We start from the raw sequence: 72089 nt of genomic DNA, 5'->3' as shown, positions 1-72089 counted from the left end.
AAGGAGCAGCAATGGAGAAGATTTGGATGCTCTATCATGTCTGATGTATAGACAAATAGAAAACAGAGATCCTTAATAAATTTCGTAGTGAATTGTCTTTCAGGCACTATGTTCATTAAATCTATTGGTGCGTCAGACATTGTGAAGACTGGTCAGAAAATATTTGTCTTGCTTGACTCTATTATTGAAGAAATTGGGAATGAAAAGATTGTCCAAGTAATAACAAACAACAGAAGCAATTATATTCTTGCTGGTAAGTTACTAAAAGAAAAAAGACCTCATTTGTATTAGACTCCTTGTGCAGCCCATTGTATAGATTTAATGTTAGTAGACATTGGAAAGCTACCTATGATAAAGAAGACAATTTAAAGGGCGATATTTCTGATTAGCTTCATCTATAGTCATATAAGTACCTTAAGCTTGCTAAGGTACTTTACCAGTAAAAGAGAATTGGTGAGACATATAATTACTAGATTTGCTACATTTTATCTCACATTAGAAAGGATTCATAAGGAGAAAGCAAATCTTAGAAAAATATTTGTATCGGATGATTGGACAAATAACAAATTGTCCAAGGAGGTCAAAGGAAGAGAAGCAACAAAAATTATACTCATGCCTTCTTTTCGAAATAATGTTGTGTACATACTTAAGGTCATGACTCTTCTTGTACGTGTGCTTTGCCTTGTTGATAGTGAGAAAAAACCAACCATGGGTTATATATGAGAACAAATGAAAGCAAATATAAGGAGGTTTTTGAAATTATTGATAAGAGGTAGAGTTGCTAACTTCATCGCTCATTACATGTAGCTAGTTACTTCCTAAATCCAGAATTCTTTTACAACAATCCCTCAATTGAATTTGATTTTGAGGTGACAAATGAGTTATATGCATGCATTGAGAGGTTGGGGCCTACTTTAGAAGTGAAACAAAAGATTCTTGAGGAGCTACTAGTTTATACAGCTACTGGTGGGATGTTTGGAAATAAATTTGCAATTTCACAAAAGAACACAATTGCACTAGGTGAGAAACTTTATGAAGTTTTCTCTATTCTTCTAAATTATAACATTTGTTACGTGTATTATTGCAAAATATTTATTTGGATTTGTAGCACAATGGTGGCGAATGTATGGACTATCAACTCCAAATTTACAGCAATTGGCTGTAAAGATCTTGAGCTTGACATGTAGTGCATCAAGATGTGAACGCAACTGGAGTGTTTGAGCAAGTAATTTACTAATTAACAATTTTCTTAGTAAATAATATTTTTTATACTTAGTCACTTGAAGAATTTTGTTAATTTTTATTGAACTTATTGTTACAGATACATTCTAAGAAAAGGAATAGGCTTGAGCATAAAAGACTACATGACTTAGTGTATGTAAAATATAATCAAACATTGCTTAGAAGATGCAATTTTAGGGATGAGATTGGCCCAATCTCACTCAATGATATTGATGAGTGTAATGAATGGTTAGTTGGGAAGATGGATGGTGATGAAGATGATGCTGGGAATGAGAGGGTCTTTGAGGATGACAATGATAATGCCCTTATTTAGGAAGATGTTTATAGAGCTTCAGGAGTTGGAAAACTTATAACACATACTAGGCAAAGATTTCATAAAAGAAAGAAATCACTTAATGTTGTTGGGGCTGCATCTAAGACAAAGAAAAGTTTGGCAAGTGCATCTTCATCCAAAAATGGAAAAGAGCTTATGGTTGAAGTTGAAGATACTGCAGTCTTGAAAGAATCAAAAAAAGAATTAGAAGACAATCAAGATATTGATTTTGAAAATTTAGAAGTTAAAGGATATGTCTCACTATCTGATAATGAGAATGATGATTATATAGAGGAAGAAAAGGATGTGAATGACTGAATGAACAAATTTGTTGTCTTTGTTTAGTGTTTTCAGTACTTTGTTTTGAAGTTTGAATAATTGAACTTTTGACTTGAATCAATCCTATGTCACTTTTTTTATTTACCATTTTTTTTAAATTTTATGTAACTTATTTATTCATATATTGCATTACTACTTAATTTTTTATATTTTAACCGTTATGTGACTTTCGCTATTTATTTGCAATGCTATCCACTATATGTAATTGCAGTTTTTTTTTTTTTTTTGCAATTTTCTACAATCCACTATTGATAACACTGAATTGGATCAACCAGTATTGGGTCGTTTCTTTTAAAGTCATATTTCTAAAAAAAGTTATTTTCAGAATTTATTTTTTAAAAATGATTAATATATTCTAATTTTAATATTTTTTTAAATAGATGTTTGCTGTAGTAGCGTAAACTTAAGAGAATTTTTTATACCTTCTTTAGATTAACAATTGTGAGCCCCACAAAAGGAGAGTCTTCCATGCACATCCTCTCTCAACGGTTAAATTTTGAGTAATGATTTATGTTTTCGGCATTATCATTTGTTTATTCTGATAAAATTATCAAATAATATTAATCCAGCGTGATTGATAAATTAAAGTTGGCATTTAGTAAATTAATATAATTTAATTTAATTAAGTTTTAGGTGAAATTTTTTTGACTTTTTTATTTTTTTTAAATAAGTCCTTCACAATATAATTCTGTTTTACTAAATTGTTCCTTGTGATTCTTCTTTTCAGTTTAGTCTCTTTAAATATTTTGTAAATTTTTCTAAATGTTACGGGTCTTTTATTTGGTCTTCATAAATATCATGATTTTCCATATTCCTGCTGAAATGATTATTTAAATTTAAAAAATCGTGATATTTTGATAAATTAAATGGAAAAACTAAAGGAAGGGGTTATTTTGTAACAATAAACAATTTATGGAGAAATTGTTTAGAAAAAAAATGATAAGTTAAATTAAAAATCGGGATAAAAAACTTAATTATAGAATTACAATATCATAACAATATTCTCTTTTAAAAAAATTAATTATACTCTTTGTTCTCAATTGGTTTATAACAGTATTATATATTTTTTAACCTTTGATCCTTGAAAGTTTCGTTTTGTACAATTTAGTCTTTGTTAAGTTGCTAATATTTTGTTTTTTGAACTAATAGGTCTTCTAAAGGGCTGGTTTATACAAATTGATCCATGAATATGTTACTTTTGCTTATATTTTATTCTTATTTAGCTTGCATTTTTGTTCGAAAAAGATCAAAAGGTGAGTAAATTTAACACATTTAGGACTAAATTGTACAAAGAAAAACTTTTAGAGACAAAAAATAAAGATGACACTTTAAGGGACCAAAAATTGTATATTGTTCTAATATTACAATTCACAGGATTTTGTGTCATATTTTTAATTACATAGTTCAAATCGAGCAATTAAAGTTATAAGGATAAAACATCATTGCAATGTGCATAAGAAAACATATTTTTAAGTAATATTTTTTTTATGGCCCAATTACAACAAGTATGCGATAAACTTTTATTCATAGTATTTTGTATAGTCATAAAGCGCAGTCTATTAGGTGAATCCCTAATGTTTTTTAAGCAAATTATTTTCATAGATAATATGATAAATGTTGGAATATTGAATAAACCCATGAAATAGTTAAGATCAATTAGCTAGTAACATTTAATTTGATGTCCTATATACTAATTATATTGTTTTTTTTTTTTTAGTAACTTTTGTTACAATTCACAGGTAGAAAGGGATGGCAAGGGAAATCGTTGTTTCATTTATTTCAAAAATTGCTAAATGTATTATTGGACCTATTGGACATCAATTTGGTTACACAGTCTTCCACAACAGCAACCTTAAAGGGTTGAAAACTGATGTTCAAAAGCTGGAGGGAACCAAAGACAGTGTGCAACACTCTGCTGATGAAGCTAAAAGGAATGGAGAAGAGATTGAAAAAATTGTGCAGCACTGGCTGCACAAAGCGGATGGCACTATTGCTGAGGCAAAGAAACTTATTGACTTTGAAGGCCATGCAAATGTTGGATACTTTCCCAATATATGGACAAGGCACCAACTGAGTAGGAAAAGAAAAAGGATGACACGAGATTTATGAAGTTTTAGAAGAAGGAAAGTTTAATAGAATTTCTTATCGTGCTGTTTCTCAAGTCACGGTCACACCATTTTGTAGAGGTTATGAGGCCTTGAATTCTAGAACATCAATGTTGCATGAGATTAAGCAAGCATTGGAGGATCATAAAATTTACATGATTGGGGTGGATGGGATGGTGGTGTGGATAAAACAACAATAATGAAAGAGTTAGCTTGGAAAGTAGAGAAAGATAAGTCATTTGATGCTGTGGTTTTGGCAACTATATATGTTGAAAATATTCAAGGCCAAAGTGGTGATAGGTTGGGTTTAAAATTTGATGTAGAGACAAAGCAAGGAAGAGCTGAAAGACTATGTCAGAGGATAAAAAAAAAGAGGAGTATTCTTGTTGTATTGGATGATATTTGGAGGAAACTTGATTTGGTAGAAGTGGGAATTCCTTTTGGTGAAGAACACAAAGGATGCAAATTAGTGCTGACATCTAGAGATCTTAATGTGCTGAACTGTCAGATGGGAACTCGAAAGGAATTTAAGCTTGAAGTGTTGCTTGAGAAGGATAGTTGGAATTTGTTTGAGAAGATGGCAGGTGATGTTGTTGAAGAATTCCATATAAAACCTATTGCAGAAAAAGTTGTTAAATGTTGTGGTGGTTTGCCCCTTTTGATAGTTACTGTGTCAAAGGCTTTGAGAAAGCATGATGTCTCTGTTTGGAAGGATGCCTTGAATCAATTAGGGAGATTTGATCAAGAAAGGTTGCATAAGAAAGTCTATGCTGCTTTGGAATTGAGTTATAATTACTTAAAAAGTGAAGATCTGAAGTCATTGTTTCAATTGATTGGTTCATATGGATTAGATTGTATCCACACTGGGTCACTTTTTTCATGTTTTTTGGGTCTAGGCTTATGTAGATGATAGGAATTAGGTATCTTTTTAAGAAGAATTAGGAATGAATCCCAACTGCAAAACACACACTGCAGAACTTCAAGGGCTGCACCTCCCAATGCCATAAGGCCCCAATTTCCTTTCACCAACCCCCCTCCCCTCTTTATTCCCCACTCTTATTTATAGGCAACATGCTTTGTTCAACTAACTCACGTAACTAACCAACTAATGGAGATTAATTAAGTAATCTGTTTAGACAAACTATCAGTGGAGTGACCTATCAGTAGACATGTGCCCACATTGACTGAGGCAAGACATAGATATTACAAATTAATAAATGACCTTAAGGCATCTATTGAAATGCATGATATTGTTCGTGATATGGCTAAATCAATTGCATCAAGGTTTTATCCAACCTATTAAGGGCAAAAGTTTCTTGAAGTACAAAAATGGATGGAGGTTGATCAGCTTCCAAAGTGCCATTATATTATCAGTCATTGGTGTTACATCATTGAGCTTTCCAAGAAGTTGGAGTTCCCAGAGTTGAAGCTACTTATACTTTGTACTATCAGTAACCATTTGAAACTACCTGATAACTTTTTCTCTGGGATGAGAGAATTAAAGGTTCTTGATTTATACTTCGTACTATCAGTCCCCGACTTCTTCTCTGTCTATTGACAAACCTTCGATCATTGAGTCTATCTGGATTTGTGTTGGGAGACATAGCAATAGTTCAAAACTTACAAGTTTAGAGATTCTCATCATTGAAAGATCTAATGTTAAAGAGCTCCCAAAAGAATTAGGATAACTAGCTCTTCTTTGACTATTGAATTTAGCAAAATTTTCTGGACAGAGTCATTCCTGCAAATGTTATTTCAAGGTTAACATGCTTGGAAGAGTTGCATATGGGCAATACCTTTATCCAATGGGAGGTTGAGGGAAGCAAAAACCTAAGCAATAATGCAAGTCTAGGTGAGCTGAGGAATTTGTCTCAGCTAATAGCTTTGGACATAACAATTCAAGATGCTTCGGTTTTACCAAGGAATTTGCAGATCTTTGCAAAGCTTGAAAGATACAACATATTTATTGGTGATAAGTGGAAATGGTCTTTATAGTGGTATGGTGGTTCTTCTATGTCTTCAAGAATGCTTAAGCTCACAGAGAGTAGAGGTACAAGCATTCTTTTAGATCATGGCTTTATCTTATTGTTGAACTCAGTTGAGAATATGTACTTTGATGAACTACAGTGTGTTATGTTGAAAAGTCAAACGTGTTGCGATTTCGGTGATTGTGTACGAAATTTGCGGATTCGGTGCCAACGCGTTTTGTTGAAAATCAAACGTTTCATTTGCCTATAAATACGAAGCTCTTCCATCCATTCTACGCATCCCATTTCTGAGAGAACAACTGAAAATATTCAGAGAGCAAAAATAAAGAAAATAGTTTAGCTTCTGGTACAATTGGGTTACGGGTTATGAATGGTTGTGAGTCATTTTTGAGTGTTTTGTAAACACTGAGTGTATTCCCTTTTCCAGTAATATATCTGCAGCAGTCCGGAGACGTAGGCATTATTGGCCGAACTCCGTTATCAATTTTGTGTGTGCAATATTCCACATTTATTTTTCACTTCCACAAATCTGACATTACAAGAAAATTTGGCGTAATTTTCCCAACAACTGGTATCAAAGCTGGTTCGAAATTCTGCAATTTTTGTGAGGTACTGTTCATATGAATAGTAAACTCGCAAGTACTGTTCACGTGAATAGTGAAAAATTTGTCAGCATTACAAATTTGTTCACAAACGTGTTCTAAACACAGTGGTATACAGAAATTGTCAGAAACAATTCTGAGGAGAAGTCAGATTTGAGTGGGAGTGATGGCCGCAGATGAAGGAAAGGTGAAAATTGAAAAGTTCGATGGTACAGACTTTGGCTTTTGGAAGATGCAGATCGAGGATTATCTGTATCAAAAAAAGCTGTATCAACCTCTCACAGGAACAAAGCCAAAGGGCATGAAAGAGGACGAATGGAATCTTCTCGATAGACAAGCCCTTGGAGTCATCCGATTGACGTTATCCCGTAATGTTGCTTTCAACATTGCAAAAGAAAAGACCACGACGGATCTTATGAAGGCTCTTTCCGACATGTATGAAAAGTCGTCTGCTTCAAATAAAGTTTATTTGATGAAGCGGTTATTCAACCTTCGGATGACAGAAGGCGCATCAGTAGCGCACCACATAAATGAGCTCAATACAGTCCTAACCCAATTGAGTTCAGTTGAGATTGAATTTGATGATCAGGTACAAGCATTGGCACTTTTGTCCTCTCTACCAGAAAGTTGGAAGACTACTGTCACAGCTGTGAGTAGTTCGACGGGAGACACTAAGTTGAAATTCAATGACGTTCGTGATCTGATTCTCAATGAATAAATCCGACGAAGAGAGTCAGGAGAATCATCAACCTCTTCAGTATTGCATACAGAGTCAAGAGGAAGAAATTCAATCAGAGGAAATGGACATGGTAAATCAAAGGACAGGAGGTCCAAATCTAGAAGTCATCATAGTTCCCACAAATCGAAGGCAATCGAGTGTTGGAATTATGGGAAATCCGGGCACTACAAGAATCAGTGCAAGAGTGCACGAAAGAATCAGGAGGCGAAAGACGAGGCAAATGTTGCTTCCACCTGTGGAGGAGATGATGCGTTGATATGTTCTTTAGAAAGCAAGGAAGAGTCTTGGGTGTTAGACTCTGGAGCATCTTTTCATGCCACTTCGCAGAGAGAATTTTTCAAGAACTATGTTCCCGGAAACCTTGGTAAAGTTTACCTTGGTAACGACCAATCATGTGAGATTGTGGGTAAAGGTGTAGTGAAGGTTAAGTTGAACGGGTCTGTATGGGAATTGAAAAATGTCAAACATATTCCCGACTTGACAAAGAACTTAATCTCAGTAAGCCAGTTGGCCAGTGAAGGCTACACAACAGTCTTCCATGGTGATAACTGGAAGATTTCAAAGGGTGCAATGGTAATTGCTCGTGGCAAAAAGAGTGGTACTCTTTATAAGACAGCAGGAGCATGTCATCTGATTGCAGTTGCAGCAAATGAAAATCCCAATCTATAGCACCAGAGACTAGGCCATATGAGTGAGAAAGGGATGAAAATCATGCACTCAAACGGTAAGTTACCAGGTCTTCAGTCAGTAGAAATTGACATGTGTGAAGACTGTATACTTGGAAAACAAAAACGAGTCAGCTTTCAGACAAGTGGAAGAACCCCAAAGAAGGAAAGACTCGAGCTTGTTCACTCTGATGTTTGGGGTCCAACATCTGTTCCATCCATTAGTGGAAAGCAATACTTTGTGACTTTTATTGATGATCACTCCAGAAAGGTATGGGTATACTTTCTGAAATATAAGTCTGAAGTATTTGAGGCTTTCAAGATGTGGAAAGCCATGGTTGAAAATGAAACAGGATTGAAGATTAAAAAGATTAGAACCGATAATGGTGGTGAATATGAAGACACCAGATTCAAGAAGTTTTGCTATGAGCACGGGATCAGAATGGAGAGGACCGTGCCAGGTACGCCTAACACAATGGTATAGCTGAGCGTATGAATCGAACGTTGACTGAAAGAGCTAGAAGCTTGCGTGTGCAGTCAGGCTTACCAAAGCAGTTCTGGGCAGAAGCAGTCAACACAGCAGCTTACTTGATTAACCGAGGTCCATCGGTACCATTGGAGCACAAAATACCAGAAGAGGTATGGAGTGGAAAATAGGTAAAACTCTCACATCTTAGAGTTTTTGGCTGTGTAGCATATGTGCACATTAATGATCAAGGCAGGAGTAAGCTTGATCCCAAATCAAAGAAGTGCACTTTCATCGGTTATGGTGAAGATGAGTTTGGCTACCGCCTATAGGATGATGAAAACAAAAAGATGATCCGCAACAGAGATGTAATCTTCAATGAAAGAGTGATGTACAAGGACAAGCATAGCATAATCGCCAACAATGCAGAACAGATTGAGCCAGTGTATGCAGAAGTGGATGATGTCCCAGAAAATCCTATAGTTGAGAATCCTCAGTCAGAGGAATCAACTGAAGAGAACAGTGAGCAGCAGTCTGACACATCAGAGGCTCCTATTTCAACTCCTGTATTAAGAAGGTCTTCTCGACCTCATGTGCCTAACAGGAGATATATGGATTGCATGTTGTTGACTGATGGAGGAGAGCCTGAAGATTATGTAGAAGCATGTCAGACTATAGATGCCAATAAGTGGGAGCTTGCTATGAAAGACGAGATGAAGTCTTTGATCTTCAACAAGACATGGGAACTAGCTGAGTTACCTATGGGAAAGAAGGCACTTCACAACAAATGGGTGTATCGGGTGAAAGAGGACCATGATGGCTCCAAAAGATACAAAGCCCGACTAGTTGTCAAAGGATTTTAGCAAAAAGAAGGAGTTGACTACACTTAAATCTTTGCTCCAGTTGTAAAGCTTAATACTATCAGGTCTGTCTTAAGTATTGTGGCTAGTGAAGAGCTCTATCTTGAGCAATTGGACGTGAAGACTGCATTTTTTCATGGAGACTTAGATGAGGAAATCTACATGCATCAACCTGAAGGTTTCTCAGAAGAAGGAAAAAAGAATATGGTATGTAGATTAAAGAAGAGCTTGTATAGCCTGAAACAAGCCCCAAGACAGTGGTATAGGAAGTTTGAAAGTTTCATGCACAAGGAAGACTTTCAGAAGTGCAATGCCGACCACTGTTGTTTCTTCAAAAGATATAGGTCCAGTTATATCATCTTGCTACTTTATGTTGATGATATGTTAGTAGCAGGTTCAGATATGAACGAGATTAGAGATTTAAAGATGCAGCTGTCAAAAGAATTTGACATGAAAGACTTAGGTCCAGTAAAGAAGATTCTTGGAATGCAAATCACGAGAGATAAGCAAAGAGGAATTTTGCAGTTATCTCAGGAAGAGTACATCAATCGTGTTTTACAAAGATTCAACATGGGCAAGGCCAAGCCAGTTAGCACACCTTTGGCCAGTCACTTTCGCCTATCCAAGGATCAGTCCCCTCAGACGGAGGAAGAAAGAAACTTTATGGCTAAGATTCCATATGCTTCAGCCATTAGAAGTTTGATGTACGCAATGGTATGTACTAGGCCAGACATTGGCCATGCAGTAGGAGTTGTAAGCAGATTTATGGCAAATCCAGGAAAAGCTCATTGGGAAGCAGTCAAGTGGATTTTGAGGTATCTACAAGGCACAACAAAGAAGTGTTTGTACTTTGGAAAAGGAGAATTAAAAGTACAAGGCTATGTAGATGCAGACTTCGGAGGTGAAGTCGATCACCGAAGAAGTACCACTGGTTACATTTTTACTGTTGGTACTACAGCTGTCAGTTGGATGTCGCGGATACAGAAGATTGTTGCTTTATCCACTACAGAAGCTGAGTATGTAGCAGTAACAGAAGCCAGTAAAGAGTTGATATGGCTTCAAGGTTTGTTAACAGAGCTGAGATTCATCCAAGAGAGAAGTGTTTTGCACAGTGACAGTCAAAGTGCAATACATCTGGCAAAAAATTCAGCATTTCACTCTAGAACCAAGCACATTGATATACGTTATCACTTCATCAGATCTCTGCTTGAGGATGAGGTGCTGACATTGAAAAAGATTGTAGGAAGCAAGAACGCAACAGACATGCTAACAAAGGTGGTGATCATTGACAAACTGAAGTTGTGTTCAACTTCAGTTGGCCTGCTAGAATAATAGACCAGAAAAGACTGCTGCATTGATTGAGGTGTGAAGACAGATTGAAATCAGTCTTCAAGTGGGAGATTGTTGAAAAGTCAAACGTGTTGCGGTTTCGGTGATTGTGTACGAAATTTGCGGATTCGGTGCCAAACGCGTTGCAAATTCGGTGCCAACGCGTTTTGTTAAAAATCAAACGTTTCATTTGCCTATAAATACGAAGCTCTTCCATCCATTCTACGCATCCCATTTCTGAGAGAACAACTGAAAATATTCAGAGAGCAAAAACAGAGAAAATAGTTTAGCTTCTGGTACAATTGGGTTACGAGTTGTGAATAGTTGTGAGTCATTTTTGAGTGTTTTGTAAACACTGAGTGTATTCCCTTTTCCAGTAATATATCTGCAGCAGTCCGGAGACGTAGGCATTATTGGCCGAACTCCGTTATCAATTTTGTGTGTGCAATATTCCACATTTATTTTTCACTTCCACAAATCTGACATTACAAGAAAATTCGGCGTAATTTTCCCAACATGTTAGAGATGTCCTTTATGAGTTGAGCAGGGAGGGGTTTCCACAATTAAAGCATTTGAGCATTCAACATAGTACTGATTTAAAATACATCATTAACTCGGAGGTTCATTCCTATCCTGCCTTCCCTAACTCAGAGATTTTGACTCCAAAATCTTGTTAATTTGGAAGAAATACGCCATGGCCAAATTCCAATACAATCTTTCATTAAACTTGTAACGATCAAAGTCAAAGGTTGTGATAAGTTAAAGAATCTGTTTTGGTATTCCCTTGTTAGACACCTTCCTCAACTTCTCAAAACAGAAATTTCTGAATGCAAGTTGATGACTGAGATCATTGATGAGCAAACACCTGAGGTTGACAAAGAAATGGACAAGATTATGTTCCTTAAGTTGCATTCTCGTACATTGGAATGTTTACCCAGTTTGGTTAGCTTCTATTCCACGTCAGAGTCCATGCCTGTGGCACTATTTAATCAAAAGATAAACGTATGATTTATCTCTTGTTATTTAATATTTGTCCTTAATAAAGTATTCTAAAATGATTTTCCAAAAGAGAAAGATTAAAAAAATGATAGAGGTTTGTTCTTTGTTATAATCATGCATAAATTTTAATGTGTTAACGCATTGTATTTCCTATTTCCTCACATTTGTTGATGTTGTTTGGATTGTGTAAAATAGGTAGAACGGAATGGAACTTAGTGGAATCTGTTTTATCTCATTCTCATACCATCCAATACCAATATTTTCTTTCCTCACAATTTGATGATATGGTATGGAACCACTTTAATAAAGTTATAACTTTTGCTATCTCATCTACTTTTCAAACGATAGAATGGAAAATTTACTTCATTCCATCATAAAATAGACAAACAATGGTATGATTATTATATTCCATTTCATGCCACTGCTTTCTGTTCCATTCCATCCATCAACAAGTTTCTGAACATAATTTATGAGGAAGATCATAATAAACAACCGTCTTTGATTTGTAAAATTAAATCTCTATTTTGACTTTAATTTAGACTATTATTTGGTGTATTTCTTCGTACTTTTTTCTCTCTTCAATTCTAATATATATTATTTAATTATCATCTATATAAATATAAAAAAATTTATATTATAATTATAATATTTAAAAATAAAATACTTTTTATGATAAAATAATAAAAAAATTTATTTAATATAAAAATATTTTATCAAATCAATATTTTTATGATAAATTACTGAGTATTTTCTGTAATTGTAAATTAGTCTTTTGATCAAATTAAAGAATGAATAAGCTATCATTTTGCAGCTAATTTGTTCAGATTTTCTCTTTTCTAATTTTTCTGAAGTTTATGATTTTCGTATGTTACTTTCTTTTCAATTTTCTACGCACCCCTTGTCAAGTATTCTAGGCGTAATAGATTTCTACAATTAATTTCTATCAGAATTACTTTTTTGACAAATTATGTGAACAAAAATTTAATCTCTATTATTCATTTTTGCTAGTTAAAGATTAAGTTCGCTATTAAGATTATAACCCTAAGTTGCCAAGTGTACAGCATATAGCGAAACTTTATACTAACTAATATATAATTAGGAATCACAATGAATAGAGTATGCAAAATTTATCTATAATGAGTTATATATTTATCGTTAAATGGGTACATGTGTATAGATAGGTATGAGAAAATATTTACAAATTTTAATAGAGATAGATATACGTATAAGTACTTAAGTATCTATCCTATGCCCGCGTGTATATATATATATATATATATATATATATATATATATATATTGTTATTTATGTTAATTTTTGTCTATGTTTGAGATTTATTCTACAATTATATATTGAATTTTTGTATTATTATGTTACTAATGTGAAATTATATAAACATATTTTTCTTTATAAATGATTGTATATAATATTAATTTACTTTTTGTACGATGTATAACATTCATGATTCATCAATTTTCTATTGCTTACACACCTTTGTTATATATATATTTTTTCATTATTTAGCAGATATAAATGTTAACTATTAAGCCATTTTCAACAAAGTTATGTTTTATTTTCTTTCTTTTATTGTGTTTCGTGTAGAATGTGAACAATTTTCTAACAATCCTGTTAAAATACTCTATTAATATTATAAACTTTCACATTTTTTTATATTTTTAATATAATTTTTTTACTAGTATTTGATTTTAAAATATAATACTAACATGTGTTGTAAAAAAAGATAATCTTATAAAGTGCATCGCATTAACCAAAAATATTGTTGTACCCTTTCCTTTTAAATAATTTTTATTTTAATTTATACATGTTATTTTGCAACACATAATTGACCTTTTCTCTGGTTTACACGATAAATAATCATAGAATGGGGTAACTAAAAATTTAAGAAAATAAGAACTCAACTCACTTTCAGTTTGTTAGAAAGTTTTTGTGGATGCTTATGTGAAATTTTGATCAAAATAAAAATTTTATTATTTATTTTATGTCTTATGTTTTCTACTTAGTTCTCTTATAAGTCATAATTATTATTATTTTTTTAATAGACAAATTTTTTATTTTGAGTAATATTATCTTTTAATTTATAATTTTATGTTCAAATTTTTTCTATGTAAAATAAGAGATTAAGAAATTTAATATAAATATTTATGTTACTGAAAATAAAAGAATGCATATGTAAATATATAAAAATCTATCTAATAGAAAATAGATATTTACATTACATATAAATAGTTGTTTTATAAGATTAACATAAAAATATATTCACTAATAATGTAAACTATAAAAATTATTTTATTAATATTTTTAATAGAACAATTTATTTACTATTTTATATTGTTTAACTAGGCCAATACAATTTAATTATTACATGATTGATATAAGATTGATTTTTTTAAAAAAATATATTTATATATGACACATATACAAAATATTTTTCACACAAATATTTTCTTTAAATAAAATTATATTAATATTTAAATTATAGTCTAAATGATAAATAATAAACATATTATAAATATTTTATAAATTTTACCATCACCTACAGTTAAGTAGGTTTATTATTTATTGATAATATTTATATTTTTATTTTTATTTTAAAATAATATTTTCTTATACAATATGTCCATTACAAGCACAACTATAATTTATTGAATCCAAATAATATTATTCTTATTATTTATTTACATTCAAAAGAGCTTCTAAATATATATATATATATATATATATATATATATATATTATTAATTATATTAGAATAATATTTTCTTCAATAATAGTGTACTAAATGTTAGTGAAATATTTGATTATATTAAGTATCATTCTTGGAAGTGATTTGTAGCAGGGCCTATGGGAAGATCGATTATCTTGTCTATGTGAATTAGATTAATAATCCCTTAATATGTATTGTTAATTTTCTTTAGAGTTGTAATGAGATAAAGTACTCCTTGTACTCTAAAATTATCCTTAATAAAATGTTTATGTTTAATAAAAAATATATATTATTAATTATATTATATTATTTCAATTAAACCCATTATTTTTCTTTAAATTTTATATTCAAAAATTAAAAAGAAAAGAATGTGTTATGTGTCTATTCCTCATTGTCATTTAGTACTTGGCCACCCATTATACAAATTCATCTCATCATCGCTTAATTCAGTACCATCATCGTTCAAGAAGATTAGATGTGAGATGGGGTTATCGTTGGCAAATTACCTGTGTATTTAATTCTCTTTATAGTTTCTAAGCACTTTAGTTAGAAAGTTATTGTATTAAGATACACTTAATACTTATGATATTTGAATATTTATTTTTTATCTATGCTTGAACTTTGTTTGACAATTACACATTGAATTTTTATATTATTATGTTACTTATGTAAAATTATATAAATATATTTTTTTTATAAATATTTTTTTCTTAAACAAATGTGAGTAGTAAATGCGAGTATGGGTATACAAGTACTGAGATGATACGAGTATGTAGATTAAAGTTATTACCCACGCAAATATGGGATTGAGTACAAGCATTTTTTTAAAATGCGACTATAATACCTTATTCATTATCATTCTCACCTATAATGTTTCAAAAATACATTCAAATAAAGGTTTAAGTTAAGAACTTAAAAATAGAATTTTTTATTAAATATAAAAATATTCAATATATTTTTTATAATAATTGAAAAGCATTTAATAATATATATTTAATACTTCTTAACAAGTGCTTTTAGGCACACATTAGAAAATCATTAAATAAAATATTGATCTCTATAAATTCTCCTAATTACAAAGAAAAATAATATTTTTGTTTTTAAAAATGAATATATAATTTTTTTAATTTAATTCCTCTTTCATACCATAATAAGAAGATTATTAAGTACTATGTAGAGGATATAACAAGAATTATTTATCTTTTAAATTTTATATTATGTTTTTACTGTTTTTTTGTGTAAAATAAAACTATTGTCAATCTTAAACCTTTCTGCTTAATAAAATTTTAAGACTAATCAAATTGTGGATCCTTGGTTCCTTAGATGTTCAACTTTTTTATTTTTATCTAAGACTTTTTCATTCATACTTGATCTCAACGACCAAATAGTTCACATATTTAAATTATAAAAATGCTTAATTCAATCCTTTTCTAAAAATTCTTTGGATATACTGTCCAAGCACATGAAACTACACTGGGTCATGGATAGTCTCACACCATGTATCGATAACTTAGGTTCCTTCCCACTAAACCTTTTCAATATCTTATTTGTGTATGTATTCTAATTTAGGCAAAGTAACATATTTCTTTTTCACAGTGCAAATTTTAACATGCATTTGATAGATGTCATAATAACAAGATCCTAATTGATTTATAAGCATGGCAACTAGTGAACTGCGTGGTTACTTGATTGTTTTGAGCACAGTTTTGTTATGAAAAATTGAATTGAAAAGCATGAGATTGAAACTTTAATGATTTGAAGTGGATATATGGTATGAACCATGGGTCATTTCATGAATTATATATGAAATATTTTAGAGATTTATATTGACATCTTATAGCTATCAAAAAGTGTAATGACCTAGGCATAATTATTTATTTCAAGAAGATAGAATTATGTATTAGATAGAGTTGCTCACAAGAAAAGTTATTAATGAGATGAAGCTGAGCTAAAGAGATGATATGACAAAGGATGTTACCCTGCACTTCAGTGGAATGAAGTTTGACTTGCAAGCCACGATGCATTCATGAATACAATTTCTTCACCACACACAGTATATTTGAATATATATTTAAATAATTATATATTTGTGTTTATTTTAAAATCACTATAGTTATAATTTTTATGTTAGATCTATATTTATAAATTTTCAATGTACTTCTAAATCCACACTACTTATCTAACAAAAACTTAAAATAATTTGCATCTTATTCTTAAATTTAAGATTAAGCCTAACTCGATCAACTTAAAAAATTATAACTTCTAACATGAAAATTGTTTTAATCTTTATAAACTTTACTTTAGTCATATCTATGATTAATGTGAGACTTTAATACACTCTCTCACGTTGAAGATTAAGTCATCTAGAGTGTAAAAATTGTTGGAATATTTTTTAATGGCACTAAAAAAGCTTGGGCTAGGTAGACCCTATTGAGTAAATTGTATTGAAAAAACTCATTAATTATATTTAAAAAAATCGTGCAGCATTTTTTTTTTGAAAAGTTTAATAAATAAAGAACTACTAAAAATATTAAAAATAGTACATTAATACTTATACTCTTAAGATATTGGTTACTATTTATCACGTAGATATTGAAACCAAGAAAACAAAGGGACCAATAATTCCACGACCAAAAAGCATTGAGTGGAGATTAATTAAAGAATGTTAAGAATGGGTCACGTCACCCTTTGTCTCTCACATGCATCGAAGTCTAATACGTAAACGCAGCACTCACAAAATAATAAAAAAACTGTGATTTGCACTTGCATTTCAAAAGACACTCTCACTTTGCTTTGTTAGTCCCACTCACACACACACACATTCAAACACATTTTTTTTCCCTTCTCACCTTAGAGGGAAAGAAAGCTAAAACAAAAACAAAAACAGCTTCAAAAGCAAAAGCAAAAGATGGCATTCAGCTTTCCAATCAGTGCACAAAGCAAAGCGCACAGTCACACTCTAAAGTGCACCAAAGCTTACCTCAGTAAGCAAACACTATGGAGAAGATTCAACATATATACTATGCACCCTTTGCTCATTCCTTAGCTCACACCAATGGCTGAGATTGTGCCTGCAGATCCCATTGAAGGCATCTACTTTGAGCAAGGAGAGACATCGAAAGCAGCATCAGAGAGACCACCACAAGTCACCTTGGCCATTACCAGTGGCAGTAACAGTAATAGTAATAGGAGTAACAATGTTGAATATGTTCCAGAACCCTTTGACAGTGAAAGGTTGCCAACTAGTTTTGCTTCTGAAATCCAAAGGTTCCTTCGTGTGGCCAACTTGCTGGGAAAGGAGGAGCCTCGTGTTGCATATCTTTGTCAGTCTTTTCTGTTTTCTGCTGAATTTTATTTTTTTTATGAGTTTGTTGAATGCTGGGAATTGAAATTGAGTATCTTCTGAAATTAGTGTGTATTTTGATTGTCCCTATGCAATTGTTTTTTCTTTTTTGAAGGGTCTTGAGTTTATATTTTATTATTTTATTTCTATTTTTTTCGGTTGTCTAGATTGAAGAATTATTGGGTAAAAGATAATTCAATATTGACATTATTTATGTTATTTTGTAACTGTTTTTTTTTTCCCTTTATTGAAGTGTCCGAGTTTTTACTTCCTTTTTTTTTTTTTTTGGGTTGTCTAGATTGAAGAATTATTGGATAAAGGACAGTGCAATATTGTGTGTGTAAAGTGGGAGGTTTTAATGTACTTTAAAGAAGTGATGATTGCTTTACTAGGATACAGGTTTCTAGGGGGCCACAACAACTACAATTGTAGGTGAATTGGGTTGTTAGTTGTTACATAATGGGTAATGATTATTGAATCAATTTTCCAATGAAGTCACTTTTGTTAACTGTTGTTGTAATTTGTCAAAGAAAATTGAACTTAGAAAAGTGGCTCAATCTATCCAATTACCTTAGTATCAATCCAGAAATTGCACTAAAAAAATAACTTACATAAATAGAAGTTTAAACCAAACAGGGAAAGGAAAATTTCATTCATGCAGTTCAATTTCTAGATATTAGTATCCTGTTTATCCAATTCTTCATTTGACAAACTATTGTACCATGTACAGTGCAATTTTTTGGAGTTGGCTTGTTTCACTTTGGTTGAAAATTGATATACATAAATTAGAATTGTGTATAGATAGATGTATAGAAGAATTGTTTTCTCAACTGATAATGGTGAGTTATATTCCTGCTTTATATGTAGTCCTATGCTTTCCAAAAATAATATTCTCTATTAACCATTATCAATATATGCATTTCACATTATACCAGTAAACCTACTTTGCAGGCCGTGTTCATGCCTTTGTGATTGCACACAACTTGGACAAAAATTCTAGTGGAAGGGGTGTTAGACAATTCAAAACTGCACTACTTCATCGACTTGAACAGGTATACTCGAGAGAAAAACATGTTGAATAACATTTTGTTAGTTATTTACCTTTTCAGAAACATTTATAGGATTTATACTAGGATTAATTCTTGATGCTATGATTTTCTTAGGTTCTGAAAGATAATGACCGGTTTTTTGTGAATTGTGACATACAGGATGAGCATGTTACAAAAAGGAAGGGAACAAGTGACATTCGTGAACTTAAGAATGCTTACCGAGAATACAGGAATTATTTTATGTCACATGATAAAGCATTTTATCTAGAACAAAGGTAACTATGCTTAAACTAATTCATAATGCAGCATTTCCCTTTGAACACAAATTTGTAGATTCCTTTACGGCCTACTAACCAACTCATATGATGCTCTATCTAAACAGTGAAAGACAAAAATTGATAGAAGCACGAAATATTGCTTCTGTTCTGTTTGAGGTGCTAAAAACAGTGACAGACACAGCTAGTTCTCAGGTGATCTCTTTTATTTCTTCTTTTTTGTATATCTTGCACTTCCCTTTTGTAGTAATTTCATACATATTTTTAGTCAAAACTAAGCATATTATCAAGGGGCTGGTTGATTTCAGAAAACGTTTTCTATTTTCACTTTTAGTTACAAAATTGTCATCTAATTTTCATTCTATTTTTTTTCAAAGCTTTTGTACAAAACTTTGAAAACAAGGTGAAAATTTTGTAATTAAAAGTGAAAACAGAACATGAAAATAGAAAATCATTTATACACCATGGAGTCCCCAAATTTTATCATGTATTTCTTTTTCTTAGAATTTCTCATTTTTTCTAAAATAGGCACTTATTGAAGGAAATGCAATCCATAAAAAAACTGAATATAACATTCTTCCACTTGAGCAAGGAGGAATTCAGCATGCAATTATGCAGCATCCTGAGGTCTGATATTTCTTGAATGATTCACATTTTTCCATTTTATTGATGTCTTATGTCTGAGTCAATTGCAATATGGCGAACTGAGTTTGAGTGTACTAATAAAATTGATACAGATTAAGGCTGCCATTGCAGTTATTCGCAATGTTCGCGGTTTACCCCCGGCTCAAGATTTCAAGAAGCACGGAGCCTTTGTGGATTTATTTGATTTTCTTCAGCATTGTTTTGGATTTCAGGTTAGTTCTCCAAGTTAATTGCATTCAAACTTTCCCTTTAAGGCTTTTTCACATTTGTAAAATTCTGATTATTGCATAGAATCAGTTTGGATGCAGTAACGTATGGTCAACATTGCTCTTACTAGTCTTTCATGATTTTTCGTTCTATATGATGTGTCTGACATTAGGAAGCCAATGTGGCCAACCAAAGGGAACATCTGATTCTACTCCTAGCCAACATGCAGACTCGTCAAACTCTCAACCACAGTCCTGCTTTGAAGGTGCATTTGCTGTTGAACATGTATCTTTTAGCTTTTGTTCATCATATTTGACAATGTCAACTATGTCACTTTTATCATATATCAGTTAGCAGAAGGAGGTGTGGATGAATTAATGAGGAAGTTTTTCAAAAACTATACAAACTGGTGCAAGTTTTTGGGAAGAAAAAGCAATATCCGGTATGTCAGTTGATCTAATTATGTTGTCACTTTCAATGATTTATATTTTATTTCTTCCTTTGTTAAAAAGACAGGGTGGTATGTTTCTCCCTTTCTCTGTGTGCCTGTGGGATTATTATTATTATTTTTATATGCTTTGTCAATTTGTTGAATATTCTTCATTTCTTTTAGCTTTCTTACTGTTTTATTTATTTTATTTAAACCATAATTTATTTTGTTTGACCATTCTTTCTGTTTTCTGACCTTGTGTTTTACTTAGTAAGCCTGTTACTTGTGTTGCAGTTTACCTTTTGTGAAACAAGAAGCCCAACAATATAAAATTTTATACATTGGGCTTTACCTGCTTATATGGGGGGAGGCAGCTAATTTGCGGTTCATGCCTGAATGTCTCTGTTATATCTTTCATCATGTACGTTGAAACTCAACACATTGTTTTTATTTTCCTTGTTTTTAATAAAAGAAGAATGTTATTACACAGGCTTGTGTTAGTATATAAATATAACTTATGCTATTTGTGATACTAGGAATACCATATGAATTTTCATTTCATGAACAAAGATTATGTAATAAAATTTGTTTCATTGATGGAATCTTGAATCCTTGATTCACAATAGAATATTATAGCATTGTTTGGTCCATGTAACCAACCTTATTGTTGATAGAATCTTAATAAGACCATAGCTTTTTATTCTTTTATGTCAAGTTTGGCACATATTATGAAGTTAAATAAATGCTTGATGGAGTCGCTCATGAACACCTCTATGTTCATCACTGGTTAAATTTTTCTAATAACCTTACATCATGTGAATATTCTCTAATTTATTTTGTCATTTTTTTGTATGTTTTGAAGATGGCATATGAATTGCATGGAATTTTAAGTGGTGCTATCAGCTTAACAACATGGGAAAAGGTCATGCCTGCATACGGAGGAGAACTGGAGTCTTTCCTTAACAATGTTGTCACTCCAATATACAAAGTTATAAAAAATGTACTATATCTAATTCATCCTCTCTTTTGCTTTGAATTGTCTTCTTTTCAATATAACTAACTTTTGTTCAAATCAAAGGAAGTTGCCAATAGCAAAGGCGGTGCAGCGGCTCATTCTGTATGGAGAAACTATGATGATCTGAATGAGTATTTCTGGTCAGTATTACCTTTAGGCTAAGATCTATTTAATTGTTTTTCATATGGCCTTCTTTCCATCTCAGGTTCTTAACTCTCTTCAATATCTACAGGTCCCCTGATTGTTTCAAAATTGGTTGGCCCATGCGTGAAGACCATGAATTTTTCTTTGTAAAAGATATACCGGAACCAAATGACAATAATGATCATGATGCGTCACCTGGTAAAAAGAAAGAGAAGAAAAAGAAAGAGAAGAAAAAGAAGGAAAAGAGCGATGATGGTGAAGAAGAACAAAAGGTGATTGTGTGATTCTCAAAAGCATTGTACTTCAGGTTTAGTATTAGTGATATTTGAAACATAAAACTAAAGCTAAATGAGATTGCAAATGAAATTTTAATTTTATGTTATTTCATCATTTATTGCTACTCTTCACTATCTAGTACTCAGGGATCTTACTAGTAGATATATCACAAGATACTGCTGCTTATCTACTTCTATATGAAGTAAAATTTCAACTTTGATGGCTTGTGTTGTGGCCCTTTTTAAAGAGAATGATACAACTACTAAGGATTGAGTCTTTAATAAGGATTGAGTCTTTAATACTCACATTTGACATATTAAATGTTAATTTTGTTACTTAGTTTTGTGTTTCTTGTTTCATGTGTCACTAGGAAAAGTTGGATTAGTTCTACTACCTGTAAGAGAATACCCCTCTATGCCACAAAATCCAAATCTCTTGTCTTTTCCTTGTACAGAATACAGAGGAGGAAAGTCATGAACCACGATGGCTGGGAAAGACAAATTTTGTAGAGATTCGTTCATTCTGGCAAGTTTTTAGAAGCTTTGATAGAATGTGGAGCTTTTTTATTCTATCCCTTCAGGTTTACTCCAAACTTAGAGCTGATAATTTACAAATTTCTGCTTCTTATGATGGATAGTCTAGAAATTTGGATTGTGTGTTTGTTCTCAGGCCATAATAATCATTGCTTGTCATGACTTGGGATCTCCACTTCAGTTGTTTGATGCCATAGTATTTGAGGACATAATTAGCATCTTCATAACCTCTGCAATTCTTAAGCTTATTCAAGGTATGGTGTTCATTTATGTCTTTACTTGTCATTATGAGACATTATACATGGTTAGAGTGGCCCTTGTTCTTCCTCTCATTTAAGGTTCTCGTGTTTTTTGTCACAGCAATTTTAGACATTGCCTTTGCGTGGAAAGCAAGATATACCATGGAATATTCTCAAAAGGTGAAACTTGTGATGAAGCTGGTCTTTGCCATTATATGGACTATTGTTCTTCCTGTATGCTATACTAATTCGAGAAGAAAATATACTTGTTATTCCACAAAATATGGAAGCTTGATTGAGGAATGGTGCTTTACTTCCTATATGGTTGCAGCAGCAATATACTTGACAACTAATGCAGTTGAAGTTGTGTTATTTTTTGTCCCTGCTGTTGCCAAGTATATTGAGGTCTCTAATTACCAGATATGCAGAGTTTTGTCTTGGTGGACTCAGGTAAGTTCATCTTATTTGTTAATATATTTTCAACAGTATGTTAACTTAGGAGAATTGCTAGACCAATTTGCCATTTGAATGAACTTGTGATACAACTGCAGTATCTAGTACTGTTGTTCGTTTCTAGTTTTAATGAGTCCATGTACTGAGTAATGTGATTGCTTTTGACATCATATAAGTAATATCACGATACTACTATTATATTTTGTCACAATGAAATTTTTGGTCAAAACTATTCTTTGTATTCCTTCTTTTGGGAGGACTAACCCGTTTGATGTGTTGATTTTTCACCATTAGTCGGCCAGCTCTTGAAATCACTTGTATAAATTTTTTTCACATTGATTTATATGTTCATGTAATTGACTGCAACATTCATTCATTGCATTAGATGTTAACTTGAGTGTCTCATTTATTTATCATACAGCCCAGAATCTATGTTGGTCGGGGGATGCAAGAAGACCAGGTTTCAGTTTTAAAGTATATCCCATTTCCTTATTGGCTTATTCTGATTGTTTGCATCTAATTGCTTGAGTATATCCATCCTAATATACAAATCTGTTGAATTTCTCCCAACAAAGGTACACATTGTTTTGGATATCGGTGTTGTCGTGTAAATTTCTGTTTAGCTACAGCTTTGAGGTAATAATAACAGAACATCCATTAAGGGGCTATATTCGGTTTCATTATTTAGCAACCTATTCTTAATGGCGAATGCAATATCAATGTGCGCAGATAAAACCACTCATAGCACCAACCAGACAAATTATGAAAATTGGTGTAAAGTATGATTGGCATGAGCTTTTTCCAAGAGGTATGGTACATTTCTAATTGTTCTGATCACATAAGGAATCAGTTAATTTCACTGACAAGGGTTTGATTGTGCTGCAGTCAAAAGTAATGCTGGTGCAATTGTCGCTGTGTGGAGCCCTGTAGTAATTGTGAGTCTCAATCACAGCCTGATACATACAATTGTTTGCTTTTCACTTAAATATTATCATTGTAATTATCCTTACATTGAAGTTCTAGGAGAAAAAAGAAAACGCTTCACGGTTTGAATTATATCTTATGTCAATGAAGCAGTCTATATCAGTCATTATGTGTTAGAAAAAAACTCCTTATGTAATGATTCTTTCTTTTAAGAAAACCATATTGATGGAAGATTAACAACATTCCTTTCTATATTTATTAAAGGTTTACTTTATGGACACACAAATTTGGTATTCTGTGTTCTGTACAATAGTTGGTGGACTTTATGGCATTTTGCATCACCTTGGTGAGGTAAGTTGTGGATTTTATTTGCTTCTCTTTCTTTCTTTTCCCATAGAAATGAAATGATCATCTCACATCTTTTGTTGAAAAAAGATAAGGACACTTGGAATGCTGAGAAGTAGATTTGACTCCTTACCCGCAGCATTTAATGTTAGTCTGATCCCACCATCTTCCAAACGTGGTAAAAAGAAAAGAAAAGGTCTCCTCAGCAATATATTTCAAAAGGTGTGTTCTAACTTCTAAATTAGAAATAGGAAGAGAAGATTATTTTAGTACATCTTTTCTCTTATGCTGACCAATAATCTGTGTCACAGTTGCCAGATGAAAAAAATGCCACTGCCAAATTTGTTGTAGTATGGAATCAAATTGTAAATCATCTTCGGCTTGAAGACTTGATCAGTAACAGGTGATGTTTGTTATAACTTTCTTGCACTGCTATGTTTTATTCCAACACCTGACAATGATTTTTTCAACAGAGAGATGGATTTGATGATGATGCCTGTATCTTCAGAATTGTTTTCAGACAAGGTTCATTGGCCTGTTTTTCTCTTGGCAAGTAAGGTAATGTACTTTTAACCAAAATATTATGAGATTAGTGTTGTAGAATTATTAAATGCGCATCATTTTATTCATTAATGTACTTTTCTTGCTACATATTTTAGTTTTATACAGCTTTGACCATTGCTAAAGATTTTGAGGGAAAGGATGAGGTTCTTGCTAAGAAAATTACAAAGGACATATACATGTTTTATGCTGTAAGAGAGTGTTACCAGTCACTGAAGTACGTGCTTGAAATTCTTGTTGTGGGCAGCATGGAGAATAGGTAAAAAAATAAAAATAATGTTTCTCTGGATACAACCTTTCATCTTCAACTACTGTTGTATGCTGTAGAATCTTATCCTTTTTTCTCCAAGTGGACATTACTTGTTTATATTTACTTATAACCTACAAAATTTTGACATTGATCTTGATACGGTGGTTGTTTATGCATATTTAGGATGATATGTGATATACTAAGCGAAATTGAAAAGAATATCCAAGAAACAAGTCTTCTAAAGAACTTCAACTTGAAAGTTCTCCCAGCTCTGCATGCAAAGGTCATCGAGCTAGCTGAACTTCTGGTAATTGTCTCCCAGATCTATACTAAATGCCAAGTACTTATGTTGACAAATGTATATGACCAGTAACTTCCTAATAACTTTGATGTAAATGCCATAAGATGGAGGGAGATAAAGATCATCATCACAAAGTTGTGAAAGCCTTGCTAGATATGTTGGAACTGGTAACAAATGATATGATGGTTGATTCCAGGTACCGGTGCTTAAGAATCTGTTGTTATTTACCACATTAATGTGCTTCATTTGCTAATTACTTACTAAATCTGTACAGAATAATGGATATGTTACACTTTCCCGACCAAAATGAGCATGGCTTTGTCTATTTTAGAAATGATGATCAACTATTTGACAGAGTGGAATTGAATAGAGATTTCTATCCATTTGCCAATGAGAATTCTATCCATTTTCCATTGCCAGAAAATGGCCCTCTGATGGAAAAGGTGATGTTTATTACCTCAATAATGTTTTCTTGTCATTCTCCTTTCATCGGCGACTAGTTATTATATTCATGACTTCTTGTATAAATTCTGCTGGCACAATACATTTTAGTAATGAGAAATAAAGCCTCACAACTACATGTGAACTCTATTATTGCTATACTGATATAACCAGTCTGTTCATGGCAGATCAAGCGATTTCATTTGTTGCTTACAGTCAAAGATACAGCAATGGGCATCCCTGCTAACTTAGATGCTCGTAGGCGCATATCATTCTTTGCTACTTCTCTGTTTACAGATATGCCTGATGCTCCAAAAGTGCACAAAATGTTGCCATTCAGGTAGTACTATATGTCCATGAGCATTTCATTACTTAGAAAGATTGACATTCCATGATACAGTCTGTTCTTGAAGTGGCATTCACATCATTTATCTCCTAATTACTATTTAGTTTAAACTCAACAACCTTGTTCTCTACCAATCATAAATGACATGATGAGAATTTCTTTATTCAATGACAGACACAACAAACTAAGAAGAAAACCTTTGAGTGATAAATGACTGAACGACTTTTAAATTGTAAATAAGCATTCAAGTGAACATTATTCTAGTCCTGTAATTCAGTCACAGAACTCTATCTGATATATAACATGATTGGTAGTGTTATAACTCCACATTACATGGAGGACATTAATTTTTCGCTGAAGGAGCTTGGTTCAGAAAAAGAGGAGGACTCCATCATCTTCTACATGCAAAAGATATATCCAGGTTGCTATACATATGGATTTATTTATTTATCTTAAAAATTCTATTTGAATTCATCTCATAGATTGTTATACCAATTGAAATAGATGAATGGACAAACTTTTTGGAACGCTTGGCATGTGATAACCGTAAGAGTTTAGAAGATGAACACAAAACAGAAGATCTTAGACTGTGGGCATCATTCCGGGGCCAGACACTAAGCAGAACAGGTTCAGATTTTGTGCTATTCTCAAATTTGGATAATCATGCAATTCTAATTATATGTCATTTTGTGATCATTCCAATCATATTTCTAACAGTTAGAGGGATGATGTACTACAGAGAAGCCTTAAAATTACAAGCATTTCTTGACATGGCTGAAGAAGAAGGTTTGTAACTGAGTACAAGTGACATTATCAACCAGTATTTTGCTATGGTGCAAGGAAATATAGAAAAATAATTTCAAAATAATCAAATCAATATGTGACTGCTTGTATTAATGCAGATATTCTTGAGGGTTATGAGAATGCTGAAAGACGTAACCTCGCATTGTTTGCTCGTCTAGAAGCACTAGCAGACATGAAATACACCTTTGTCATTTCTTGTCAATCATTTGCATCACAAAAGGCTATGAATGATCCCCGTTATCAAGATATAATTGACTTAATGATAAGGTAACCAAAGTTTTTACAATGAAAGAGAAAATTGTCTTGCTTCTTGATATAAATGAAGTAGACAAAATCCTTGTATGCATATGTTCTCTGCAGGTATCCATCTCTTCGTGTTGCTTATATTGAGGAAAAGGAGGAGATAGTGCAGGGTAAACGCATAGTATATTATTCATCTAAACTGGTTAAAGTCGTCAATGGTTATGAACAGGTATTTTTTTCAACATGAAAAAGCATTAGTCTTGGAAAAAATATTGGCTTATAAGAAATTCTCATTCATTTTCTCAGAATACTTCAATTTTTTTTTCCTTTCAATGCAAGTATTTAGTATTTATAAGCTAGTTGAATATTTTACTAGGCCACAATGCCACATGAACAGCAGCATAATGAGTTGTAAGAGAAGTTATAGCCAAAAGATTATAATCACAATGCTTGAAATAGACCACTTAAAAAAAAAAAAAAAAAAGCTACAATGAAGCCCTAGATTTAGATGTTGGAAGCCAGATATTCATATCTTCACCATCACCGTATAAGAACTTTGGGATAACCACTTCACAAAAGCTAGCCATTGTAGTTTGAGAATCCAAGGCATTATAAACCACACACTAGAATCCCAAACTTCCAAAGTGAAACTCAACTCTCAAGTCCCATACCTTGCAATTGAATCCAGTAATTGCAATCAAACAGATATACTTGATATTTTCTGGTTGTGGATGGGGCCAAAGCAAGTCATGTTCTTCAATATTTCAAGCATGTTTGCTTTGTTTTTTTGCTATAAAAGAATTGACTTGACTTTTATTTTTATTGTGCTTGTCGTGCTTCTAATAATTTCCTGAGCTCAAAATCTTTCTATTTCATGACAGCAAACTAAATGAAATTTGCAAGTATTGTTTCTTAATTTTTGTTTGCATTGTATGTAAGTATTAGAAAAAAGTAAAGGAGTTCTGCTAAATGCATCACTGTAAATACAAAAGTACTGGGAAATGTGATGGTAAAACACACATTGATCAAATGCCATGTGAGAGGATCAAATGTAACTAACTCTATGAAAGGCTGATTGCTACCAATATATATCAATATTTTTCTTACAATGTGAAATTTTAACCCTTAAAAAAAACACTATAATCTTCTCAATTTACTATAATCATGCAAACAACTGGTTTTTATTAATATTTCTAATGTTAAACTTTAAAATATTTTATCAAATCAGATGACTAGCTTCTCATTTACTGTTATGTTAATACAGTTTTAAATTTTATTACATGTATAGCTAAGTAGTTATTCAGATGCATCATTATTGACCTGATAAGACTTTTGCTTCTTTTATAGACAATATATCAAATAAAACTACCTGGTTCACCATATCTTGGAGAAGGGAAGCCTGAAAACCAAAACAATGCAATAATATTCACTCGCGGTGAAGCCCTCCAAACGATTGATATGAACCAAGTAGGCCTAATTTCTTTTTACATTTTTTACAAATTAACTATTTACTAGCATTATATATAAAAATTGATCATTGCTATTATGTTCTTACGAGTATCTATCTGATTTTACAGGATAATTACTTGGAAGAAGCTCTGAAAATGAGAAACCTTCTTCAAGAATTTCTTCGGCACCAAGGAAGACGTCCTCCTACAATACTTGGATTAAGGGAACACATTTTCACAGGAAGGTTAGCCCTCAGTATTCCATAAAATAATTTTTTTTAAAAGAAACAGCACTGTTATGACAATAGGGGAAACTGAGCAAGATTCCTTTAATTACAAAAATATTCTACTATCATATGCACAATGTTAATCAAAGTTCCTAGAATGAATGAAATTGGTCCAAGTCTAAGATAGTATGTCACACGCTATATAGGCTAGCCCCTAAACATGAAAAATGTGTAAAACCAGATGTTTATAGAATAGATTATAAACATCCTACGTGAGGATAATACTTGATACCATTATAGCTCTTGTACTATTTTTTCTTTCTTCCATCTTTTTCCTTTTCTAATTTACATTTCACAATATTTTGTTCTTTACTTGATTTTTCCCCTTATTCAAATGTCTTTTACATTGATATTAGAATGGTGTTTAATATACTAATAGGATGTCTTCTATGCTCTTTTAACTTCAGTGTGTCTTCTCTGGCATGGTTCATGTCATATCAAGAGACCAGCTTTGTCACTATTGGTCAAAGGCTTCTGGCTAATCCTCTCAGGTAATAAATGTAAAATGTCATTCCGGAAACGTAAGCAACTAAGATAGGAAAAGTTCATCGAGTGTCCAGGAGTTATTTAGCAAACTACAATAATTTTTATTTTTAATTGATACTTTTCTAGTTGGCAAAATGGGTCAACCCAACTGGTTAACTGATTAAGGTTGATGCAGGCTTGATTTGCAAAAATCTTTAAAATTTGGGCTTTTGCCAGACTTGGGCATCATTTGGTATTGAATTTGGGCTTTTTGGCTCAATCTGTTAAAGCCACCCGCAACTGTCCAGACCAAATGGGTGATAACCCATTTTGCCACCTCTAGTATAAACAAGCAGTAGTGTTGGTCATGCAAGAATATGGTCTTCATTGTTATATTTGTGATTTGCCTTTCTGCATTCAAGAAAATTACTTCAAATTATCCACTGACACTATTGGTGGGATATTTTTCACAATCTAGTTTTTCATTATTAAACTAATGGTGATCTGTATCTTGTGAAAGTCATGTACTCCTATCAGTAAATTAGAATTTTTGTATCTTACATGAAACTAGCATATATAAATATCCTAAATCTGATAGAGAAGTATTTTCTCTCATTCTGTTTACTTTTTCTGTTCTTTTCTTTTCAAAAGGCTCTTGCTTCTTTGGATTACAACATTCATCACATCACCATTTTTTCTTTTAATGAATTGTGTTAACTCTATCAATTGCTTACTTATTATTTCTAATGCATTCCCTCACTCAGGGTGCGGTTCCACTATGGCCATCCAGATGTATTTGACAGTGTTTTTCACATCACAAGAGGAGGAGTAAGCAAAGCATCTAAAACAATTAACTTGAGTGAAGATGTTTTTGCTGGTAGGAATTGGTGACTTAAATTTATTTTCTGATCACACGTTGTTTATGATAATGGACACAAGTACAATGTGTTTATGTCATGCAGGATTTAATTCAACTTTAAGACGAGGATGTATTTCATACCACGAATATTTGCAAGTTGGGAAAGGTCGTGATGTAGGTCTAAACCAGATCTCTAAATTTGAAGCCAAGGTAGCAAATGGAAACAGTGAACAAACTATAAGCCGTGACATATTCCGCCTTGGACGGCAATTCGATTTTTTCCGGATGCTATCTTGTTATTTCACTACAATTGGATTTTACTTCAGCAGCTTGGTAATTTTATTGAACCATCATATTCATCCTTTCTTTTTTTTATATCTTTAATTGCAATACATTGTTGCTTATGGCATGTCTGGATTGGCGTAAAATCCAGTCAAATGTGGATCCATTCTAATGTTTCAAGTTATAACTTTCATGCTGAAATGTAGTTTGACATGGTTTTATTGGTTTCCAAGCACACACTTAGTGTTGATTTATCCTGTTATTGTTATCTATTTTACTTCTCACTACAAGACAAAGTTTTGGAATTGATAACAAATCATTCTTTAAAGCAAACAACGTTCACTATGGTTAACGCAATGTAAATAAGCTTATACCCATGATAGTTGGGGGGAAAACATTTTGCAGTTTCCATGATCTAGCACTACATCTTAGATTGACATTTAGAAATTGATGAAGGGACATTCCCAAAACTGTAAAGCTAACCAAATTCAACATGGCTAATGCACTGTAAAATATTTTGTTGGGGAAAACCCTTTGCATTTTTCATGATATGTCAGTAAAGTTATTACCTAGTTTTCTTGAGATCACAAGATAAAATTCTCGTCGGATGCTTTACATATCACAAATGACCGGTGCCATCAGATTTGACTAATCTAAATTTCTATTGAATTGCTCCACAGATTTCAGTGATAGGAATATATGTATTTCTCTACGGGCAGCTATACCTGGTGCTTAGTGGCTTGGAAAGAGCACTTATCATTGAGGCTAGAATCAAGAATGTACAGTCCTTAGAAACAGCTCTTGCCTCTCAATCATTTATACAACTTGGACTTCTTACAGGCTTGCCAATGGTAATGGAAATAGGCCTTGAGAAAGGTTTCCTCACAGCACTAAAAGACTTTGTCCTTATGCAATTGCAGCTAGCTGCTGTTTTCTTTACTTTCTCCCTTGGAACAAAAACACATTACTATGGCAGAACAATTTTGCATGGAGGTGCAAAGTACAGACCAACAGGCCGAAAAGTTGTCTTTCATGCTAGCTTCACTGAAAATTATAGATTGTATTCAAGAAGCCACTTTGTTAAGGCATTTGAGCTAATGCTGCTGTTGATTGTTTATAACATGTTCAGGAAGTCCTATCAAAGTAACATGACATATGTGTTGATAACATATGCCATTTGGTTCATGTCATTAACTTGGTTGTGTGCACCTTTTCTTTTTAACCCTGCTGGATTTAGTTGGACCAAAACAGTAGATGATTGGAAAGAGTGGAATAAATGGATCAGGCAACAAGGGGGTTTAGGAATTCAACAAGACAAAAGTTGGCATTCTTGGTGGCATGATGAGCAAGCTCATCTTCGCCTGTGCGGTGTTGCTTCTAGGTTGGCTGAAATCTTGCTTTCTCTTCGGTTTTTCATCTATCAATATGGTTTGGTTTATCACCTTGACATCTCTCAGCATAGCAAAAACTTCTTGGTTTATGTCCTTTCATGGATTGTGATTGTTGCAATTTTCCTCTTGGTGAAGGTGACTTACTTTTCTATGGCTTCTTACTTTCTTTTTTAAGAAATTCATTCAACAATGTTAGAGAGCCCTTTTGAAAAATTTATCAAAAATCGCAAAATCATGCGAGTCTCACGCTTAATTTAATAATTCTCTCTCATATTTTGTAATTTTTAATAAATTTTAACCTATAACTAGAAGTGTATTAAAAAGAGTGTGTTAGAGAGTGTGTCCTTACCACTTCTCAATACTCCAAATACCATTGCATGTTAATAACATAGTCTAAACATGCTTGCAGGCTGTTAACATGGGAAGGCAACTACTTAGTGCTAATTATCAACTTGGATTCAGATTTTTCAAAGCATTCCTGTTCCTGGCTGTTATTTCCATCATCATTACTCTTTCTGTTATATGTGAATTGTCATTGATGGACCTTTTTGTTTGCTGTCTTGCATTCATGCCAACTGCATGGGGATTGATACTGGTAATAGTCCTTAGCAACCTTGCTTTAGCTAAATTGTCACCTTTTTTCTTTAACCTTATTTGTTTAAGTTTTTAAAAAAGTGGTTTTAAAATTATGCAAAAGTGTAATTTATCTCTTGGAGTTTTATGTAAAGGCGAAGTTATTTTTTATTTTACTATAATTATAAAAATGTACATTTATTTTTAAAAAAAGTAGTTCTAATTTTAATTCTTTTTAAGAGACTACTCAAAGTAGCTACTCAAAATAATTTTTTTAAAAAATTCTAATTTTTATCAAAAACTTAATCAAATACACTACAATTTTTTTTAAAATGTTATTTTTTTCAAAATAACAAATTTTTGCGTGAAAAAGCTGAAATATGTTTGCTGGTTCAGATTTCACAAGCAGCAAGACCAATGATAGAGCATACAGGATTGTGGGACTTCACACGTGCACTTGCTAGAGAATTTGATTATGGAATGGGTATAGTTCTTTTCGGACCTATAGCTATATTGGCATGGTTACCAATCATTAAAGCCTTCCATGCTCGTATTCTTTTCAATGAGGCATTCAAAAGGCACTTGCAAATCCAACCAATTCTTGCAGGGAAAAAGAAGAAGCACAGAACTTGATCATTATTCTTATACTTGTTTTTGTATAGTAAAACAACATTTAATATCTTGATATTATGTAGAAAGATTTTAGGAACTATATAGAATACAAGTTACAGCATGTACAGCTGCATTCATGTTATTGTACAAAAGAGGAAATTATTGTTTCTTAATGCTTAGTTGAATAAGTTCAAGGAAAGGAAATTAAAACTTTTTGCTTCATGCAAAGATCACTATTCTATACTCTGTATAATACTTGCCACACAAAATTTGCTACCTTTTATCATCATTTTACAATTTTTTCCATCTAAAATGAGTTTGTCTATGTTAATAAAGTGTAACAAGATCTTAACTTGCTAAATAGATTAAGAAAAAATGTATTATAGGTTTATTGGCTTGCATCCCTTTGAAAACAAAGTGTTAGCAAGATAGTTTTTTTATTATTTGTCATATTTCTCTAAATATCAGCACCTATAAGTTCCATGATTCAATATTTTATTTAAGATTTTACGTTTGAGAATAACATGCCTAAATTCTCACTTGTCCTTTTGGTATAAAAGGTAAATACAAATTATTTGTATAAATTGTTTAAACTATTTTTAAGGCCTGATTGGAAAAAAAAAACATAAGAATCCATTCTACTGAAATCGAAAATTTCTGAGTCATTTACTTTATATTGAGAATCATGTAAGACTTTTTCTATTTTTTTTTAAAAAATATATTTAAATTGAATGAAACAATAAAAAGAAAACTAGCATTTAATGATCCAATTTGAGAGAGTTTATAAATAACTCTTTGTATTAAAAAAATAATATAAAAATAAAAAAATTATAATTTAAAAATAACTTATCGTTCTAAAATTTAAAAAAGTTAAACAAAAATAAATTCTAAAAATATATTATTATTTAATTTTTTTTAGTCTTACAAATATTTATTAAAAAATTTATCTAAACTTGCATGTATTCATGGTGTAAAAAAGTAAATACAAATTATATCACTTCCTTCATCGTTTGCTTCTTACAGAACCCCTTTATATAGTGTTATGACAAGGTAAATATATAAATCAATCCAAAACCATTGGACATCTGAAAACCGAAATGATTTCACGAGCCCTAGCTGCAGTCCACCCTCTCAAAAGCACCTTCTCAATAAGATCATCACCATTTTCTTCTTCAATTCCAATCCCTAACAGAGACAAAGAGATTCTAGAAAGACTCAAACACAAGGATTGGCTAACCCCAAAAGAAGCCACAAACCTCTTAAACTCACTCATCAACCCTTCATCTTCCCTCCCATTCTTCAATCTCTATTCTTCACGCTACGACTTTGACCCCAATGAACCCTTTTACGTCTCGCTCATAACCAAACTCGCCCAATCCAATAATCTAACCCCAATCCACACCCTCCACCAATCCCTCAAACTTCACCGTCCCCAACGACGTCGTTTCTCCGACCACTTCTTCTTCACCCTCATCAGAACCTACTCCCACACCTTCCACCGCATCGACCACGCGCTCCACACTCTTCTCGACATGCCCTCCTTCCATTGTTCCCCTTCGCCTCGAACCTTTAACTTTCTCCTCAACCTTCTCGTCAATTCCAAACTATACGACGTCGTTCACCGCGTTTACCTTGCTGCGCCTGAACTAGGCGTTGACCTCGACGCTTGCTCGTTGAACATCCTCATCAAGGGGCTGTGTGCTCGCGGCGAGTTAAACGCTGCGTTTAAGGTGTTCGACGAATTTCCCAAATTAGGGATTGAACCGAACGCGAGGACTTTTGCTACGTTGATGAAGGGGTTGTGTGAGAAGGGGATGGTGGAGGAAGCGTTTGGTTTGTTGGAGAGAATGGAGGAGAGTGGGGTTTGTGTTGACGTGGTTGTGTTTAATGTGTTGATTGGGGGGTTGAGGAAGAAGGGGAGGGTTGAGGAAGGGAAGAAATTGTTGGAGGGGATGGTAGGAAGAGGGTGTTACCCTAATGCTGGGTCTTATAATGAGGTTTTGTGTGGGTTTGTTGAGGAGAAGAGGTTTGGTGAAGCGAAAGAGGTTTTGGAGAAGATGGGTTTGGAGGGTTTTGTTCCTAGTTATGTGGCTTATAAAGGTTTGGTTTTGGGGTTTTGTGAGAGGGGTTTGGTTTGGGATGTTGATTGGGCTCTTAGAGGTATGGTTAGGCAAGGTTTTGTGCCGAGAATGGGGATGTGGAAGCGGGTTGTTAAATGTGTTGTTTCACAGGAAATGAGTTGTGTGTGTGTGTGTGTTGATGATATTTTGAAGGATGAACAACGGGAAAATGTTTCTAATAGATGTGATGGGGGATGAGATGTGATGTGATAAAGAAATGAATAGTGTTTCAGGATTTATTTTATGAAATTAAGCCTGGAAGATCGAAACTTTCAGGACTAATTGGATTGGCGGAATGCATGTTTCAGGATCAATGTGATAGTTTTAATCTTTCAAGTACTACTAAGGTTGATCTGCATAGTTACTCATCATCTGCAAATATTAGTGCATGAGATCTGTGATGTGTGTGGTTATTATGGGATATTATTACAGAGACACTAAGCATGGACCATGTTGTAAATTCCTCAACTAAGCCATGATGCTACATCAAGCGTATTATGATTCTGCCCTGGCTCAGTTCATGAGAATGAGAAAACATGGGTACCTGCTGCGGCTGCATTCAAGAGCATGTGGGAGTATTGGCATATCTAAAAATTTAGTTCAATTTGTTCTACAGTCCTTCAGAGGGAATTTTCAGTTTAAACGGTTTAACTAATTACCAACGTGTTCAGGAATGTATTGCTTGCCTCCTTAGTATAACTCCTAATCAAGGATACAGAAAATGGACATCTTGAATACTGCATGGTTTCTTGTCTTATAAGTAACTACAATTGCATGAAACATGAGACACCGCCATATTTCTCTCTCTCTCTCTTTGTATGTGTAAAGTTATTTACATGCTTACAAGCTCCAACAACCTGAAAACACAAACATGTTTATGCAACGATCTATGGCGAGCACCAAAACAACCATTACTGTAATCAAAATCTTCCTAGTACTGTGAAAACACTCACTTTGAAGACTGTACCAATAAGAGAATACAAGTATGAAAATGTGGAGTAAACGTTTACTCGACGAAACATTCTTCAGTGGGACAAACTAATAAGATCTCCTTTATCTGCCCCCACTTCCTCTTTCTCATGCTCAGGTACAACAGATTTCACCAATTCTTCACTAAACCTGTCAGGGGAGCATGCCTTTTCAGGGTCGTCTTCAACATTATTGATCTTCATCGGGGCTTCAGTGTCCGTACTAATGTCGTTAGATGGTACCGTCTGAACCACTTTCACTCTGGAAATGGGGGAATCATCACTGCATGAGGCCATATCCTGGGAACTAACTGGAATTCTTTCATCTATTGGACACTGAACAATAGATTCATCTTCGGTAGAGTCAGATTCATGTTCTCTCACCGGAACTGCTGAAGACTCATCTTTAAACTTCCTTGACTTACAAGAAAGAACATGCTTGAAGCTACGAGCCGATTTTTCTGCATGTTTCAAAATATTCTTCGCCACATCCTTGACATGTCCCTTAGCAGGGCTCTCAGAACCACTCCCTTCAGTTGATCCTCCTTCCTGAACCTTACCAGTTGGAAAGCCAGAAATGTTATCATCCATGACAAACTGCACACCAATCATCCCTTTGGCATTCACTGACCTAATGTTATCACGAGGAGATGGCAACTCCTCTCCAACAGAACCTGACAGATCCTCTCTTTTTCTACCTCTGTGGAATACTGAACCAATCTTATGCAGGCCCCTCCTGACCGATTTCATTCGATGCTTGTCTTCAGGATTGCTATCAGGACTGCTGCTGTCATTGTTTAAGGATCCAGAAACAGCTGAATTACAGCTTCCAACTAAATCCTGAGACTCCCCATGAATTTCTGTATCAAGGCGTCGATGCTTTCCTTTTCTAGGCTCCCATGTTTGGGAAACTTCACTTCCTGGGTGATGGACCCAAATCCCTGTCTCCTTTTGCCCTTTGATGTCTATAGGCTCATAGTTATCTGCCAACTTTTCAGAATTTTCAGATGTAAAATGTGAGAAGGAACTTTCATTAGTAGTCTCGTTTGCAAAAGAATTTTTTCCTTCTATGTCCATTGTTTTCTGGTCACATGCAGTATCAATTCCCTGAACAGAAAAAAATCAAAATTGAAATCAAACACCAACAACAGGTCAAAAAACTTGGGGGCAATTTGTTGTCCCACATCCTATTTTTCGTTTTTGTTTGTATTCTGTTCATATTAGAATTCCTCGCTTTATTAAATATTCGTAAGTGCCAAGATATTTGAGAAGGAAATTACCTTTCCATTAGCTTCAAGAATAGTTATTGCCAAATGCAACCTCCCCATTTTTACATTCTGAAGTGGCCGCCACATATCATGTCTTTGCCCATCCCTATAATCATTGATGTTCACAGAACAGTCCCTGAAAACAGTACAACAACATTCAATTATTCTGATGAATACACCAGTGACAGAATAAGTGGCAGAAAATCATGGCAAACATACACAATGAATAAAAGATAGCAAGGCGATTTATGATCAAATACAGCAGTAGAGAAGAGATCGAACAAGATGTAAAGAGAAATATTGTCCAACTCATGGGACATTGAAACATTCAACATTCAGATTCTGACTCAGTAAATCAATCTATAAGAGATTGAAAAAATATAGTCAGACACAAACGGATTCCAAAATTCTTAAGGATATAGTCAGGAAGTCTAATAGAAACCAAGATATTGGAAACAAACATGGGGATGAGACAAATGGTTCTTTTACTGTCCCATCAATGGTTACTAGGATTTAATCAAATATGGTACATACTAGTAATCATTGTTATCAAGCACAGATATTAAATATAAGTCCAGATCTAGTAAGATTGATATCATAATAATACTGCAAAGGACAAGTCAAGATGAAGTTGATTCTCAGGGAAAAAGTTTAAAATAAAACAAATATAAAGGTCTTACTAACATATACCTTTAAGTGCACCAATTAAAGAGTAATGCATATTAAATGCTTTCATTTACTTTAAAAAACAAATATTAAATATTTATTATCTTCTCGACATAATGAATGTTTTCCTTTTCATTAAATACTTTCTCTTTCTGTTTCCTTAACTAGTGTCTTAAAAGCAATTGTTACAATTTACCACATATGGGCGGACACACACTTAAAAAATGAAACAAACCCAAGGATATCATCATAAAAACGGTCCTTGTCACGAACTGCAATAGCCAGCATATTGTTAGACTCCCATGTTATGATGGGAATTTTAAACTCCTCGTGCCATTTTGGAATAAGTGTTTTCCTTTGTATCTTTGTCCTGAATCTGTATACACCCATGTGACCTTTCACATAAGGATCTGCTAATCCTGAAACACACTAGAATGTGTTATACACTAATAAAAATTGAAAGAAAAGAGGTTGAGAAGAAATTGTCACAGGTAAAGGGATAACCGTTTAGATCTGATGGCTTCATGTCAGATGCTTCAATAATTTCTACTTTTGCATAAGCAACAGGTTCTTTCTCGTCCACAGAGAACCAAGACTCTATAGCATTAAGATTCATGGATGGATGAGTATTTAATAATACAAACAAATATGTAAAGCATAATACAAGTTAAGTTATTGTCTATGAACTCCAGAGTTACAACTAAAAAAGATTTGCATAATAGGGATTCGACAGAGGGTTATGGAAATGTGCTATATTCACTAAATATATGTAATGAGAGAAGACCAATGGCTAGTGTTTTATTGACAACCATAAGTTTCTCCAAAATCATTTCCAATCCAAAACTATGACTAATTCCACAACCCAAATATTATATAAACGGTCGACCTCCAGAGCCTATGTAGAGAAACCAAGCCCATATGCATGAGGAAAAGAAAGTCCTGTTTTAGCAAACAAATCATTATGAATATTTCTGGGTTCAAATAGGTGGTACAGTTTAAAGGTTGGCAACATAGACTAGCAAAGCTGACATATTTTATACTTTATTTGAACAATAATTGATTTCCAGAAACCGGTAGCCTAAAAGTTTGTGTTATGTTGATGACTGCAATACCAAATGTTTATTTTGAAGAACAATCACCAAGCCTTCCAAGTAAATCAGCTATTACAAAATTCTATGAAAAAAGAATGGCATATATTTACCTGGCTTTGGTGAAGCAAATTTCTCAACATCAACAACAAGCATATTGGGCTGCAAAAATTTTGAAAATGAAATTATAGGGGGGAAAAAATTAAAAGCTGCAATAGTTTTCTAACATCAGAAACTACTAAAAAGTGAAGAATTCTAACACTTGATAATTTTATATCGTTGTTTCAACACCCCAAGAAGCCAAACTTAGAAAGCTAAGAATAGATAACATGATGAGAACATCAAAAAGAGAAAAAACTTCACCTCAACTAGGGTCTGTTCAAAAGCAATAGACAGCAGCTTATCCTGATATAAGAAAACATTAAGGTAACACAAATTACTTACAGCATATGAGCAAATAAAGATGAGCATGGATTCTTTGTACAATCAAGGTATACTTACTAGCCACCCAGCAATGCCTGGAAGTTCCGTCACATCAAGCCCATGAGTAAATATAGGTTTGACAGTCATTTGAAAATATGGAGGTTCAACAAAGCATACACGCAAACGGCCAAGAAAAGGCCATGTTGGGAGAAACTTTATCCCAACAAAGACCTACAGAATAGACAAATAAAATAGTATTAATAGTTAATAATGATTTTAAATTTTAAATCATTCCCTTTTCTCTCATCTTATGAAATTAGCTTTGAACTATACAAATCTCATAATGAATTATTCACCCAGTCAATTGAATGTTAATATTCAACAGATGAGTAAAATCAAAATTCCATTGTCATACCTTCCCTTCAATATGCATTCCCGTAATGTGCAGCTTTGCCCACATTCCAAAGCCCAATCGTTTTCTTAGTTTCACAGCAAGTAAAGCACTCATATCATCAGCCGTGAGAAAATTCATTCCTAACTCCAGAACCTGCATTGATCACACTGTAATATCAAAATCAGACTGAAAAAAAAAGAATCAGTCACATGCTGAACAAGACATTCTCTCTATATGTGCTTTAAAATATGACCATACCAAGTGGTCATCATTGCTCTGGCGAAGTACCCTGATTTCAGTAAACAAAGGTGGGTTTCTTCCCAAGTATAGGTGCTGAACAACAGCTTCTTTCTGTAAAAATAATAATATATAGATATCAATATCTGATCACACCAAAAGTCAAAGTAACATTTTATACTCACACAAACAAAAAAAAAAACCAAAATATAGGAGAGATAAAAAGGAAATAAAAAAACATCTTTCTTGGTCTAAGTCTCATTGAGAATATGAAATTCATATCAGATTTTTCATATTGTTTGATCAAGCACTATCAAAGACAAATAATGGAACAGTACGAGTCATTACAGCAGTCCAAGGTTTGTACTTCTCTAAGAACCAAGGTATGATAGGGAGTAAAATCTTCTGAGAGGCAATCTGTTCCATACATATGGGCCATATGTTTTCAACGGCATGGTTCAACCACCGGACTGTTTCAGTGTCCGAAAGCACCTATAGTACAAGAAAAACCATTATGCAAGATATCTTCAATAAATCATCATAACACAATCCTTTGCAAATTGCAATTACAATATCACATATCAAATTTAAACTCACAATGATAAATTCAAAGACAATTTTAAAAAACTGCATATTAGTATTAATTAATTTACAAAAGAAAAAAATCACAAAAAAGTATTGTTTCCTATTCTCATAATTTTAGTCATTATACATCCTTTAATTAAGTAATGTAATTTTATTTTTGCGATCAAATGAAAAGCTTTGTTTTCAAAGAAACAAAAAACTAATCTTGGACTATCATCGAAGAGAGTAAGTAAAAATCCATTCAAAACATGGTAACTTCGTCATCAGATTCAGTTTCAAGAGCCAAGAATAGGGTTTAACTTGAAAAGAAGAATTTATTTCAAACACACTAGTTTCCTTTTCTTCATTTCCCATTGTTAATTCCCTTGAAACTCCCTTCTTCCTCAAACTTCAATCCATACAAAAAAAATCAAATAACCACGTAAAACCAGTAGAATTACCCTTCTTTGATTAGCTTGTTTCCTCTCCTCAAACTGCAACTTCTTCCGCAGCCTGGTAACATAACGCTCATGAACCTTCCCAAAGTAAAATAAAAACATCAAAAGTCAGAATCACAATATTCAATATTCCCATCCCTTTCTCTACCCTTAAACAAAAACAACAAAACATGCAAAACCCACAACATGATCCACTTGAAAATGTTCCTTTTCCACATCACCAACTCACCAATTAAAAAGGCAAAAACAAAGATAAAAGGCAAATACGAAAATTAAGAATACCCAAAAGTTTCAAAATTCACAACCATAATTCTCACCAGATAGAGGTAGATCAGAGCCACAAAATAAACAACCGTGTGGCACCAATTCAATGCAGATAGAATCCAGAGCGCAATCAACACAATCCCCACATGATGCAAGATTGAAACTTCCGTTATATCCATCCCCTTCAAATCCCACCCAGAAAAAAAACAACTGCAAAAACCTCACACCCCCCTTAACTGAAATCACCACTCCTTTTAACCAAGTTCCAACCTTTATCCACCCCCATTAATCCAAATCCAATCCTCAGCCCAATAATACGCAAAATACGTGTCCGAGAGGGAACCCCCAAACATGAAATATTAAAAAACTGAATCTTAAGCCCTAACCCCACTTGCTTAAAGGCTTTTAATAATTAAATATTCATATACAAAAAAGAGATCCGGTACTGTTGTGACATGAACATGGAAGAAGAGGAATTTGGGTCAGAAAAACGAAGAATTAAAATGTTAAAAAAATGATCAGAGGATAACTTCCAACGAGAGTGTGTCCCAATCAAGGGGTCCAGGGGAATTGAATTGAATCCTTTGAATTTTGATTTGAAACAGTGAAGCGATGCCGTCATTGCAAAGACAAAGGGAAGGTTACAGGATCGTGTAATTTGCAAAATGCATGAGGGGTATTATTGTAATTTGGTAAATGTGTCCGCGTAACTGTAATCAAGTTTGAATGTCGTGTCAACAAATGGGTGCGTTGAATACGACGTGTCGGCCGTCGGCACTCAGTTCTCCACTGAAAATCTGAAAGTGAGTTTCAACCCTTAAAAGGACAAAACAAGTAATTTTATTTCAAAATAACTAGATTTTGTATGTCCATATAATGTTCACAAGTTTATGTATAACATATTTAATATTTTCATACTATTAATTATTTATATTTATTATTTATAATATTAAATGTATTTTTACTTATATATTTAAAAATAGTAACATTTTATTAAAAATAAAAAATTTATTAAATATTTAATAAAATTCTACTTTTAAATATTTAAACTTGACTTTTAACATTAAAAATAGGAAAACTATTAAATATTAAATATTTATAATATTTTTAGATTCTTGATTTAATAAGTGTTTTTAATAAATTTTCATATTTTATTTAATTTAACCTTTAAAGTTAAATTTTTTTCTTTTATTTAATATTCACTGTATAGAATAAACTAACATATATGTAGAGAGTATAAAAACTTATTTTAATAATATTTTTTTACTTTATAAACAAGTGTTAAATAAAAGAATACTTATATTTATCATCTTAAAAATATAAAAAAAATAGTTATTAAATTTTTTATTTAATAATTAATAGAACTCATAAGTATGAGAGGCAAAAAAAATTTATAATTATACTTTTTTTACATATTTTTTACATAATTATAAAATAATCATCTTAAATATATTAATTAAAAAGTAAAAGAATTAAAATATTTTTAATAAAATAATTAATTTTTTTTAATTCGAGATCTTATTTAAGTGATATTAAGTCATTTATTATTGTAACTAATTTTTATTGGCATTATAAATATCTTTTTTATTTTACTATGCAATGAAATTTAAAAAAAAATTCATATAATTATATTTACTAAAATTAAAAATTATAATTAAAATAATAACTCTTACAAATTAATTCACGTGTTTAATAATTTTTTTAATGACAATAATTAGTAAAAATAATATTTTAATTTGTCTAACTTGTAATAAATATTTATGCATAATAATTTATTAAAATTATTACATTTAATTATATTAATATATTAAATTATGTTAAAATTAATATATATCTATATATATATATATATATATATATATATATATAAGTAAAATTACTGCTCTTTAGTATTAAATATAATATATATGATTACTTGATAAAATCCTGGCATTTAGTATTAAATGTTATTTTTATTAATATAATGCCTAAGTTACTTAATAATATTAAAAAATTGATATTCTTCATAAAAAATACTAAAAGAGTATATAAAAATATATATTAAAATTTTCATTATTTAGAATAAATTTATTTCATAATTATATTTTAAAATAAAAATTTAAATAATTTTTTATAAAATACAAATTGATAACAATATAAATAATAATAATAACTTAGTTTTAAATTTTTTTTAAAATTAACCATTTCTTATTTATTTTTAATCTCCAATACTGGCCTTTTCTTTGGCATTCTCAAAGAGCGCGTGTCAAAGAACTTCAATGCAGAACAAAGCAGTAACAGGAATTTCAAAAAGAAATTTAGAAAGCACATTATTCTCACATTTTGATGAGTTGATCCTTATAAAAAAAATTTAAAAACTTTTTTCCAATAATACTATTTTTATATAGACAAAAATATATATTATAGTGAATATTATTGTATAAAGCTAAAAACATTTTCATCAAATCTTTTTTAATATTGACTTTTGAAGGATAAAGTGCCATGAACATAATAAAATAAAAAATATTATATTATCTTTTATTTTATCAATTAATTTATTATATTTTTTAATCCAAAATTGAGCCTAAAAATAAAAAATTAATAATTATAAATTTTATTTAAAAATTCATATGTTTTTATAATTATAATATAAAAACATACACTTCTTTCATAAAATTTTTCAATTTATAAATACTTAGATTGCCACTAGCCGACATCGTATTCAGTTACAAACACAGCGATAGCGACAGCTAACCGTGTCTAGGTCGCGGTATATTCATTTGATTTGGTATTGTGGCATAAATGTCTTTTCGTGTGACCTGTAAAATATGATAACTATACCGTTTAAATATATTATTTTATTTGTATGCTTTGCAAGTTTTTTATTTTTTATTTTAAATTATTTTCCTTTAATTTTTAATGATTGTTAAGTAATGATGTGATGAATTAAAATATTATTATATATTAATTTATTGAGAGACTATGTAAAATACAGAAGCCTAAAATAAAAAAAAATAGCAAAATATAAGCACCAAAATAAAGACTAAAAGAAATCATAAGTATAAAAATATATTTAAATTTAATTATATATTTTTATCTTTTATATTACTCAATTTAAAATTTATTTTTATTTGTCTACTTATTTAAAGATTATAAGTAACGTTAATTTTTAATTATATTTTTATTTATTTTTTAAATATGTTATATTAATGTGAGTGTGATGCTTAAATTTTTAAAATAATTTTAATTAATAATTATGCTTCTTAATTTGTTAATATATTTTTAAATGAAAAAATAGATAGAACAATTATAATTATAATAAACCTTGAAAATGATTGATGGGCTACCAAATTAAGGTAAAAAATAAATAAACAATTACAGTATTTTTTAATTTATTTTTTCTAGTTGGAGATGATTTTAAATATTAAATTATATGTTTAATTATTAATTAAAATTAATGATTAAAGTTTTAATAGCTTTAAATATATTATATTCTTTAATAACTGTGTCCAAATAGTATTTAAAAGAAGTATTGATATAAGATCTAGATGCTTTCTAGTTTATACAAGAACAAAATGTTCAGTTTTATTTTTGTTTTAGCAAATTAAAATTTACTTAAACAAAAATAATTTCAATGATATTTTCATTAAGTTATAGACATTCACTTAAGTGAAAACATTAAAGAAAGTGTTTGTTGGAAGTTTCTGGAACTAAAATGTTATTTTAGATATTTGGAACCGGTCCTATTGGTGTTAATTAGGCTTGTGGGTTAGGTGAGGCTATCTTTCCTGGGGTCATAAAGTTGTTGCTTGATGCATTTATAAATGTTAGAACTGTTGATGCGAATGGTAATAGCTCATGTGACTTGATTGTATTGGTGTCAAAAAGATGTGTGTAATTTAAGGAGGCTTACACAAATAATTTTAAAATGTAGTTATTATCATATATTTTTAGAATTAATTCTCTATTAAATTTTTGTTTTAATTTTAATTTTGTAAAAAAAATTGTTTTAATAAACCCTACTATTATCTCTTAAATCATTAAATTTCATTTAGTTAAGATATATTTTGCACCTTATCTTTTTCTTAATAATATTTGATGATTTGATGTTATTTAAGTTTAAAATATTATTTTTCGAGAAATATTTTTAAAATAATTAAAAAAAGTTATATTGTATAAAATAAGACTTATTATGTGTGAGGTAAAAAGGCTTATTATAATTATACCTAGTTTCATATTAAATAAAAAAAAATAAACTTTTTCTTATAACAATAAAATTAAAAGAATTAAAAAACTTTAAAAAGTTGCAAGTTAATTGATTCTAAATATTAAAATACTGTTAAATATAATGATAGAATATTTTTTTTATTTAAAATTTTACAAAACTAAAAAAAATTCAATTGAGACTAGTTTAAAAAAGTATATTTTTGTAAGACTAAAAACAAAATTTATTTATTCTTTAGTATAATATATAGTGTAACATCGTTATTATTATTTATCCATGTATTCTAGTTAAATACAATATTAATTATTTCATGATCACATATAAAAATAAGATTATTACTTAAAGCAGCAGCAACAAATCATAATTATCATGATTTTTTTATCTTTCTTATTTTTATTCTTCTTTTTTTATTAAAAAAATAATCTTTTATATTATCTAGTTTTATGATAATAATGATATTTCATATTTGTGTATCTAAGACTTCAACTTACTCTTGCTCTTGTCCCTACTAACTTTTAATTCTCTTTTTTGACATTTCTAATGTAATAATTAACACCTTAGATTAAGATAAAACACAATCTTATACCTTTTTTCTTTTTATGTTTTATATGCGTGTTATTTTTTAAATGGATTGAAACAACAAGGCACCACACTTCTCTCTCCCAAAGGAGGAAGTCTTTTTCCACATGCGTAGATTTCCTCATTATTTTGAATAAAGTCGAAATCATCATCCCCTTTATCGGATTACACACCGTTATATTTATTGATTTTTATTAGACAAATATTATATATAATTCTAGTGTTTAATATTTTTCATTAATATATATAACCTTTAACAAAATATTAATATTAATTTTTTTTATGAAAAACTAATTTTTTAAAATTATTTTATTCTTATTCTTTTTTTTTTATTTTTTATTTGATTTAATCCAAATTCAACCCAAATCACAAACTTGAATGTGATGGGTAAGTTTATTATTAAAATTTTCTGTATATACAAAGATTCAAACTTGAAATATTGTTCAAGTAATACTGAGTCGCTTGTCATTCAAACTTACCTTCGTTAATTTATTCTTTTTTTTTTTTATTAATTCATTCATTCTTATTCTTGCGCTTATGTAATTTATTATTATATCATTTGAAACATAAATATACTATGTTTACTTAAACAAATATGATGAAAAATATAAATTATGAATAATTAATATGTCTTTATTACACTTTTGTCTTCTAAAATTTACAAATCATTAGTATTTAAAGGCTATTATGTATTTCTGAAAAAGAGTTAAAATGTGTTGACAATTAATATTAAACTTAAATATTTGTAATATTTAAAACTTTTTTTATAAAATATGAAATTAGTTAATCTAAATATTAATTTTAAGATTTTTATCAATAGATTAATTTTACAAAAAATTAATAAATATCTAATTGTATTATTTTACTTTAATAGATAATATATTTTTAAAATATAAAAATATAATATTTTAGATAACATATTTATAAATATCTAGATTGTATAAAATTTGACATACATATTATAAAGATAGTATAAAATAATTCAATCATATTATATATAAAAAAGTATTAGATAATGTAATTATTTAAATTTAATACTATCTCATTCTTTGAAAATTTGCTTCGCGGTGCACAACACAACACCAAGTGCTTTTGATAATATTTTAATGGATAAGGAGTCGTAGACACGGATATTCATATGGAATATGGGGACATGATTATTTGGCGTAAGTAATGGAACACGTAGTTGCTTGCTTATACAAATAATAATGACATTACACTAAAGTTAGAATTAAAAAGATTGTTTCATTTTCTAAAGTAACAAGCTATTTAGGAACAAATTGCTTCTTCAAAGCTCTAATTCTCGTGTTGACTTCACATGGTTTGTTTAAACTCAAAGATGCTAAATATTATTCTATATGCTTCCTCTTATGGTTTGCAGAAATAAAATATTATAAATGTACTTTGATACATTCCATTGATGCATGTTGCCATGACATTACTACGTCAATCACACATGTCTCATTTTCAGGTGTCTTCACGTTTCAGAAAGCCTGACACGTATGCTTTGGATGTTGAAATGTTACAATAAGATAAAATGGGCAAACTGAAGTGCAATGTTACACCTCTGTCATTAATAGACATTATCAAAACATGGTTTCCTCGACAATTCAATCCTAAAATTTATGAGATGACTTGAAAATGATTCCTTGTCGACCATATCCAAGTTAAAGCCAGATTGTGATACTTTACGTAAAACCCTATCTACAAGTAAAACCAAAATTGCCATTCTCACGTAATTCTCACGTAATTCTACGATTTGAATTTATAAGATATATTTTCAGATATAGAGAGAATATAAAAATAAGAATATTATTTTTATATAAAAATACGAAAACAAAATTTTATTATGAATAGTCAAATTAAAACAAAAAAACATGATACTATAAAAAATTACATGATTTTTTAAGTGATTATACGACTTTAAAATATTTTTTATTATTTGTATATAGTTATACAATCTAAATTTATTATTTTCTAAATAAAAAATCATTCTTACAAAATACATCTCCAACCCTATAAAATTATATAACTATACATAAATAATTTAATTTCACATTTTTAATAAATGATAGTTTTATTAGATGTGCATGGACTCACTCTATAAATGTGTAAAAGTAGGATTATAGTGTCAGATGTACTAGACAACAAAATTAATAATGTCTAGATAATGAAGGAATTTATTTGACCCATTTACGTTATCTTAACCACTTTTACCTTAACTTTGACCAAAATTTCAATAACTTGTGTGTTAAAATATTTCTTGCAAGAACACTGCTCACTGGGAATTGTTAAAGCATTGTAAATTACGTAACTATCACCTTGAATCCCTCCTCTAATACCCATCAAAAGGAAATTTGAACTTTTTTCTTTTCAGTGATGCTTAGATTCTCTTTAAATTGCTAGTAGTTGCTTTGATTTGTAATAACCCAAAACATAATAAGTTTTTGTGTTAACTCAATAATTTTTTCGGAAATGTAACCAAATATGATTTGAATTTTACTTTTGATGAATGTGTTCAACAAAACATAATAGGATAAGTTCCTGTGATTATTTAGTTTAATTTAATTATAATTGTAATAAACATAATATAAATTGTTTAGATATTAAATTTTTAAAATATAAAATTGATGACCTAAGACATGTTTGATGACTTGTTCATCATAATCTATGATTTTACCAAATAAATGATATTATATCTTAAATATTTTTTCTTTTAAAATTTTTTCTTAATTTTTTAATTTTTAATTTTTAAAAAGAATAATAAACTTATAGGAAACTTACTGAGAACCAACTTAGGTTTAGTTTGAGAAAAAAATTAGAGAAATTTTTATAGGAAAAAAATTAATATAAAAAATAAATAACATTTTTCTTATAAGTTAGAAATAATTTATTTTGTTAAATTTTAAAAAAAATTATATAAAAATATTTTTTTTCAAAAATACAGAAATATAAATTCTTTCTAACTTATAAGTGAATTTTTTTTATTTTTATACTATTTTTTATAAAAAATTCTAAAAATTTATTCAAACCAAGAAATAATCATCGTCCGGTTAGTTTGGTTCAGGTTACTCAAAATTACACTCTAACAAAATCAAATATTTCTAATTGGTTTGTACACATTTCTTATCTAAATTAAAATAAACTTAATCCAATTACCTACTTAAGATTTTTTAAAGAAAAATAGTATTTGCACTATCTTTTTTTATTATTTGTTTTGCTCCTTTTATTGTTACATCACAACTTTAATTTTTGAAACTGTATTTAATATATTCTAAAAAATTAAAATTTATTTATAAATTACTTTTACATTTTACTTTTTAAAGTTATACAATTAATTTTGAAAACGAAATTCTGAAAGCAATTTCCAAATGTATTTTAAAATTTAATTTCTGAAAAATAAAAATTAATTTTAAAAATTAATCTTTATAATTAATTTACAAATGATTTCTAAATATTATTTTTTAAAATATATTAAATATATTTATAAAAATTAAATAAAACAAAAAAGTGGTGTAACTAATAAAAGTGAGTGGTGTAAATTCTTTTGGAGTAACGAAAATCACAAAAAATGACCGGAAATTTGGTTTTTTTATCGACTGTAATGAATAATGATTAATCTTAAAATCTTTAGACTTAAAACGTCTTTTGATATATGCTTTGGACAAAACGAAAATGAGTGGGTTAAAAATATTTTATTTTATAATTTCAGTCTTTTTGACGGCTCAGCTAAACTTTTATTAAGCCCAATCCAATTTTTTTCAACACTAAACCCAACCTTTGTGTTATAACTGACTAATTCACAGAGCTCAAACAAGAGTCTGTTTGAGGGGTTTGCTCTATATATTTTAAAAAAAATGTTCCTAACAAATATTTAAGTTATTAAATTTTAAAAATATATATTTGTCTATTTTTATTTTCACTTTTATTTTTTTCCACATTTTTTTTACAGTTTTAAGATTCATTATTTTTCTATTGCTACATTCTTCAACTATATTTTAAGTATGGTTACTCTATATATATGTTAATTGTATCAAATGTATTATAAAATATTTAGTTCATCATTAAAAATATACTTTGGTCGATCCGTTAATCTTGACATTTTTTTTGAAAAAAAATATTTGAAATTATACTCTTATACTTCGAGAAATTAGTTTTAAGAATTGTTAATCTCTTTTTTTTTTAAATGAGTTTTTAAATTTAGAATTCTACACTTCTGAAATAATTTTTTAAAATTAAATTAATTTCTAAATTTATGTTTTTATATTTCTGAAAATTAATTTATGAAAATATTAACTATTTTTGGAAAAAAATTAATTTTCAGAAATATTAATTATTTCAAAAATAAATTTTATGCTAAAATAAAAAAAAACTTGTTTCTATCATCATAAATAATATAATAATATATAATTTATTTTTGTGAAGTGCGAAATAAAAGGTAAAAAAATAAACTTTCCTATTTTTATTTTATTGGTGGCAGCATGCATGTATCCATCTCATTGTCTCGAAGGAATGAAAGGTTGTTGGATGGAATTATTATTATTATTGAATTTGTATATTTATCCTATTTAAAGACTTAAATTTATAAACAAGTTTAAGTTATGTAATTTATTAGATAAGTTTTTTTAACATATTTAAAAAATCTTATTATAATATAGGGTTTTTATATAGACTTGTAAGTTAGGTAAAAGACCAATTCAAGCCTTAATAACGGGTCCAAATTAGTTAAACAAGTCCAACTTGTAGCCTTAAATTTAAAAATCAAGTTAAGCTCAGAGCTATTTTCACCCAACCTATTTTTACCTTTATATATATTAACTATTTTAACAGATAATTTAATTAAATATTTTTAATTCAATTACTTAACTTATCAATTTTAAACTCTAAGCCTAATTTTATTTAATTTATTCTCTAATTTTACTAACCATAGCCGTAAAATAGTTAAACTAATATCATGAAAAATTGAAAGAACAAAATAAACAAATAATATTCGATTTCATAAAAATACTAATGAAAGATTTACTAATATAAAAATGGTAATGTTTAATAATTTATTTTGTATTTTTAAACCTGATACATAAATAATTTATGATTAAAATATATATTTAATCTCTATAATTGATATTTATTTATAAGTTAGTTTTTGTATTTAAAAAAATATATTTTAATTTTTATACTAATATTTTATTACATTTTGAATTTTATTGTTATAACATCTTAAACTAAAATATAGTATAATTATAATTTTTGTAAAATAAAAATTAATTTATAAGTAAGTGTAAATTAAATGTATATTTTAATTTATTATAATTTTTAAAAGAATACAAAATATTAAATTTATTTAATTTTTTTAAAAATAAAATATCTGTATTAAGATTCTTATTATTGTCTTACAGTTGGCGTGATTGTAAAATAATTTTCAACTAACTGTGGAATTGGTCCCTATATATTGTTTGGTCTGTTTAGTTACGAGTGTAAACAAAGATAACAAAGTATATTAAAAGTAATAAAATACATTTCTCGAAAATAAAATTATTTATATAAATTAAGTCTAAAAAATTAAAATTTTTATTTAACTTATATTTAACGATTAATAAAATAATAAATTTATAATTTACTAAATATAAATTACATGAAAAGTTAGTTTTTAGACTTACCTTTACATTAGTATTAATATGTATGAGAAGATATTGTCAATATTTGTAATTGGACAAACATGTGGCACGCATAATGGCCAGTATGTCATATGAACCTGCTAATCCCGAGAGTGGAGTGGAAAACAAAGCGTAAGGACAACACAGCAACATATAAAAAACACAAGACAGCAAGCAGTATGGGAAATCCATAAGCAACCAACGTGACATCTTCAACTCAAAACCCAACCAATGGCGACTTTGGCAATGCCAACTTGATGGATATCATCGTCATCAACTCGTTATTGTATTCCCAACAACAACATCAACCAACACCTTCTGTCCTCAACCTCTATCCTCAGCCCCTTTAGTGACACTATTTATGCTACCAAAAATGCTGCGATTCCAATTCACCTCACTCTCTCTCTTTGCTTCCAAAGCCTCTCTTTTTCCTCTTTCTCCCATTTCCAAAACAATTCATAATCCCATCAGGGTAAGATCGCAAATGGGTTCTTTCTCCACTTCATCTTCCTTCAAGCTCTTGTTTCGCCAGCTTTTCGAAAAGGAATCATCCACCTACACCTACCTTCTCGCTGATGCTTCACACCCAGAAAAACCAGCACTCGTAAGATTCTCTGGAATTTCCATCTTGGGTTGAAACTTGAGTAAAATTTCAATTCTGAAGTGTGGGTTTTGATGTTTGTGGGGATTTTTTTATGTGGGTCGGAGGCTTTTATTGCATTGGATGATGGCTTTTTTTATTTCTTTCTATTTTTGGTGATTGATGGAGTTTTTTATTTTATCCAAATTTCAGTTGATTGACCCGGTGGATAGGACTGTTGATAGAGACTTGTCACTTGTCGAACAACTTGGATTGAAACTTGTCTATGCCATGAACACTCATGTACATGCTGATCATGTCACTGGGACTGGCCTCATCAAGGTTTGCAGCTTCTGAATCATTCTTTTTTCAATTTATAAATGATTTTGATATCGTTTTTTCCAACTTAATTTTAAGTGAGGTATATTCTGATCCAATATTTGTGATTACTTTGCTGTGGTAGTAATGTAGTGTATTTTGTTATTCGCTTATTTTATACAGAGCAAAGTTCCTGATGTAAAATCTGTAATTTCAAAAGCGAGTGGTGCAACAGCAGATCTTCATGTGGAGCCAGGTGATAAAATCCCTTTCGGTGATCTTTTTCTAGAGGTAAGTCTGCAGGTGCACACCTAGTTTGACGTTGTCCTGAAATTTTTGTTTCGTAATTTGTGGTAATCAGTGTCATAAATTGTTTTGAGAGTTGTTTGATGGAATTATCAAAGGTACCTTATATTAACATTTCATCAAGTTTTAGATAAGGGAATGAGCGATTCTATATGCTGACTTGTCTATTTCTTCATAGGGTTTGATAAATTTGAACCTTGAGTCTACAAACTCAAAAATTAGGAAGGGTGGTAAAATATGAGTCTACCCTAGGGAATTGGTTAAGGAATTGGAAGTGAAAAATTTTAATTGAAAATTGTGTTGGACTACATTGAAAATCACGGAGGAGTATTTATTATTTATTTTGACCAAAAATTTTAATTATAGATGCTGGTTTAGTTTCTAGTATTACAACATCATTTAAGATATGACTAATAGTATTTCTAGATGATAAGAGCTCTGATTAGTCAAGTAAATGGGTAGATCAGTAATGTGTCTTTTTTTGCAGTTTGATCTTAAACAAAATGTGATAGTGTTGAAAGTTGGCTTGTATTCAACTGAAATCTTGTGCAGAGAAATGGAAGAGGCCAATCACTGGTGATTTCTGTTAGGAAGCCGGAACTAGAACAGAAATGATGGTTTTATTGAATCAGAAAACAAGCGCAATTAGTTGATAGTTGATACGATAGACAAATCACTTCCTCTGCCCAGCCAAATGGCCTGACAACAAAAATGAACCTCCCGCATCTCTCATGCCCTCTCAATCTATACAACCCCCATACACATGGGAACCATCCCCTCAAATGCTAACAACTTGCCACTCATCTAACTTAGAAACCTTCCAATTCCTTCTATCATACACTTTCCAAATTGAGGACCCTTTATGTTACTGGCCCAATATGCTAAATCCTTTCCTAGAGTTCAATCTAGGGACTCGATCAATTTCACCTTTGTTTTTATTATAGATGAAATACAGATGTTTGTCTTAACAGTCGTCACTCCTCATATACTTGGGATATTAAAAAACAAATGATCCAGGCAAAGGACTTGTACTCCCTCATTTAGTGTTTCTCTGTTTCAGTTATCAAGGATTGTTTTTCTGTTCATGTATTTGTCATATGGATCATACTTTCCTGTGCAAGGGTGTGATGGCTCATGTTATGACTTATTCTTTATTGTACCCTACTCTGTAATATATATTATTTGTTTTATTGCTGTAGGTTCGTGCCACTCCTGGTCATACTTTGGGTTGCATTACCTATGTTACTGGAGATGCACCTGATCAACCTCAACCGAGGATGGCATTCACGGGAGATACCCTTTTAATACGTGGATGTGGAAGGACAGACTTTCAGGTTTATACTATTATCCTGTTTTCTTTAGTTATACTTCTCAAGGGTGACAACGTTGCATTTGAACAAAGGATATGTTACCTCAATTTTATCTTACTGGCTATTTTCCAATATCATCTCAAAATTATTCATTGGTATCTAATTCCCATTAATTATTATGCAGGGTGGGAGTTCAGAGCAGCTTTACAAATCAATCCATTCACAGGCATGGACTTGACAGTGATTGTGAATTATGTTAAACAGAAGCTTAGAAAAGTAGACTAAGAACTAAAAGAGATAAGAATAAGATATTTCTGATTTATTAAATTTGTGTATTAATACTTAAACACACATATTTTTTGGAAACAGATTTTAACACTGCCCAAGGATACATTAATCTATCCAGCTCATGACTACAAAGGATTCACCGTAAGGATACTATTAAGTTTTTTGCTTGCCAAATTTTTGTGAGTTGCTTATACATATTACTGATTTTAGGTAAGTACCGTTGGAGAGGAGCTGCAATATAATCCCCGCATAACAAAGGATGAGGTAATGTTTGAATATCCATATTTTATGAGCTCAATCCACTAATTGAAACTTAAGGTGGTTAATCATGAGAAAAAACTCCTTTGAGAACCCTAATAAGAGATTATACACGTAACTGGCTATGAATGCTTAAAATAAAATCCAGACAACTGCTTTATCGTGTTTTCTATTTTCATTTTCTGTTTTCACTTTTAATTATAAAAAATGTCATCTTGTTTTCATTTTGTTTCCCATACAAATACTTGAAAATAGGAAAAAAATTTCTCAAACCAAAAATGGCTCTTAAAAGAAAGAACATTACATTGCTTCTGAATTGATAGATGATAGATAGAACTTGTCCTATTCATAAGCAAATCTGTATGTACTATGTACGTAGTTGACGATTTCTGAATGAACTTAGTATTACAGTCTCCGTCTATCATTCACTGAGCTATCTGCTAGGAGATGCCATTTGGTCTAATATGTTAATGTAAAGGGGAGGAGGCATTTTATCCTTTTTTATTCCTGCAATGAGTTTCTAAAAGTAGAACTTCTAATTATGGCGAGAGAAGTTGGACTTATAACATTTAGCTAAAAAATTGAAAAATGTGTATGTTAAATTTGTATTATACTTATAAAATGTTGGTCCCTTCTTTTCCAGGAAACTTTCAAGAACATCATGGCAAGTAAGTGCTAGATAAATTTTATAAAAGCTTAGACAAATTTATCTTTTTACATGCTTTGTTGCAAATATAACTGCTAATGGTACGCTTGATTTGTGCAACAGATCTTAACCTGTCATATCCTAAAATGATTGACATAGCTGTCCCAGCAAATATGGTTTGTGGAATCCAATCCAAACCAAGCTGACCCTTATTAAGCCTTATCTGAGAGTGACAACTGTTATTTATCACGAAGACCCTACAAGCAAAAGACAAAAAAATGTTAATTACCCCTTGAGTGGAAGAGAAGAATGACATTGTAAATAAATAAATGGTATTTGTGGAGGCCAATATAATCTATAGTTAGAATTAAGTGATTATGCTGTGTTTTTGTTCTATTTGATTATTGATGTTAAAGCTTCTATACGATCAATACTAATTTTCAGAATCAACCATAGAAATCTAATTCACAATGGAAAGTTGTTGGAACATAAATGTTCGTTTTTCACTAGTCAATATCTTTTGGAGTTGGTTTCCTTTTTGTTGCTGATTTTAAAAGTGAAGAGTAAACCAAAACAGAAATATTATCGTGAGTTTAGTGCATTATTGTGTTACTGAGTAATATTTGTGTGTAATTTGACTGCAAAAATAATTTTTTTCTAGAAAATAATAACTTTTGAAAACATATTGATCTTCAATAGATTTGTGCTTCATGGATGCTTTTTTAAAAGGGATGAATTTGATTTACATTTATTTAGAACGAGCAATAATATTTTTTACGATAGTGTATATTCTTACATGTTTTTGTTACAAGGTAGCAATTAATTGGTTCTTTAAAGGAATATATAGAATCATATTATTTTTAAAAACATGCCATCAAATAAGTTTATAAAAAATCTATAATATTGTTGTATTAGTACAAAACCAAATTTATCAAAGTCATCACTTAAAAATGCTATAAAGTCATCTTTATAAAGGACAAAAGAGGTGGTGAAACAAAATAATTTGAGGGATTATTTCATTGACATTAAGATTTTCAAAAACTAATTTGAAGATAATATTTTAAGGAATTGATGTATTGACCTTTTAATTCTTTTAAAGATTAATTTGGTGGTTGAAATTTTTGAAGACTTAAATTAAAATATCATCATGTAGTCTTCTAAAAATTTTATCTTCAAATTATATTTACAAATATAACATATGACCACATTTTTTTTTTCTCATAGAAGATCAACGTAATAGTTTGAAAGAAATTTTGAAAGCATTATTAAGTACAAATTAAATCTTTAATGGATTAATTTGATAAAAAGCTTTTAGAAATTAATACAATAACCATTTGGATCTTATAACTAGAGTTTACCTATAATAATAAATCGAATTTCAAAGTTAAACTACATCACACTTTTTAGACCAAAGATAAGAGGATCCTTATCGTTTCTTGAATTTGAAAGACCGTGTTAGTTGTTGGCAATCATGAATACGTGAAAGCGACATAATTATAGAACAAGAAACTCAGAACTGCTACCTTCATTCATTACTGTCTTTCTGAAATTCAAGATATCCTATCTCGATAAAGGACATAATTTATGTGATGATGGTTTTTTTAAGGTCGGATAAAATTAAGGTATATTATTGTTAATGTTATTTTTTTAATTAAAATTAAAGTTTCACCTTTGGTCAACAACTCTTAAGAAACTTAAAACTAAAGACGCATTGTTTTTCCTTAAAAATAAAACTAAAAGAGAGCTTTAGGAGGGACTCCTAAACTTGTTGAATGCTTATTTTGGTCTTTATTTAAATGGCAGCAGAAGAACATTTAGAAGCATCGTGCTCTTAGTGATCGTCAAAGTGAACGCAATTATCACAATGCTTCAGTATCAGAGAGAAACACAGATGTTCAGATCATGTTATATTATTTTTAAAAGGGGCCACATGTTAAGTTTTCTACATTACGAATTCAGAGAAGAATTATTGACCAAAATTGATTAATTTAAATCAAATGGTTAGCTTAATGGTTAAGTTATTTCATGATAACTTGCTTTTAAATTTTGTGTATAGATATATATCTGTTAAGAGTCCTCACAAAGCAAAATTACATCAGTTAAGTGACAACTAGACTTTATTACAATTTCTATTGAACATCATTTTAGTATAATTTTATTTTCTTGAAAACTCTAATTGTTAGCTTCATCTACTGCTCTTCCTATTTTGCAAAACCATCCTCACCTTCCATGTTTTTCCCTTTATTTTTACAGTTTTAATGAGAGCCTTTTATTGCTCTTTTTTACAGAACTTTGTGTTTTTCAACTAGGTGACTAAGGGTCACAAATAATAATAATAATAATAATAAAAAGCACTTTTATCTTGCCTAAAAATGTCCTCTTCACATAAAGAAACCAAAGTAGCCAACAAAACGTTTGCTCCCTTCCTCCCCTTTTGCTGATTTTCAAAATTTATTTTATTAATTTTATTTTTTTAACCCGTTTTTTATAGTTCTTATTTAGATCCAAAAATATCTCTTTGTCCAATTTGATGAAAGCCATGGCTTGGGCATTGCTAGAGTTTGAGGTCATTGATTATGGCAGTTCAAAGTACTTGGCTATGGGGGTTCATTTGGATACACTACAATAGTGGTTATTGAGTTAACATTAAGCATGGTGCATTAATAGTGGAGAGACAGTGGCACACAGTAACACAAATCAAAGGAGCTGAGTTATGCAAATGATTGATCAACCTTCATTTTTTTTTTTTGAAAAAGGAGAAAGATCATTACTCTTTGGGTTGGGTTTTGTTTTTTTTCATCTTTCTCTAGTTATAGTATAACTTAAGTGGTAAGAGCTAACAGGTTATATATAGAATATTAGGATTTGAATTTTAAGTCTTAAAAATTTTCACATTGTCTTTTTTCTTATCCTCTCCCAATTATAAACAAAAAAGAAAAGGAAAAGTTCAAGTGATTTTTAAGAAACAATATGAAAAAAAGTGAGGTTGTAGAGTCGAATTTAAAAATAAAACAAACAATCCTCTTTCATTTCGCACGCATTGTTTTATATTTTGATGATATTCTTATTGTTATTTGATATGTGGATAATTTATTAATATTTGTTAGCATTAAAAATTAAAATAAAAAACAATTGACAATTTTAGAGTCTACTAATAATTAATATCTATATATAATTTGTAAATAAAAGCGCTTTTAAAAATTAATTTTCTTCTTTATTATTCTTTTATACTATGTATTTACTTTTAAATCTGATATTAATTCAATATTTAAAATTTTTAAATTTTATTGAATACAATACAATAGAATATTATTATTAATATTTTTATGTTTAAAAATGAATATATAATTTATTTTTAATTATTTATTTTAAAATAATTTAGCTTAATTTAAAAATAATACATACAGTGCATATAAAAATAATTAATTTAGCTATAATTTTAAAAATTAAAATATTTGACATACACAAGTCATATATAAAATTGGAGAGTTTAGTGGAGTGTAATTTATCCTTGAAAATAATGTCATAGAGCTGCATTTTCACTTGAAATTACTCATAGAACCCCAACACCCAACCTAGTTTGCCTTCATGTAACTGAGTGGGTCCACAAAACAAACGAATCATAATGATCCATTCCCACATTCATTTCCCACACACACACACACCACACTGAGTTATTGATCCAAGCATTTGACTCGGACGATCCGACCTTCCCCAATAGTCAACAACATGACCGAAGAAGACAAACCCAGAAACCACCACCACCACCACCCCCCTCCGCCGCAGCCCCAACCGTTTACACCTCAGTATGGCACCTTCCAAGGTGTCTCCAACTACCCTCCTCCTCCGCCGGAGTCTCACCCCGCCATCGGCTTCCCTCACCCCGTTCCGCCGCCCGGCGCCGTCGACTCCTCCGCCCCTCCTCCGCCGTATTACCCTCATGGGTACCAAGCAGTTCCCGGTATGCTTCTGCCCTGCCCTGCCCCTCTTTTTATAATAATAATTATTATTATTACCGGTACAGTTTTTTTAACATGTCTGCAAGGGTATATTTAGAGAATATTTGCAATAATAAGTTTTTATAAAAAATAACAGGCGTGAATGATTCAATGTATTAATAATTTTAAATTTTATAATTTTTAATATTTTTATTTATTGATTTTTTATTGTGTGCCTTTCGGTATATATTAGAAAAAATGTTATTATTATTGGGTTTGATTTGAGCATAGAAATGGGAAGTGCTAGATTTCAGTTTCTAGAATGATGTATTGACTATTGAGTGATTTGTGTTTGATGGGTTGGATCAAAGATTGGAACTTTTGAGATGGGGTTTGGCTTTGTTCTACTCTGTTTGCACTGCTGCTTCTGCTTTGCTTGTTCTATCTGATTGCTGTCAATATAATGTGGGAATTTAGCTGCAAGAGGTAGGTCAAGTGTTTCTGTATGAAATATTGGGTTTGAGGCGAAGTTTCTTAGCTTGGGTTGACCTAATTTTTGTCAGTGAGTTTTAGGTTTGCTTGTAATTTTGCAGTGCGTCTGATTCTTGGAAGTTGACAGTGGTTGTGAGTGTGGTGAAGGGAGTGATTTGGAATATGTTGACGGTTTGATGTGGTAGAATACTATGAATTTGGTGGCTGGTAATGGGGATTAAAGGTTTTGCTTTTAATCACTGGTTTGTCTGAGATTATTTATCATCCCTTTCCGTCATGGTTTTTAACTCTCTGTGTTGCCTATGATTAAGGTGGCTTGACTAAGTTACTGGATGATTTGGTGGGTTGATAGATTGCTTGAAGGACTATATGTACTTTCTTTGTTTCATAATTTTATAATTCTCATTGAGACTTGTATTGTTTCACTTGAGAGCCATGGTGGTAACCCCATTAAAAAGGAACCGTACTGTGCTCATTTTGCAAAAGCAAAGCTGGTTATGTTAGGAGACAATTATGAATAGTTGGATTTTATATTTGAGAATCTCATGGATGTAAATTTGAGGATGATATGTCTTTGTAGTGTAAAGATTTCATTTTCAAGCCTGCTAGATTGTGATACAGTTTTTTCTGTGATATTGATTCAGGTTATGCTGTTGCTGAAGGCAGACCTGTAAGAGAGCGTCGCCTTGGTTGCTGTGGTCTTGGTTGCGGCTGGTGTCTGTAAGTATATTTCGCATGCAACTGATTACTTCAGCAATAACTTGTAGATAACTAGATGTGACGAGGTTGACTTTCCTTTAATATACGACATTCAAAGTGATACATACATACATTACAATCCAAATCCAACTTATAATTCCTAGCCTGTTCTGTTGGTGAAAATTGCTAAATCCATGTAATGATAGAAGACTTTAAGTTATCCTCAATTTTCTGATTTTGGACAATTCATTTTAAGTTATCTTAATATTATATCACCATAAACATTTTCACTGACAGATGTTTATTTTATTTTTCGCTGAAAACTTAAATCTCAAATTTGTGTATTGTGCTTGAGGAAAATACTTTGATTTCTAGTGTTACCTTCTTTTATTTTTAATCCTATTGAATGAGGGTACATGGATCAAAGAATATTGAAATGACAATTGTTTTGGATTGTGGTGGTGGATCTACCTAATGCAACTTTTGAGCAGAGAAAATAGGTGATGTAATATCATGATAGCAAATTTACTTACTGGGGATGGGGACTCAATGACGTTTTGTGATCCATATAACCAACCTCATCTAGTGGAATAAGGCTTGGTTGTTGTTGTTGAGAGGGAGAGAAGAGGGAAATGGCATAGGATTTGCCATTTCATGAGACCCTTCTCAAACATCAATTCACTTTTATGAATGGTCACCTTCCAGGCAAACTGCTTTGAATTTTCAGCAGTTTGTGTGTATATTGGTGTCTACACTTTTTCTATATTACTGAGACCCCCTTTCCCCTTACCATTCAAAGGAAAATGGTAGTTGCCGTTAGTTTGACCATTGTATGATTGGTTTGGCTCATATTCTTTTCCATGACATTTTAAGGTGTGGCCAACATTTTGCCATTTATTATTATTGTTGTACATCAAAGTGACACACATGCTGTATTAAAAAAAGTGAAACTAGCAGGCTGTTGACATGATTCACTAGGCCTTTCATATCATAGGAAGTAACATATTTATATTGTGCCTTGGTTATGTATTTTTGTTGTTGTTGTGCCAATTAACATGAACCTTGTGGATCATTTCAGTCTTTACCAGATTATTCAGGCGTGATCGGAATGGTTCATACATGCTTCCGTTCCATCTTTTTTCTATGATCCTACAAACATGCTGGAACCATTTAAGTTGTTTCCTTTTATATGATCCAATGTTAAATTCTCATATTTGATATTTTCCTTTTGTTTTCCCAGTGTTAGTATCAGCTACTTACTTTCAAAGTTAGTATTCTCTTGTTGATTCGCTTTTTTTCTTTTGGTTATGAAGGTTTATATTAGGTTTCTTTCTTGCTGCCATTCCATGGTATGTTGGGGCGATAATTATGCTTTGTTCCAGAGTAGACTATCGAGAGAAACCTGGATATATTGCTTGTATGGTAGCTGTAAGTGATTCTCTACTCTCTTTTCACTTGAGATAGACTTTTAGCTGTGTCATTACTTGTTTGAATTTTATCAGATGCTCCTGAGGGGAATTGTGCAGTGTTATAGATTATTACAGCACTAGACCTCTTTACTGTTTTTATCTCCACATCAGCCAAGTTTTTATCATCTTGTTATGCCTGTAACATATTGCTTGAGGTTGTTGTGTTTATTGAATTGTTTCATAAGGAATGAGAAGTAACATTAGCTTTGTGAGGCTGCTTTTGCAGGCTGTTCTGGGGACAATTGCAATTATTCTTGGTGTGACAAAGGGAGCAGATGCCTGGTAATCTTCATGTTAAGAGTTGTAAAGTTTACTAGATGAGTGTGTATGTAAAGTGTGCCAGTTGCTGGAAATTATGTGCGAGTGCAATTTATGTTTTCATCGAGAACTGCTACCATAAGTATTTTGTATTGTTTGATTTGTTAAAACGGTTATCCTGGTCCCGACTAAAGTTATGCGAGGCAACACTTTATGTGCTTTATCAATATTTATATGAAACATTTTTATATGGGTTAACATTCATAACTAATATACTATACTACCACCCCTCCCTGTTCTAAATAAGGATCATGTTTATACTACATCATTGCTCCTTATCTCTGATAGCAACGTTTGTCTCCCATGTGGACTCCAAAAAATGTAGTATTCCTGCGGCAATGGTTCATTCATTTTGTAATTTTTATTTTAAAGTAGAAGGACTTTCAAATTTATACGCAATAAACTTGATCCCTGTTACAGCGTTGCCAACCACTGTCCAAATGGATCTGTAAGTGTGATAAATCGTGTCAGAGATGGCATATTAATCCTTAAAAACTTGAGCAGGTATGGTAATTTCTTAATTTTATTTAGATTGTAAAATGAACATCGAGAATATCTCATGCACTGCAAAGGTTGTTTTAGATATAAGTATGACATGTAAGATAATATAATTTTAAAAGATATTTTGAATTTAAATTTCGGAAAAGATAAAAAAAAAAAAAAGAGAGATTAAAGTGGCATATTATATTAGAGTAAATAATTGCAGCCATTTCAAAGAACGCATTTACTTTTCGGTCACGAGATGAACGCATTTAGTTTTAATAGATAAAGCATAGAATAGGTAACAAGAGTTGGAATCAGCAAAGCAAATTAATAATAGAAGTTAGTAGCCAATTAGTTAGATAAGAAGATCTGGTCTATCCGTGCCCCCTAAATGGCCTCATAAGATAGCATGAATAGTAACTTTTTGCATTATTCTTTTTTACTAGTTACATAATCTTCTTTTGCATTATTTCAGGAGATGTATTGAATAGTAGTACAAAAATCTAATTTCTTAGTAAATTGAATTTCTAGAAATGATTAACCAATAGCATTTTGGAATTAAATTTGTAAAAAATAATTTTTATTTTGGGTTGGGCTTCAATCCGGTGTGGTCGAATTGGGATTGAAATTACTCTATCCTAAATCAGTGTCTCCATGAATACTTTAGTGTGAATGGGCCATTTTGGGTCTCCAGGAGCATGAAAAAAGAGACACACCACGGGTAGAAGTTGTACAAATTTTGGTCAACCAGCAGAAGTTGTATTGAATCCATGAACAGAGTGTTAGTGAGGCCCATGTAGTCAAAAAACACATGGCCTTGTAAGTTAAGGTTTGATATGTGGGCTTTATGACCCACTATTGACATCTAAATACTAAATTAATATTCATTACAATGAATGAGACCAACTCGACATATTGTCCTCCTTAGCTGATTTCAAACTTTGACAATGGAAGAGGGTTGTATTAGGTTTGTACGAGAATTGTACAATCAATGAAACCATCTAAACAAACATACAGCCAAAGGCACCTCTTGAAGTTTGATTTTGCTTTGAACTCAATGTAAAATGGGTAGACCGTGATAGTTCGTCCACACTATTTATTTTATATATATATTCTTTAATATGATTTTTTAATAAACTCTTTATAAGCAATACGAAAAAAGGAAATATGTAGGTGAGTGAGAGAGAAAGAGACAATTTAAGGTTTATAATAAACACTTATTATGGTTCTTTAGATTAAATTATTTTATTAAAAAATGAATATAAATGGTTCTATTTGAGAGACAAAATAATATTAGCATGAACTAATTGGCTTAATAATTGAGGATTGTTAGAAATGTGTCATGGTAAAAATTCTTACATTTCTATGACTTGTATAATTGGTGTTAGTCTTGGTACACATGACTTACTACTTATTATTGAATCACTTCATGGCAGAGCGACTAATAATATCGCTATATTTCCAAGCAAATTAAGTCTCCTTCAGTAAATTTCTCTAATTCTTGTTTTGGTTTCCTTCTACCTTTTTATCATACTAACACCACTAAAAATTTGTTGTTTAGCGACAAATTTATAACTAAATATTTTCAGTCATTATTGCTACTCATATTGAGACTGATTATATGATATATATATTTTTTACTAAATTTTAATTTGTCCTTTATCGATTAGATTAGCGACCGATTCTAAAATATAATCAGTGACTGATTTAGAAATTAATAATTGAATTTGTAAAATTTAAAATTTAAAAAACAATTATTTAGTGACAGAAATTGTGATCAATTGTTAATCAAATTTGATGACCAAATTTTTTTCACTATTAAGACTACTTTAAAGACTTAAAATTGAATTAATAAATTCAAAATACTTGAAAGTTAATCATTTAGTTACCAAAACAGTAACAAAATTTTTAAACAAATTTAGTGAAAAATCGGTCACTATTTAGATGTTGAATACTGAATTAAAAATATTAAAAATAAAAAGTCTGCAAATTAATTGCTTAGTAACTAAGATAGTGACTCATTCTTTAATAAATTTAGTGACTGAAAAATCAAATGGTCGATTTAGAGACTTAAAATTGGATTAATAAAATTTAAAATAAAAAATTTATAAGTTAATTATTTAATGATTGAAATAGTGACCTGGTTCTCTCACAAATTTAGTGACAGAAAAATGAGTTACTGTATTAATTAGGAATCAATTTTAAAATAAAAAAATTTGATCAACAAAATTCAAAATAAAAGTAATATCATTTACTTTTTATTGATTTTTTCAAGAATATTATTTGTATATGACCAAACCATCTACCCATACTAATATAATATTCTTGTATACACATTTTATATTGAGTTCAAAGCAAGTAAAATAGTGTGGACTGAGAATTGTACAATCAATGAAACCATCTAAACAAACATACAGCCAAAGGCACCTCTTGAAGTTTGTTTTTGCTTTGAACTCAATGTAAAATTGGTAGACCGTGATAGCTCTTGTCTACATCTATTAGGTTATAAGTTATTATTTTATTAATTATTAGATGTAAGTTAAATAAAAAACTTAAAACAATTTTAAGAATTTTTAGACTTTGCTACTGTAAAAAGATTTTTTCTCATTTGTATATACAAATATAAAAGTATGAAGGGAATAAAAAACCCTACCTTTATCATTAAAGACAAAATTAAATAAGCTAATTCTCACGGTTTTAAAACATTTTCGCAAGATATAGCAATGAATTTTGGGGATTGGTGAAGTTGAACTCGTTTATGGTATTTCAGCTAGTATCTTCATATAGGTATAATTGTAAGACTAACCGTCATGTTAGAGTTGGCGGTTAGGTAAAATTCTCTTTGAAGTTGTGGCTTCAGTGTTTAAATCCCTCACATTATAAGAACAGTTTACGGAGTCACAACTGTGAACCACAGTTATATTTTTTTTGTAAAGCTTAAGGTTGTGGATTTGAACTTCACCTAATGCGAAATAAAAAAAGGAAACTTAAAAAAAAATAAATATAATTCAATATTTTATCTAAAAGAATTTTAGTGGAAAATAAAGAGATTACATTTATTATTTTGAGTTTGTCATTTTACTACAAAAGCAAAAAGGATTGCAACTTATGTAACAATTATTTTTTATCAATAGTGATTGATAGGTTTATTTAAGCTATAACTACCTTAATCTGCTTAAATTTATAAAATCAAATCCGTGCATGCTTAATTATTAATATGTTGATCACAAACTAATAAATAATTTACTGGCAAAATCTTGTAAGTATCATATATTATATCCAGAGTTAACTACTAAGCATACCATATTTAGCAACACTTAGCCAACAGTTTATGCAAAAGTGTTGTTGAAACTTGCAATAATGTTTTCTTGGGTATCGTTAATAAGGGTGAATGTTCGATTTCCTTGTTATGATAAGTTCGTTTACAATTTAACTATATTTTGTAACTCTTTTTTGTATGTCAAATTTCTTTCAACCATATCTTTTAATCTCCCGAATTCCATTACCCTAAACTTAAATTTTGTAATGTGATATCTCCAAGTCCCTCATTACTTTTAATTTGGATCCTTCACTACCTTCAAGAACCATGGTGCGGGGAACTTTATAAATTTGTTAGTTGGTGCCAAATTGGAGAGTCGCAAACTTGATGGCCATCAATTATTGTAGATATGATCTATGCTAAAATTTACACCAATTTATCATTGAGGTTGATATTACATTAGATTCTATGCGTGTTAGATTGTAAGCAATTTAATCATCTTGCTAATTTATATATATTAAAAGGAAAGATAAATTGGATGGATGGAAGACATTAAGGAGCATCTATAGTTGAATATTCAAGAATTTTAAGATATCAATTAACAACCTTTACTAGATATGCTAAAATGTTGTTAAAGCCTTTAGTGATACGGTCTTTAGAGAACATTTATGTCAAACTGTTATTAATGCAAATAGAAATATATTTGTTTAATAAATTAGAAATTGTTTAACGTGTTATTAAAGGTTCCATCTCTTGCGTCACCATCCTATCTTAAAGTCCTCGTTACCCCCTCTCTCTGAATCATAACACTGGGATAATTGTGTAACTCTCTCTTTTCTTCTTTGGTAGTTTATGAGTTTATATCTAAGAAAGATGAAAACTACTGTAGTTGATTTGTCTTTTCACAGTGAGTATGAGTGAGTAAGTGCATTGAACATGAGATAAAGGGATTAAGAAGCATGACATTGGATGTTGAGTTATAACAACATGACTCTTAAAAGAGGAATAAAAAAAAGTGGTGAGAGTTTTAGGACATCAACCACCGTGACCGGCGTGACTCCGAAAAGAAAAGAAAGAAGAGAGGTGGTGGAAAATTTGGGATTACCCACCACAATGAACAATATAAATATAGAAAATCTAAGAGAAGAATGTAATGACTTTATTTTAATTATTTAATAAAAAAACTAATATTTTTTACTTGTTAGTTGACGTGAAAGATTTAAATGTATTATTGATTGACATACATAGGATTAACAGTCAATTCAATGAGTAAATGTGTAACATGTATAACCTTTACTTTTTGAGAGACTAAACTGATAATTTAGTCTTAAAAGAAATTATATAAAGTATGAAATCTACACATGAGATATTGCTAAAATAGTTTAGAACATATTTTGATTTTCTATTAGATTATATTTTGATCTAACACTCCTATTTATTTGAGCATATGCTATAAATTTTTTTTGTTAAACTAAACTTCACTATACTCATTTTTTTTCACAGGGCGTAATTAATATTTTTATTTATATACATTAAAATATAGCAAGAAATTATTATTAAAAACAAGTAAATAATGCAAGTAAAAAAATAAATATTAAGGATGCTATTATTATTTTCCCAATTAACCATTCTCAAAATCAAATTATTTCAAAATTAAATGTTTAAATTTTTTACCAAAAGAAAATTTGCATTCAAAACTGAGACGATGCTTATATGGAATTTTAAATTAATTATTTATACTCCCAATTAAGTAAAATTAATTATTTATACTCCCAATCAAATACTTAATGCAATTCATTAAATGCATATATAGAAATATGACGAATTGATTTAATTTAATAGAAAGTATATAATATAAATAATATTAAAATTATATTAAAAATTAGATAATACGAGAGGGATGACTAAAAATTTTTAAAGAAAAATTAATAGTCTACCAACTTTGAAAAAAGTCGCAAAAATGAAAAGATACAAATCTACCTCTATTAAAAATTCTAACTCTTAAAAATGAGATAGCATGTAAATTCATTTTTTTAATGCAATGTAACGTCACTATTTTTAGATAAAATATATTCTGTCTTTTCATTTATATGAAAAATGTAACTTAAAGTGATAGTATGTATATTTATTAAATTTTTTTATATTTTATTATGTATGATGGTCTATTATTCAATATAGAATAACAAATTTTAACAATAGTTATTTAAAATTCTGCTATTTACTTACAATACACAGAAAAATTTTAAAAGTTCATCTAATTAAAAATTAAAATATACTTACGGTCTTTTTCTTTATAATTTAGTCATATTTAATAATAAATAATTAAAATAGTTGGAATTTACGTTTAATGAAACTAACGAGACTCTCAATACAGGTAGGGGAGAGTGTAGGGATGAGTCATGTGAAGCAAACAATTTTCTAGGTCATAATCGCATTCCACCTTTCTTTCATGCATTCACTCAATTCAACCGTTTCACAGTCAAAACCAGGTCCACTGGGTTTTCACAGATTCCACCCCTCTTGTCCTGAAAATAATATTCAAAGCTCTCAAATTTTCATCTTAAACTAACAAACAATTCCAATTCCAAGAGAATAAAGAAAAAAAAAATGACAAAGAGAGGGAGAAAGAACACTAAGATATTCAATGATTACAAAGAGGAGCCACGGGATTCCTTGAATCGTCTTCCTAATGAGGTTTTGATAATCGTTCTCTCTATTCTTCCAATTGATGATGCTGTAAGAAGCAGCGTCCTTTCGAAGAGATGGAGGTCTTTGTGGAAGCATGTTTCGCACTTTGATCTTGATGTGGAGCATATGCTACAACCCCTTACAATGCTTAGCATTCCACCGCATGCTCTTTCAAATTTCATTGTGAATTTGAACGCCGGAAGAGGACTTCTAAAGTATAGTGGGGTGTTCTTATCAATCATTGGACGGCACCTTGGTAATTTGACCAGTTGTCGCATCCAACACTTTCCTGATATGGAATTGACAAGATGGTTAGAGTTTCTGTCTGAGAAAAAGAGAGGGTTAAAAGATTTGATTATTTCTTGCGAGCCAATTTTTGTGATTTTGAAACAAACTTTTCCATTACATGTTTTGCCTTTATTTTCCTCTCTTAGGTCACTTGAGTTGAGATGTTACTCTCTTGAAAGTCCACCAACATTTGAAGTTTGCAATGATTTGAAAACCTTGAAACTAAATGACATACATATGAGGGAAGGAGCTCTTAATGCAATTTTGAAAAGTTGCGCGTCTTTGGAAAATCTGACTATTTTAAACTCATTTGGTTTCAGAAAAATCGAGATTCAAAATCCAAATCTTAAATTTTTGGAGCTCAATCTTTTGCGTCTGCATCGTATAGAAATTTTTACCATGAGTCTTGAAGTTTTAACATTAATTTCTATTGCTTGTCTTGCAAAGAATCTGGCAATTGTGGCACCAAATCTTAAGGTGCTCCATTGTCACGACAATCGACAAAATCCAATATCAAATGTACTGAATACACAAGAGCTTTTGGAGCACCATAGTGGTTTTTGGGTAAGTTCTCTAGAATAATTAGCTATTTGTGTCACGGTGACATGTATATTTATATTGGTATATGTATTATGGGTTGTTTGATTTGATTAATGCTGTATCTTTGTTTTGAATCGTAATTTTAGCTATCACTTTATATCTTCATGTAGGATTTCACAAAGGGCAGCGTCTTCCAAAATCTTTCATCGTTATCAGTTGATCTGGATTTGAACAATGTAAGAGAGTGCCTTATACTTTCACACATTTTGAGATCAAGTGCTGACCTACAAACTCTCAAAATTTATATCCCAGTAAGTGACCATTTGTGTTTTGACTCTCCTAATTGATGCGAAAAGTATGCATTGACATCTTTTTATAATGAGAATCATTGTTATTCTTGATATATAATTTTATATAGGTTAACCCAATTGAGGAAGAACGCATAATTCCTAGGTCTTTTGCTGGTTCTTCACATTATTCTCATTTAAGCTTTTGGGGAGGAAGGGCAAGTTGCAATAGTGTTCGTCACAAATTAAAGTTTGTATACATAGAGGGATTCTCTGGCATGGAATTAGAAGTAGATTTTATCAAGCACTTTATCACAAGATCCACCAACATGAAAATAATTACCATTGTCTACAATATCTCAAGGGAAGATGTGTTTTATGAGTTGCTATCATTGCCATGTGCTTCATCTAACCTCACTATCAAGTTGAAGGCCGCAGAAGAAATCCTTTAATTGAGTTTTACTGAATTAAGAGTATGGATGTTTAATTTGAATAGTTGTCTATCTTATACCTCAAGTCGAATTTGAACTTTGATGTATTCAATAATAATAATAATAAAAAAAAACATATTGTGTGTTCTATTTTCTTTTCCTTTTTGGTTTGAACTTCAACAATTAATGAATGGATTTTTCGTCTTTTCGTAACTTTCATAATTAGTTATTGTAATCTTTATACCATTTTCCCTCTTGCTTCACTTCCTTAGTATCATGTATAGAGTTAATATGTATACAATTTGCTTCTTAAAATTAACATTTTGTGTTGCTTTTATCCATGAAAACTTTTGTCTATACAGATTGGCATTTCAAGGGATGAATTGTTTATAAACTGAAAACTCGATAGTGTAAACCTCCTAGCACAGGAGACAATTTTAGGAACTGAAGTAACATGAGTTGGCACTTTCGGAGACTAAATTGTATATTAATTCTTCTGTTCATGCATGCCTTTATTGTTTACTCATTAACGTTGTATCACAACTGAATTCATTATTATTAAATGATTAGGGATTTGAGGTTTGCTCAATTTTTTTTTTCATAATATAAATAATTCGTTACTATTTTCTTTCTACCTTTCTTTTTCCTCTCCCTCAATCCATATTCCTAACTATGAAAACTTTTTTCTCTTAACCCATTATTCTCAGCCATGAAAGTTTCTCCTCCTTAACCTCAACCCATCACTTCAACTATGAAATTTTTTCTCCTCAACCTCAACACATCATAACATCCACTAAACTTGTCTCTATCCTTTTCCATGACTTTTCTCTTAATAAGAAAAAAAAACTGTTTGTTGTCTTAAAAACTCAACCTCTCTTATCTAAAGTTTTATTTTTAAACCTTTTTGCCCTTTTTAATAAAAAAATTAAATTTTTAAATTCAAAAATTTTATTTTTTTCTCTTTTTTGATAGTAAGTGATCTAAGTAATATCAAATAATAATAATTTTTTATTTATTCGAGTTGTATTTTTATTTGTAAACTTTATTTCATTTTAACATTAATAATAAATTTTCTCTATAATATTTTGTGTTATTTTATTATTTATGTCTTAATTATATGTTAGTTATTTATTTTCTAGAATTATTATCTTTTATTTATTGTATAATTGTAGAATGTTGATATGATTTAATTTTTTTATTTCATGAATAGTAAATTATTATTTTTATATAAAAATAAATAAATAATAATATAATTGTATCAATCAATTTATAATATTAACATATAGTTTCTCTATCAATTATAAATTGATAAAGTCTAAGTGTACCTATATTACTTTGATTTTGCATAATATTAATTTATCATATCTTATCTCTAATTAATTAGATAATTATTTTAATGATCAATCAAAATGGGTCCTTTTTCTAATTACTAACTTACTAATCAATCAACTAATTTTAATTTAAGTTATTTTATTAATAGAATAATTTAT

General features: G+C 30.6%; 7 protein-coding genes across 10 annotated transcripts; 6 read left to right on the top strand and 1 right to left on the bottom strand.

Annotated features, from left to right (window-relative positions):
- The first annotated feature begins 3643 nt into the window (after window positions 1-3643).
- Window positions 3644-4003, top strand: LOC113855533. The gene has a single exon (XM_027487174.1). The coding sequence runs from the start codon at window positions 3644-3646 to the stop codon at window positions 4001-4003; it is 360 nt and encodes a 119-aa protein (XP_027342975.1).
- A 13490-nt stretch (window positions 4004-17493) lies between these two features.
- Window positions 17494-33165, top strand: LOC113856360 (putative callose synthase 8). Its single transcript, XM_027488147.1, has 41 exons — window positions 17494-17696; window positions 18668-18768; window positions 18925-19040; window positions 19148-19235; window positions 19569-19667; window positions 19778-19897; window positions 20065-20157; window positions 20243-20334; window positions 20617-20743; window positions 21185-21322; window positions 21401-21477; window positions 21570-21759; window positions 22212-22337; window positions 22427-22544; window positions 22651-22979; window positions 23404-23456; window positions 23606-23618; window positions 23712-23790; window positions 23868-23917; window positions 24171-24257; window positions 24342-24473; window positions 24563-24654; window positions 24725-24809; window positions 24911-25071; window positions 25246-25402; window positions 25468-25559; window positions 25638-25806; window positions 25993-26144; window positions 26465-26571; window positions 26655-26777; window positions 26868-26936; window positions 27053-27221; window positions 27315-27426; window positions 28545-28664; window positions 28775-28890; window positions 29340-29423; window positions 30162-30274; window positions 30360-30589; window positions 31219-32064; window positions 32339-32524; window positions 32899-33165. Exons 3-41 carry the CDS (start codon window positions 19006-19008, stop codon window positions 33133-33135), a joined length of 5466 nt encoding a protein of 1821 aa, XP_027343948.1. The 5' UTR covers window positions 17494-17696; window positions 18668-18768; window positions 18925-19005; the 3' UTR covers window positions 33136-33165.
- Window positions 33166-34211: 1046 nt separating this feature from the next.
- Window positions 34212-35432, top strand: LOC113855532 (pentatricopeptide repeat-containing protein At3g14580, mitochondrial). The gene has a single exon (XM_027487173.1). The coding sequence runs from the start codon at window positions 34212-34214 to the stop codon at window positions 35430-35432; it is 1221 nt and encodes a 406-aa protein (XP_027342974.1).
- Window positions 35433-35673: 241 nt separating this feature from the next.
- LOC113853844 (C2 domain-containing protein At1g53590-like) lies at window positions 35674-42193 on the bottom strand. Of its 4 annotated transcripts, none has more exons than XM_027484512.1 (12): window positions 41618-42193; window positions 41304-41378; window positions 40627-40770; window positions 40300-40392; window positions 40063-40194; window positions 39726-39878; window positions 39588-39629; window positions 39338-39386; window positions 38641-38733; window positions 38372-38555; window positions 37483-37606; window positions 35674-37309 (listed from the first exon to the last, which is right to left on the bottom strand). In XM_027484512.1, the coding sequence occupies exons 1-12, from the start codon at window positions 41741-41743 to the stop codon at window positions 36260-36262; spliced, it is 2265 nt and encodes a 754-aa protein (XP_027340313.1). In that variant the 5' UTR covers window positions 41744-42193; the 3' UTR covers window positions 35674-36259. The 4 variants fall into 4 exon arrangements, with proteins under 4 accessions (XP_027340313.1, XP_027340314.1, XP_027340315.1 ...); XM_027484513.1 differs by having other exon boundaries at window positions 35903-37309; window positions 42102-42184; XM_027484514.1 differs by having other exon boundaries at window positions 35951-37309; window positions 40646-40770; window positions 42102-42184.
- A 9916-nt stretch (window positions 42194-52109) lies between these two features.
- Window positions 52110-56217, top strand: LOC113855209 (persulfide dioxygenase ETHE1 homolog, mitochondrial). Its single transcript, XM_027486748.1, has 9 exons — window positions 52110-52605; window positions 52795-52923; window positions 53083-53190; window positions 54405-54539; window positions 54700-54741; window positions 54885-54944; window positions 55014-55067; window positions 55705-55729; window positions 55831-56217. The coding sequence occupies exons 1-9, from the start codon at window positions 52363-52365 to the stop codon at window positions 55911-55913; spliced, it is 879 nt and encodes a 292-aa protein (XP_027342549.1). The 5' UTR covers window positions 52110-52362; the 3' UTR covers window positions 55914-56217.
- A 3133-nt stretch (window positions 56218-59350) lies between these two features.
- On the top strand, window positions 59351-62866 carry LOC113855185 (60S ribosomal protein L18a-like protein). The gene is made up of 4 exons (XM_027486706.1): window positions 59351-59668; window positions 60782-60857; window positions 62150-62264; window positions 62532-62866. Exons 1-4 carry the CDS (start codon window positions 59437-59439, stop codon window positions 62589-62591), a joined length of 483 nt encoding a protein of 160 aa, XP_027342507.1. The 5' UTR covers window positions 59351-59436; the 3' UTR covers window positions 62592-62866.
- Window positions 62867-68972: 6106 nt separating this feature from the next.
- LOC113855531 (F-box protein At1g80960-like) lies at window positions 68973-70620 on the top strand. The gene is made up of 3 exons (XM_027487172.1): window positions 68973-69905; window positions 70052-70192; window positions 70300-70620. The coding sequence occupies exons 1-3, from the start codon at window positions 68973-68975 to the stop codon at window positions 70618-70620; spliced, it is 1395 nt and encodes a 464-aa protein (XP_027342973.1).
- Window positions 70621-72089: the final 1469 nt, after the last annotated feature.

Source organism: Abrus precatorius, unplaced genomic scaffold (genome assembly GCF_003935025.1).
Source record: "Abrus precatorius isolate BTA unplaced genomic scaffold, Abrus_2018 Scaffold11, whole genome shotgun sequence".
In the NCBI taxonomy this organism is placed as follows: Eukaryota; Viridiplantae; Streptophyta; class Magnoliopsida; order Fabales; family Fabaceae; genus Abrus; species Abrus precatorius.
Note: the sequence above shows the minus strand (reverse complement) of the source record. Positions and strands in the feature narration are given on the sequence as shown.

Coding starts and splice junctions, on each gene's coding strand:
- LOC113855533 (XM_027487174.1), top strand. CDS start 3,644: ATGGCAAGGGAAATCGTTGTTTCATTTATTTCAAAAATTGCTAAATGT.
- LOC113856360 (XM_027488147.1), top strand. CDS start 19,006: ATGTCACATGATAAAGCATTTTATCTAGAACAAAG. Junction 24,655..24,724: donor GAAGACTTGATCAGTAACAG/GTGATGTTTGTT, acceptor TTTTTTCAACAG/AGAGATGGATTTGATGATGA. Junction 26,778..26,867: donor CCAGACACTAAGCAGAACAG/GTTCAGATTTTG, acceptor TATTTCTAACAG/TTAGAGGGATGATGTACTAC.
- LOC113855532 (XM_027487173.1), top strand. CDS start 34,212: ATGATTTCACGAGCCCTAGCTGCAGTCCACCCTCTCAAAAGCACCTTC.
- LOC113853844 (XM_027484512.1), bottom strand. CDS start 41,743: ATGGATATAACGGAAGTTTCAATCTTGCATCATGTGGGGATTGTGTTG. Junction 40,771..41,303: donor AACAAGCTAATCAAAGAAGG/GTAATTCTACTG, acceptor CTTGTACTATAG/GTGCTTTCGGACACTGAAAC. Junction 37,607..38,371: donor TTTTATGATGATATCCTTGG/GTTTGTTTCATT, acceptor TACTGTTTTCAG/GGACTGTTCTGTGAACATCA.
- LOC113855209 (XM_027486748.1), top strand. CDS start 52,363: ATGCTACCAAAAATGCTGCGATTCCAATTCACCTCACTCTCTCTCTTT. Junction 54,945..55,013: donor ATGACTACAAAGGATTCACC/GTAAGGATACTA, acceptor TACTGATTTTAG/GTAAGTACCGTTGGAGAGGA. Junction 55,730..55,830: donor TTTCAAGAACATCATGGCAA/GTAAGTGCTAGA, acceptor TTTGTGCAACAG/ATCTTAACCTGTCATATCCT.
- LOC113855185 (XM_027486706.1), top strand. CDS start 59,437: ATGACCGAAGAAGACAAACCCAGAAACCACCACCACCACCACCCCCCT. Junction 59,669..60,781: donor TGGGTACCAAGCAGTTCCCG/GTATGCTTCTGC, acceptor ATATTGATTCAG/GTTATGCTGTTGCTGAAGGC. Junction 62,265..62,531: donor ATATTGCTTGTATGGTAGCT/GTAAGTGATTCT, acceptor CTGCTTTTGCAG/GCTGTTCTGGGGACAATTGC.
- LOC113855531 (XM_027487172.1), top strand. CDS start 68,973: ATGACAAAGAGAGGGAGAAAGAACACTAAGATATTCAATGATTACAAA. Junction 69,906..70,051: donor AGCACCATAGTGGTTTTTGG/GTAAGTTCTCTA, acceptor ATCTTCATGTAG/GATTTCACAAAGGGCAGCGT. Junction 70,193..70,299: donor CTCTCAAAATTTATATCCCA/GTAAGTGACCAT, acceptor AATTTTATATAG/GTTAACCCAATTGAGGAAGA.